This window comes from Silene latifolia, chromosome 2, assembly GCF_048544455.1.
Source record: "Silene latifolia isolate original U9 population chromosome 2, ASM4854445v1, whole genome shotgun sequence".
Taxonomy (NCBI): Eukaryota; Viridiplantae; Streptophyta; class Magnoliopsida; order Caryophyllales; family Caryophyllaceae; genus Silene; species Silene latifolia.
Genome location: NC_133527.1, coordinates 1,599,203 through 1,660,150, shown reverse-complemented (window position 1 = coordinate 1,660,150; position 60,948 = coordinate 1,599,203). Strand labels below are relative to the sequence as shown.

General features: G+C 39.8%; 2 protein-coding genes, 4 long non-coding RNA genes and 1 other non-coding gene across 8 annotated transcripts; 1 reads left to right on the top strand and 6 right to left on the bottom strand.

The window, feature by feature from the left end:
- Window positions 1-1,043: 1,043 nt before the first annotated feature.
- On the bottom strand, window positions 1,044-4,131 carry LOC141627843 (uncharacterized). The gene is made up of 3 exons (XR_012537071.1): window positions 3,952-4,131; window positions 3,785-3,852; window positions 1,044-1,352 (listed from the first exon to the last, which is right to left on the bottom strand). It is a non-coding gene; the product is annotated as an uncharacterized LOC141627843 (long non-coding RNA).
- Window positions 4,132-6,916: 2,785 nt separating this feature from the next.
- On the bottom strand, window positions 6,917-9,935 carry LOC141627839 (uncharacterized). Its single transcript, XR_012537070.1, has 3 exons — window positions 9,837-9,935; window positions 9,670-9,737; window positions 6,917-7,225 (listed from the first exon to the last, which is right to left on the bottom strand). It is a non-coding gene; the product is annotated as an uncharacterized LOC141627839 (long non-coding RNA).
- A 2,864-nt stretch (window positions 9,936-12,799) lies between these two features.
- LOC141627834 (uncharacterized) lies at window positions 12,800-15,886 on the bottom strand. Of its 2 annotated transcripts, XR_012537068.1 has the most exons (4): window positions 15,707-15,886; window positions 15,540-15,607; window positions 14,591-14,677; window positions 12,800-13,108 (listed from the first exon to the last, which is right to left on the bottom strand). It is a non-coding gene; the product is annotated as an uncharacterized LOC141627834 (long non-coding RNA). The 2 variants fall into 2 exon arrangements; XR_012537069.1 differs by lacking the exon at window positions 14,591-14,677.
- A 2,783-nt stretch (window positions 15,887-18,669) lies between these two features.
- Window positions 18,670-20,545, bottom strand: LOC141627830 (uncharacterized). The gene is made up of 2 exons (XR_012537067.1): window positions 20,459-20,545; window positions 18,670-18,978 (listed from the first exon to the last, which is right to left on the bottom strand). It is a non-coding gene; the product is annotated as an uncharacterized LOC141627830 (long non-coding RNA).
- A 12,605-nt stretch (window positions 20,546-33,150) lies between these two features.
- On the bottom strand, window positions 33,151-34,608 carry LOC141626994 (uncharacterized). Its single transcript, XM_074440526.1, has one exon. The coding sequence runs from the start codon at window positions 34,606-34,608 to the stop codon at window positions 33,151-33,153; it is 1,458 nt and encodes a 485-aa protein (XP_074296627.1).
- Window positions 34,609-41,053: 6,445 nt separating this feature from the next.
- On the top strand, window positions 41,054-43,801 carry LOC141626985 (uncharacterized). The gene has a single exon (XM_074440522.1). The coding sequence runs from the start codon at window positions 41,054-41,056 to the stop codon at window positions 43,799-43,801; it is 2,748 nt and encodes a 915-aa protein (XP_074296623.1).
- LOC141644783 (small nucleolar RNA R71) lies at window positions 41,426-41,532 on the bottom strand. Its single transcript, XR_012544390.1, has one exon. It is a non-coding gene; the product is annotated as a small nucleolar RNA R71 (small nucleolar RNA).
- Window positions 43,802-60,948: the final 17,147 nt, after the last annotated feature.

Below are 60,948 nucleotides of genomic sequence, written 5' to 3'. Positions count from 1 at the left end.
TCACGTTTTGGGCACAAAGTTGATGGCCTGATATAGCTCGTTCAAGTGCCGTTTGTGCCCATGAGCAGACCCACCGTTCTCGTTGCCCCCGATGACAACATGGATTACTCCTATCCGTTCAAAGACGGATTTTTTATTTGAGCCGCCGGTATTAGTCTTTTGGCCTCGGCAACATATTTCCGAGGCTCCCCTTCCGGATCGGCTCTTCAATGACATTCTTCGATGCGGCAGTTGTCGATTAAGTGACCGGTGTGGCCGTGGTACTCGCAAGATCGCTCGTGTCACCGTCCCCCTCGCCTTGGGAGTCCTTTCCCACTTCTGACCCTCGTTCTTGCTCAGGGCAAAGACCTCGGCAGCAGATACGACCAAGGGGGTGTGACCATTGAACCGCTTTTGGTAGTACGGTCCTGAACTCCTCCCGGCGCCCGCCGAGTTCTGTTACCTGGCGGACTTGTCAGACCGTGACCTATTATTGTCACGGCGTCCTTCATCCGGGTTGTCCTCCCGGCGGCTCTTTCTCTCTGAGTGCCCGGCCTCGCTGGGGCCTACCCAGGTTTTGTGGTAGTCCTCCACCTTTATGGCTTGGTCGGCCATCTTCCTGGCGGAGTCTAGGTTCAGGCCTCCGCACTTGATGAGCTCGTTTTTTAAGTCTCCTCTCGGGAGGCCTTTCATCAGTGCGAAGGCCGCCAGTTCGCTGTTCAGCTCACGAATCTGCTGAACCTTGGCGTCGAACCTCTTCACATAACTTCGGAGAGATTCGCCTCCCTCCTGTCTGATAGTCAGGAGATCCGATGTCTCGACGGCCCTCCTCTTATTGCAAGAATACTGGGCCAAAAATGTGTCCCTTAGGTCGGCATAACAGTATACCGACCCATCACCAACTTTGTGCCATCCCATGCAGAGTCGTTGGGAAGACTCGGCACCAAACCTCATCAGGTTGCTCCCATACCGACATGTAAGACTCGAAAGCCTCGGCGTGGTCTGTGACACCCCCATTTATAGCGGAAAAGTAAACACGTAATTCTACTGAAAAACTGGTAGGATATGTTTGTAATTGGTTCAACTAGCCAAAAACCTGTAATTTCAAAAATTTTCTAAACCAATCACAACATTTCCAACATTCCCAAGAGGCGGGTGCCAAAACCTGCAATGCTAACGAACTACTTTACATGCCATAGCTAACGATAGGAAAATGTAATGATACAAACCCAAAATAGAAAAGGGAGGCATATGTCCCTAAAATGTATGTGACATAAAAAAAATTTAAGGTCACAATGAAATAAAACCAATCTAGGTCCCAAGGTTACTTTGCTCGCTAGCTCGTCCATGTACCCCATATATGCATCACCTACCTGTCATTCGCATTTTATACAAATACGAAAGCCACAGTCAGTGGGGAGTAACTCCGAGTTCTCCCAGCCACGAAATGTCATAATTAATGTAATATGTAAACATAAGAAAATGAATATGAATAACACATAGCCTTAGCATATAGATGCTAGACAATCGTGCTTATCATGTGAACAACAATATAACAACACATAGTCCTAGCATGTGAATACTAGACCGACTCATACTACACTATCATGTGAATCACATAACATTCAGGAATCCAAACTCTATCAACCATAGCCGGCTTGCATCTCACCTTCTATGATTCATAGAATCACCATACAAGAAAGGGCAATATATCAAAGACATGCATAAGTTCTTAGTACGGTCAATAGTCACTTTGTAACTCGAGTCTATACCACGAGGTAGGGAAGGTAATCGAACCGGTATCTTGGCTCGTGGTTACTATTAAGAAAACATGGCCAAGAGACAACACAACCCTAGCCTAAAATCTGCGCAGACCTAGACATGCGGATACACACCACCGCACCCAAGACTCACAACTTTTTTTAAAACAAAGTGAAGTGAGTACCCTAAGGACACCACCGAAGGGTCGGCTAGTACTTAAGCTGACCCCATACTATCAAAATTAGTACCTGAGGTCATGCCCCAACTTGGATAAACATCCACTAGTCAGGAACACAAAGGCTATCAAGCAGTGAACATATACTCGTCAAAGACTATAAAGACCTATCTATGATGGAGGCCGAAATACTCACCTAGGACCTAGTCACAGCTAGTCCCAGCTTGAATACTTTAGCCCACACCACTCAAGACTCACCACACAAGTCAAGTAAGACACCCACTTAACCTTAAGAGGGCAAAAAGTCCTACTTACCAACATAAAATCTAATATTCTATCATGTGAAAGGTTATATAAATGTCTAATCAGCAGATAAACCAACAGAATCCTCAATACCAATTTCCAATTCTAACAATATTAACCAAATTAAAGGGCGGAGAATCTAGGGCCGTTTTTACAATATAAGAAGCTACTTAAATCAACTAATTACACATGTGAGATAAAAATATAATGAATGGCCTAAAACAAGAAAAAGGCCGACTATCTAATTCATTCAAAATTTCATCCAACCGAATTTTTACCCGCAACCCTGACCTGCGGACAGTGTACGGGTCAAATTGCGGTGACCAATCACTCAATTAATCGACATCGCATCGTCAAAGGGACTAAGGCTCGGTTTCGGCACAATCAACAAAACATTACAATTATCGCTATAAAGTTCATTTGAGCCTATTAATTACAATTTCGTTTTGTAAACTATCCTAACATGTGATAACTATTAATATGAGTACAATTTTACCATCCTTATTATCTTTACTACTAACATTATTCATTCACCTAAACACTTATCAAACAACAGGCACACATTAACTACTAATGTGACATTAATTCGTCGAGTAACTCGGAATAGTTACCTTACGCTAGCAAAGAGACAAGTAAAAACTTGAGAAAGCTTCTAAAACCCCAAAATCACTCTTCATCTTCAACCCCATATGAGCCACCTAAAATAATTATGTGAAAGGACGATATTAACGAATTATCTTTATATAAAATATGAGACGTAAATTAATTTAATTATATTTTGAATAAACCAAACTAGCGTCTTAGCCAGGCCACTGCCTAGGCCACGGCCAGGCCACAGCCTAGGCCACGGCCAGGCCACAGCCAGGCCACAGCTAGGCCACTGCCAGCTGCTGCTAGGCTACAACAGGCCAACCTTATAAAAGTCACTCTCGTCCCAAAAATTAATTCAATCTCAACTCTCTACCCCATCTCTCTCATTACTCCGTCCTACTCATTACTCCGTCTCATAATATAATACTCCATAGTAACCAGATTTCCATCTCAATTTCAATATCGATATTGTTAAAGGTTCAAAGAACCGTGTTCAACACTTCGAGTATAAACTCCAAGCTACTCACCCGCATGTCATGGACAAAGAGAATGACAATTAAAATACAATACATAATAAATAGTCGCATCCTTTATAACATGACCAAACCAAAGTCAATTTCAAATCCCATTGCACCTCTGCTACACGAGAGCAACTATTAATGATGATAACTCCTTAGCTAAGGCCTTACGTAATATACAATTCCACTAATCTCCATCTCCATTATTCAACAAACGAATCACCTCATTATAATCATATCCACCATTCCTAATGACCAAGTTTCTCGCTATTACCAATAGCGGCTATTAAAATACCAACATAAATTTCAGTTTCATCTTAAAAACCACCTTATGACACCATTAGCCATATAATATGTCAAATTCAAGTACTAATAATCAAACCTCATGGTCATTTGCTCTCATCATTATAAATATCAATTTTACTACTACACGAGTACACGGCCTCAAAATAGTTACCTTAAACGCTCCTTATTCTTCGAATAAATGGTCCACAAGGCACGAGCCTCACCCCGGGTCTTTGAATCCTTCATAAAAGGGCAAGAAAACGGAATAAAGAAGCTAAAAGACGACACTTTTATAAGACGGCGAAAGACGAAACCACTACAAAAGGGAGACTTTCTTACCTTAAAAGGAGGAGGAAGGAAAGGGGAAGAGAATGGTACAAAAATTACCGAATTTGGTTGAGAATGGAGGCGGGATCTGGGGTTTGAATGATCGGAAAATGACGGACTGATGTTGTTGCTGTTGATTTGTTTTTGGTTTGTTGTCCGCGAAAGGAAGAAGGAAATGAAGGGGGTGTGGGGACGTGGGATAATAATAATAATAATAATGCCTAATAATAATAATAATAATAATAATAATAAATGACGAGCTTGCTTGCTCGCTATATATTATACGTACGTTACTTCATCGTTAAGTAATTTCGTTCGTTTTTAACACCGTCTCGAGTTAATAAAAATCGGTTTTTAGTAAAAGTTTCAGTAATAAAACAGAATTAATAATAAATAAATTTAATGAGTGAAAATAAAATAAACTCAGCTAGTTAACGGAAATAATACGCTATCAGCTTGAACCGGAATTATTAGCGATTTTTACGAAACTAACGGATATTAATAAAAATTGCTATTTTAGTGAAATAAGCTCAAAATAGCTAATTGGACGGTTTTGTTCCCAAAATCCATCTCGGGTTTACTTAAAACAACCTTCATAAGGACTCGTAAAGAAACGTAAATTATTAAATAAATAAACCCGAACTAACTTCAATAAATTCGAACTAACTTTAAATAAACTTATTAATGATTATTAAATTTAACGTAACGAATTATAATGAAATTAATTAACTAGCTGAGAAAATAAATATATAAATTGTTAACCAACGAAATTAAATATAAAGTAGCAATTAAAAGAATTTTATCCAACTTATTAAAATACGGGGTGTTACAATCACCCCATCTTTTAAAAAGTTTCGTCCTCGAAACTTGAAAGTATAAATGGAAGGTTATGAAAATAAAACTGAAATTGGAATCGATAACCAAAACATTTAAAAGGTCACTTATCGTAAGAATCAAAATTCTTTCAAAATTTTCCGACAGAACCAGATTCTCATCAAGGGAATGAAAGTGTTCTCGTTACGTATTCAAGAACATCACATTCCAAATCAAAGATAAGGTCAAAAGGCAAATCCTTTGTATAAATCAAAAATCAAAATACCTTCAAAAACATTAATGAAGAGTTTTCAAAAATATAAGTCTCATTCATGGAACGGAATTGCTCTTGTCGTGCACACAAGAACGCTAACTTTCCAAGTCAGAGACAAATTTAAAACAAAAACTATTCGCCGACAATCGTAGAACAAGTTATCAAACGTTTCCAATAACTAGTTCTAACATCCGATCAACGTTAAAATCAAAATAAGAGAAAGGTAATCTACTCAAATTTTCTTTTGCAAAAAGCCAAAGTAGAAATAAAGGTTTCACCTTTAAACTAAAAGGGGAGTTAAATTCCGGAAATATAATATTAAACTTTGACAAAGAAGTCATAAATAGATCAAGGTTAATAGAAATTGGATAAAATTTAAAGAAATTTTGGGTCTAGTAATTAAAATTACGATAAATGAGTTTATATTCAAGGAAGAAATAGGGAACTAAATCAAATTTTCATTTTCAAGTCTTCAAAAATAGGTTAGGTTTGCAGAAGTGACATAAACTTTTAAGAATGAATCGAAACTGGTAGCTTGAAAGTTTAGAAGTTGTACAAAAAGGAAAGTAACTTAGATAGCATAAAAACAAAGTATGTTAAGAGAGCTCAAACTTAACCAACAAGAGAGCTATAATGACTTTCATAGGGTAAAAATTGAAGTCAAAATTACAAGTATGTCAAAGGTAGAGTTTCACAAGATACGAGTGTCAAACTTAAAGGAGGAGCAAGATGAAGCGAGGAAAGGAGGTATGAACGATAACACTTATGGTCGAAGAAGAAGGGAATTAGACAAGAAGGGAACGCCAAGTACTTGAATCCCAAATAACATCACTCCCAAGGGTTTCCTCAAAACACTTATGTTACATCATCTTAAGCCATTCCATGAAACAAGGTACTTCACTATAAGTGTGATTTCACCACTTCAAATCCTCAAACATCTACTAACCACCTATCACTTATACTCACATTACCAAGGGGTTAGGTATAAGAATCCCCAAGTACGTCTCACCACACTATCTAAGTCCTTCCAATATCACAACTTCTCAAAACCGGGGTTATAGGTCAACCAGAAACAACTCCACAAGCCAAATTATCCAACCAAGGTTAACACCCCACAAAAGAAAAAGAACTATCTAAAAGGCGTTAAGGGAGGATTAGCAAGGGTGAAAGGACAAGTTGGGAGGATACAAATGTAACTTCCTAGGAAGAAGAATAGAGAGTTTAGAAGAAGGATAGGCACCAAGAGATTAAGAATAAGGCGAGATACAAAAAGAACGAGAAACATCTTCAAGGAAGTAGAAGCATTCTTCAAAGGTTGAACAATTCTTCAATCCTCATCAAAAGGCACTAAATCTTGATCTTCGTAAAATATAAGTGTCCTTTCAATGGAACGGAGATACTCTTGGCGATCACTCAAGAACATCAATATTCCAATTCAAAGACATAAAAATATATTTTTACACCAACAAATGATAAAACTAATTATCAGACGTCTCCAATAACAAGCTTTAACACTAATTGACGTTAAAACCAGTGAAAAACATTAAAATATTTTCAAAACCTTTAGTTCAATTTTTTTTTTTATAATAAGGGTAATAACTTCATTAGCTATAGACAAGCTCACGGTCCTTGATCTAAGAACGCAACAATTATTAAATAACAATCAACAAACATGTTAGTACCTAACAAAGAGCAAACACAAAGAGACTACAACATAAGATCCTAAATCTACCCATCCTACCCATCTCTCAAGTTTATTATTTTAAGGTCAAGTTATTTATATTGGGGTGCACAACCGTGCGTCGGGAGCAAATATGCTCGATACCAACCTGTGACACCCCATTTATAGCGGAAAAGTAAACACGTAATTCTATTGAAAAACTGGTAGGATATGTTTGTAATTGGTTCAACTAGCCAAAAACCTGTAATTTCAAAAATTTTCTAAACCAATCACAACATTTCCAACATTCCCAAGAGGCGGGTGCCAAAACCTGCAATGCTAACGAACTACTTTACATGCCATAGCTAACGATAGGAAAATGTAATGATACAAACCCAAAATAGAAAAGGGAGGCATATGTCCCTAAAATGTATGTGACATAAAAAAAATTTAAGGTCACAATGAAATAAAACCAGTCTAGGTCCCAAGGTTACTTTGCTCGCTAGCTCGTCCATGTACCCCATATATGCATCACCTACCTGTCATTCGCATTTTATACAAATACGAAAGCCACAGTCAGTGGGGAGTAACTCGAGTTCTCCCGACCCACGAAATGTCATAATTAATGTAATATGTAAACATAAGAAAATGAATATGAATAACACATAGCCTTAGCATATAGATGCTAGACAATCGTGCTTATCATGTGAACAACAATATAACAACACATAGTCCTAGCATGTGAATACTAGACCGACTCATACTACACTATCATGTGAATCACATAACATTCAGGAATCCAAACTCTATCAACCATAGCCGGCTTGCATCTCACCTTCTATGATTCATAGAATCACCATACAAGAAAGGGCAATATATCAAAGACATGCATAAGTTCTTAGTACGGTCAATAGTCACTTTGTAACTCGAGTCTATACCACGAGGTAGGGAAGGTAATCGAACCGGTATCTTGGCTCGTGGTTACTATTAAGAAAACATGGCCAAGAGACAACACAACCCTAGCCTAAAATCTGCTCAGACCTAGACATGCGGATACACACCACCGCACCCAAGACTCACAACTTTTTTAAAACAAAGTGAAGTGAGTACCCTAAGGACACCACCGAAGGGTCGGCTAGTACTTAAGCTGACCCCATACTATCAAAATTAGTACCTGAGGTCATGCCCCAACTTGGATAAACATCCACTAGTCAGGAACACAAAGGCTATCAAGCGGTGAACATATACTCGTCAAAGACTATAAAGACCTATCTATGATGAAGGCCGAAATACTCACCTAGGACCTAGTCACGGACTAGTCCCGGCTTGAATACTTTAGCCCACACCACTCAAGACTCACCACACAAGTCAAGTAAGACACCCACTTAACCTTAAGAGGGCAAAAAGTCCTACTTACCAACATAAAATCTAATATTCTATCATGTGAAAGGTTATATAAATGTCTAATCAAATGAGATAAACCAACAGAATCCTCAATACCAATTTCCAATTCTAACAATATTAACCAAATTAAAGGCTTCGGAGAATCTAGGGCCGTTTTTACAATATAAGAAGCTACTTAAATCAACTAATTACACATGTGAGATAAAAATATAATGAATGGCCTAAAACAAGAAAAAGGCCGACTATCTAATTCATTCAAAATTTCATCCAACCGAATTTTTACCCGCAACCCCTGACCTGCGACAGTGCACGGGTCAAATTGCGGTGACCAATCACTCAATTAATCGACATCGCATCGTCAAAGGGACTAAGGCTCGTTTTCGGCACAATCAACAAAACATTACAATTATCGCTATAAAGTTCATTTGAGCCTATTAATTACAATTTCGTTTTGTAAACTATCCTAACATGTGATAACTATTAATATGAGTACAATTTTACCATCCTTATTATCTTTACTACTAACATTATTCATTCACCTAAACACTTATCAAACAACAGGCACACATTAACTACTAATGTGACATTAATTCGTCGAGTAACTCGGAATAGTTACCTTACGCTAGCAAAGAGACAAGTAAAAACTTGAGAAAGCTTCTAAAACCCCAAAATCACTCTTCATCTTCAACCCCATATGAGCCACCTAAAATAATTATGTGAAAGGACGATATTAACGAATTATCTTTATATAAAATATGAGACGTAAATTAATTTAATTATATTTTGAATAAACCAAACTAGCGTCTTAGCCAGGCATCGCTTTGCCTAGGCCACGGCAAAGGCCACGGACCTAGGCCACGGCCAGGCCACGGCCAGGCCACGGCTAGGCCTTTAGGCCTGCCCATTCTTTGCTAGGCTACAACAGGCCAACCTTATAAAAGTCACTCTCGTCCCAAAAATTAATTCAATCTCAACTCTCTACCCCATCTCTCTCATTACTCCGTCCTACTCATTACTCCGTCTCATAATATAATACTCCATAGTAACCTTGATTTCCATCTCAATTTCAATATCGATATTGTTAAAGGTTCAAAGAACCGTGTTCAACACTTCGAGTATAAACTCCAAGCTACTCACCCGCATGTCATGGACAAAGAGAATGACAATTAAAATACAATACATAATAAATAGTCGCATCCTTTATAACATGACCAAACCAAAGTCAATTTCAAATCCCATTGCACCTCTGCTACACGAGAGCAACTATTAATGATGATAACTCCTTAGCTAAGGCCTTACGTAATATACAATTCCACTAATCTCCATCTCCATTATTCAACAAACGAATCACCTCATTATAATCATATCCACCATTCCTAATGACCAAGTTTCTCGCTATTACCAATAGCAGCTATTCCGTACCAACATAAATTTCAGTTTCATCTTAAAAACCACCTTATGACACCATTAGCCATATAATATGTCAAATTCAAGTACTAATAATCAAACCTCATGGCTGCTCTCATCATTATAAATATCAATTTGCTACTACACGAGTACACGGCCTCAAAATAGTTACCTTAAACGCTCCTTATTCTTCGAATAAATGGTCCACAAGGCACGAGCCTCACCCCGGGTCTTCGAATCCTTCATAAAAGGGCAAGAAAACGGAATAAAGAAGCTAAAAGACGACACTTTTATAAGACGGCGAAAGACGAAACCACTACAAAAAGGAGACTTTCTTACCTTAAAAGGAGGAGGAAGGAAAGGGGAAGAGAATGGTACAAAAATTACCGAATTTGGTTGAGAATGGAGGCGGGATCTGGGGTTTGAATGATCGGAAAATGACGGATTTGATGTTGTTCTTTGTTGATTTGTTTTTGGTTTGTTGTCCGCGAAAGGAAGAAGGAAATGAAGGGGGTGTGGGGACGTGGGATAATAATAATAATAATAATGCCTAATAATAATAATAATAATAATAATAAATGACGAGCTTGCTTGCCTGCTATATATTATACGTACGTTACTTCATCGTTAAGTAATTTCGTTCATTTTTAACACTGTCTCGAGTTAATAAAAATCGGTTTTTAGTAAAAGTTTCAGTAATAAAACGGAATTAATAATAAATAAATTTAATGAGTGAAAATAAAATAAACTCAGCTAGTTAACGGAAATAATACGCTATCAGCTTGAACCGGAATTATTAGCGATTTTTACGAAACTAACGGATATTAATAAAAATTGCTATTTTAGTGAAATAAGCTCAAAATAGCTAATTGGACGGTTTTGTTCCCAAAATCCATCTCGGGTTTACTTAAAACAACCTTCATAAGGACTCGTAAAGAAACGTAAATTATTAAATAAATAAACCCGAACTAACTTCAATAAATTCGAACTAACTTTAAATAAACTTATTAATGATTATTAAATTTAACGTAACGAATTATAATGAAATTAATTAACTAGCTGAGAAAATAAATATATAAATTGTTAACCAACGAAATTAAATATAAAGTAGCAATTAAAAGAATTTTATCCAACTTATTAAAATACGGGGTGTTACAATCACCCCATCTTTTAAAAAGTTTCGTCCTCGAAACTTGAAAGTATAAATGGAAGGTTATGAAAATAAACTGAAATTGGAATCGGTAACCAAAACATTTAAAAGGTCACTTATCGTAAGAATCAAAATTCTTTCAAAATTTTAAAACAGTAACCGACGATTATCAAGGGAATGAAAGTGTTCTCGTTACGTATTCAAGAACATCACATTCCAAATCAAAGATAAGGTCAAAAGGCAAATCCTTTGTATAAATCAAAAATCAAAATACCTTCAAAAACATTAATGAAGAGTTTTCAAAAATATAAGTCTCATTCATGGAACGGAATTGCTCTTGTCGTGCACACAAGAACGCTAACTTTCCAAGTCAGAGACAAATTTAAAACAAAAACTATTCGCCGACAATCGTAGAACAAGTTATCAAACGTTTCCAATAACTAGTTCTAACATCCGATCAACGTTAAAATCAAAATAAGAGAAAGGTAATCTACTCAAATTTTCTTTTGCAAAAAGCCAAAGTAGAAATAAAGGTTTCACCTTTAAACTAAAAGGGGAGTTAAATTCGTGAAATATAATATTAAACTTTGACAAAGAAGTCATAAATAGATCAAGGTTAATAGAAATTGGATAAAATTTAAAGAAATTTTGGGTCTAGTAATTAAAATTACGATAAATGAGTTTATATTCAAGGAAGAAATAGGGAACTAAATCAAATTTTCATTTTCAAGTCTTCAAAAATAGGTTAGGTTTGCAGAAGTGACATAAACTTTTAAGAATGAATCGAAACTGGTAGCTTGAAAGTTTAGAAGTTGTACAAAAAGGAAAGTAACTTAGATAGCATAAAAACAAAGTATGTTAAGAGAGCTCAAACTTAACCAACAAGAGAGCTATAATGACTTTCATAGGGTAAAAATTGAAGTCAAAATTACAAGTATGTCAAAGGTAGAGTTTCACAAGATACGAGTGTCAAACTTAAAGGAGGAGCAAGATGAAGCGAGGAAAGGAGGTATGAACGATAACACTTATGGTCGAAGAAGAAGGGAATTAGACAAGAAGGGAACGCCAAGTACTTGAATCCCAAATAACATCACTCCCAAGGGTTTCCTCAAAACACTTATGTTACATCATCTTAAGCCATTCCATGAAACAAGGTACTTCACTATAAGTGTGATTTCTCCACTTCAAATCCTCAAACATCTACTAACCACCTATCACTTATACTCACATTACCAAGGGGTTAGGTATAAGAATCCCCAAGTACGTCTCACCACACTACCTAAGTCCTTCCAATATCACAACTTCTCAAAACCGGGGTTATAGGTCAACCAGAAACAACTCCACAAGCCAAATTATCCAACCAAGGTTAACACCCCACAAAAGAAAAAGAACTATCTAAAAGGCGTTAAGGGAGGATTAGCAAGGGTGAAAGGACAAGTTGGGAGGATACAAATGTAACTTCCTAGGAAGAAGAATAGAGAGTTTAGAAGAAGGATAGGCACCAAGAGATTAAGAATAAGGCGAGATACAAAAAGAACGAGAAACATCTTCAAGGAAGTAGAAGCATTCTTCAAAGGTTGAACAATTCTTCAATCCTCATCAAAAGGCACTAAATCTTGATCTTCGTAAAATATAAGTGTCCTTTCAATGGAACGGAGATACTCTTGGCGATCACTCAAGAACATCAATATTCCAATTCAAAGACATAAAAATATATTTTTACACCAACAAATGATAAAACTAATTATCAGACGTCTCCAATAACAAGCTTTAACACTAATTGACGTTAAAACCAGTGAAAAACATTAAAATATTTTCAAAACCTTTAGTTCAATTTTTTTTTTATAATAAGGGTAATAACTTCATTAGCTATAGACAAGCTCACGGTCCTTGATCTAAGAACGCAACAATTATTAAATAACAATCAACAAACATGTTAGTACCTAACAAAGAGCAAACACAAAGAGACTACAACATAAGATCCTAAATCTACCCATCCTACCCATCTCTCAAGTTTATTATTTTAAGGTCAAGTTATTTATATTGGGGTGCACAAACGTGCGTCGGGAGCAAATATGCTCTGATACCAACTGTGACACCCTCATTTATCGCGGAAAAGTAAACACGTAATTCTACTGAAAAACTGGTAGGATATGTTTGTAATTGGTTCAACTAGCCAAAAACCTGTAATTTCAAAAATTTTCTAAACCAATCACAACATTTCCAACATTCCCAAGAGGCGGGTGCCAAAACCTGCAATGCTAACGAACTACTTTACATGCCATAGCTAACGATAGGAAAATGTAATGATACAAACCCAAAATAGAAAAGGGAGGCATATGTCCCTAAAATGTATGTGACATAAAAAAAATTTAAGGTCACAATGAAATAAAACCAGTCTAGGTCCCAAGGTTACTTTGCTCGCTAGCTCGTCCATGTACCCCATATATGCATCACCTACCTGTCATTCGCATTTTATACAAATACGAAAGCCACAGTCAGTGGGGAGTAACTCCGAGTTCTCCCAGCCACGAAATGTCATAATTAATGTAATATGTAAACATAAGAAAATGAATATGAATAACACATAGCCTTAGCATATAGATGCTAGACAATCGTGCTTATCATGTGAACAACAATATAACAACACATAGTCCTAGCATGTGAATACTAGACCGACTCATACTACACTATCATGTGAATCACATAACATTCAGGAATCCAAACTCTATCAACCATAGCCGGCTTGCATCTCACCTTCTATGATTCATAGAATCACCATACAAGAAAGGGCAATATATCAAAGACATGCATAAGTTCTTAGTACGGTCAATAGTCACTTTGTAACTCGAGTCTATACCACGAGGTAGGGAAGGTAATCGAACCGGTATCTTGGCTCAGCGGTTACTATTAAGAAAACATGGCCAAGAGACAACACAACCCTAGCCTAAAATCTGCGCAGACCTAGACATGCGGATACACACCACCGCACCCAAGACTCACAACTTTTTTTAAAACAAAGTGAAGTGAGTACCCTAAGGACACCACCGAAGGGTCGGCTAGTACTTAAGCTGACCCCATACTATCAAAATTAGTACCTGAGGTCATGCCCCAACTTGGATAAACATCCACTAGTCAGGAACACAAAGGCTATCAAGCAGTGAACATATACTCGTCAAAGACTATAAAGACCTATCTATGATGGAGGCCGAAATACTCACCTAGGACCTAGTCACAGCTAGTCCCAGCTTGAATACTTTAGCCCACACCACTCAAGACTCACCACACAAGTCAAGTAAGACACCCACTTAACCTTAAGAGGGCAAAAAGTCCTACTTACCAACATAAAATCTAATATTCTATCATGTGAAAGGTTATATAAATGTCTAATCAGCAGATAAACCAACAGAATCCTCAATACCAATTTCCAATTCTAACAATATTAACCAAATTAAAGGCTTCGGAGAATCTAGGGCCGTTTTTACAATATAAGAAGCTACTTAAATCAACTAATTACACATGTGAGATAAAAATATAATGAATGGCCTAAAACAAGAAAAAGGCCGACTATCTAATTCATTCAAAATTTCATCCAACCGAATTTTTACCCGCAACCCCTGACCCTGCGGACAGTGCGGGTCAAATTGCGGTGACCAATCACTCAATTAACTGACATCGCATCAGTCAAAGGGACTAAGGCTCAGTTTTCGGCACAATCAACAAAACATTACAATTATCGCTATAAAGTTCATTTGAGCCTATTAATTACAATTTCGTTTTGTAAACTATCCTAACATGTGATAACTATTAATATGAGTACAATTTTACCATCCTTATTATCTTTACTACTAACATTATTCATTCACCTAAACACTTATCAAACAACAGGCACACATTAACTACTAATGTGACATTAATTCGTCGAGTAACTCGGAATAGTTACCTTACGCTAGCAAAGAGACAAGTAAAAACTTGAGAAAGCTTCTAAAACCCCAAAATCACTCTTCATCTTCAACCCCATATGAGCCACCTAAAATAATTATGTGAAAGGACGATATTAACGAATTATCTTTATATAAAATATGAGACGTAAATTAATTTAATTATATTTTGAATAAACCAAACTAGCGTCTTAGCCAGGCCACTGCCTAGGCCACGGCCAGGCCACAGCCTAGGCCACGGCCAGGCCACAGCCAGGCCACAGCTAGGCCACTGCCAGCTGCTGCTAGGCTACAACAGGCCAACCTTATAAAAGTCACTCTCGTCCCAAAAATTAATTCAATCTCAACTCTCTACCCCATCTCTCTCATTACTCCGTCCTACTCATTACTCCGTCTCATAATATAATACTCCATAGTAACCAGATTTCCATCTCAATTTCAATATCGATATTGTTAAAGGTTCAAAGAACCGTGTTCAACACTTCGAGTATAAACTCCAAGCTACTCACCCGCATGTCATGGACAAAGAGAATGACAATTAAAATACAATACATAATAAATAGTCGCATCCTTTATAACATGACCAAACCAAAGTCAATTTCAAATCCCATTGCACCTCTGCTACACGAGAGCAACTATTAATGATGATAACTCCTTAGCTAAGGCCTTACGTAATATACAATTCCACTAATCTCCATCTCCATTATTCAACAAACGAATCACCTCATTATAATCATATCCACCATTCCTAATGACCAAGTTTCTCGCTATTACCAATAGCAGCTATTCCGTACCAACATAAATTTCAGTTTCATCTTAAAAACCACCTTATGACACCATTAGCCATATAATATGTCAAATTCAAGTACTAATAATCAAACCTCATGGCTGCTCTCATCATTATAAATATCAATTTGCTACTACACGAGTACACGGCCTCAAAATAGTTACCTTAAACGCTCCTTATTCTTCGAATAAATGGTCCACAAGGCACGAGCCTCACCCCGGGTCTTCGAATCCTTCATAAAAGGGCAAGAAAACGGAATAAAGAAGCTAAAAGACGACACTTTTATAAGACGGCGAAAGACGAAACCACTACAAAAAGGAGACTTTCTTACCTTAAAAGGAGGAGGAAGGAAAGGGGAAGAGAATGGTACAAAAATTACCGAATTTGGTTGAGAATGGAGGCGGGATCTGGGGTTTGAATGATCGGAAAATGACGGACTGATGTTGTTGCTGTTGATTTGTTTTTGGTTTGTTGTCCGCGAAAGGAAGAAGGAAATGAAGGGGGTGTGGGGACGTGGGATAATAATAATAATAATAATGCCTAATAATAATAATAATAATAATAATAAATGACGAGCTTGCTTGCCTGCTATATATTATACGTACGTTACTTCATCGTTAAGTAATTTCGTTCGTTTTTAACACTGTCTCGAGTTAATAAAAATCGGTTTTTAGTAAAAGTTTCAGTAATAAAACGGAATTAATAATAAATAAATTTAATGAGTGAAAATAAAATAAACTCAGCTAGTTAACGGAAATAATACGCTATCAGCTTGAACCGGAATTATTAGCGATTTTTACGAAACTAACGGATATTAATAAAAATTGCTATTTTAGTGAAATAAGCTCAAAATAGCTAATTGGACGGTTTTGTTCCCAAAATCCATCTCGGGTTTACTTAAAACAACCTTCATAAGGACTCGTAAAGAAACGTAAATTATTAAATAAATAAACCCGAACTAACTTCAATAAATTCGAACTAACTTTAAATAAACTTATTAATGATTATTAAATTTAACGTAACGAATTATAATGAAATTAATTAACTAGCTGAGAAAATAAATATATAAATTGTTAACCAACGAAATTAAATATAAAGTAGCAATTAAAAGAATTTTATCCAACTTATTAAAATACGGGGTGTTACAATCACCCCATCTTTTAAAAAGTTTCGTCCTCGAAACTTGAAAGTATAAATGGAAGGTTATGAAAATAAAACTGAAATTGGAATCGATAACCAAAACATTTAAAAGGTCACTTATCGTAAGAATCAAAATTCTTTCAAAATTTTCCGACAGAACCAGATTCTCATCAAGGGAATGAAAGTGTTCTCGTTACGTATTCAAGAACATCACATTCCAAATCAAAGATAAGGTCAAAAGGCAAATCCTTTGTATAAATCAAAAATCAAAATACCTTCAAAAACATTAATGAAGAGTTTTCAAAAATATAAGTCTCATTCATGGAACGGAATTGCTCTTGTCGTGCACACAAGAACGCTAACTTTCCAAGTCAGAGACAAATTTAAAACAAAAACTATTCGCCGACAATCGTAGAACAAGTTATCAAACGTTTCCAATAACTAGTTCTAACATCCGATCAACGTTAAAATCAAAATAAGAGAAAGGTAATCTACTCAAATTTTCTTTTGCAAAAAGCCAAAGTAGAAATAAAGGTTTCACCTTTAAACTAAAAGGGGAGTTAAATTCCGGAAATATAATATTAAACTTTGACAAAGAAGTCATAAATAGATCAAGGTTAATAGAAATTGGATAAAATTTAAAGAAATTTTGGGTCTAGTAATTAAAATTACGATAAATGAGTTTATATTCAAGGAAGAAATAGGGAACTAAATCAAATTTTCATTTTCAAGTCTTCAAAAATAGGTTAGGTTTGCAGAAGTGACATAAACTTTTAAGAATGAATCGAAACTGGTAGCTTGAAAGTTTAGAAGTTGTACAAAAAGGAAAGTAACTTAGATAGCATAAAAACAAAGTATGTTAAGAGAGCTCAAACTTAACCAACAAGAGAGCTATAATGACTTTCATAGGGTAAAAATTGAAGTCAAAATTACAAGTATGTCAAAGGTAGAGTTTCACAAGATACGAGTGTCAAACTTAAAGGAGGAGCAAGATGAAGCGAGGAAAGGAGGTATGAACGATAACACTTATGGTCGAAGAAGAAGGGAATTAGACAAGAAGGGAACGCCAAGTACTTGAATCCCAAATAACATCACTCCCAAGGGTTTCCTCAAAACACTTATGTTACATCATCTTAAGCCATTCCATGAAACAAGGTACTTCACTATAAGTGTGATTTCACCACTTCAAATCCTCAAACATCTACTAACCACCTATCACTTATACTCACATTACCAAGGGGTTAGGTATAAGAATCCCCAAGTACGTCTCACCACACTACCTAAGTCCTTCCAATATCACAACTTCTCAAAACCGGGGTTATAGGTCAACCAGAAACAACTCCACAAGCCAAATTATCCAACCAAGGTTAACACCCCACAAAAGAAAAAGAACTATCTAAAAGGCGTTAAGGGAGGATTAGCAAGGGTGAAAGGACAAGTTGGGAGGATACAAATGTAACTTCCTAGGAAGAAGAATAGAGAGTTTAGAAGAAGGATAGGCACCAAGAGATTAAGAATAAGGCGAGATACAAAAAGAACGAGAAACATCTTCAAGGAAGTAGAAGCATTCTTCAAAGGTTGAACAATTCTTCAATCCTCATCAAAAGGCACTAAATCTTGATCTTCGTAAAATATAAGTGTCCTTTCAATGGAACGGAGATACTCTTGGCGATCACTCAAGAACATCAATATTCCAATTCAAAGACATAAAAATATATTTTTACACCAACAAATGATAAAACTAATTATCAGACGTCTCCAATAACAAGCTTTAACACTAATTGACGTTAAAACCAGTGAAAAACATTAAAATATTTTCAAAACCTTTAGTTCAATTTTTTTTTTTATAATAAGGGTAATAACTTCATTAGCTATAGACAAGCTCACGGTCCTTGATCTAAGAACGCAACAATTATTAAATAACAATCAACAAACATGTTAGTACCTAACAAAGAGCAAACACAAAGAGACTACAACATAAGATCCTAAATCTACCCATCCTACCCATCTCTCAAGTTTATTATTTTAAGGTCAAGTTATTTATATTGGGGTGCACAAACGTGCGTCGGGAGCAAATATGCTCTGATACCAACTGTGACACCCCCATTTATAGCGGAAAAGTAAACACGTAATTCTACTGAAAAACTGGTAGGATATGTTTGTAATTGGTTCAACTAGCCAAAAACCTGTAATTTCAAAAATTTTCTAAACCAATCACAACATTTCCAACATTCCCAAGAGGCGGGTGCCAAAACCTGCAATGCTAACGAACTACTTTACATGCCATAGCTAACGATAGGAAAATGTAATGATACAAACCCAAAATAGAAAAGGGAGGCATATGTCCCTAAAATGTATGTGACATAAAAAAAATTTAAGGTCACAATGAAATAAAACCAGTCTAGGTCCCAAGGTTACTTTGCTCGCTAGCTCGTCCATGTACCCCATATATGCATCACCTACCTGTCATTCGCATTTTATACAAATACGAAAGCCACAGTCAGTGGGGAGTAACTCCGAGTTCTCCCAGCCACGAAATGTCATAATTAATGTAATATGTAAACATAAGAAAATGAATATGAATAACACATAGCCTTAGCATATAGATGCTAGACAATCGTGCTTATCATGTGAACAACAATATAACAACACATAGTCCTAGCATGTGAATACTAGACCGACTCATACTACACTATCATGTGAATCACATAACATTCAGGAATCCAAACTCTATCAACCATAGCCGGCTTGCATCTCACCTTCTATGATTCATAGAATCACCATACAAGAAAGGGCAATATATCAAAGACATGCATAAGTTCTTAGTACGGTCAATAGTCACTTTGTAACTCGAGTCTATACCACGAGGTAGGGAAGGTAATCGAACCGGTATCTTGGCTCAGCGGTTACTATTAAGAAAACATGGCCAAGAGACAACACAACCCTAGCCTAAAATCTGCGCAGACCTAGACATGCGGATACACACCACCGCACCCAAGACTCACAACTTTTTTTAAAACAAAGTGAAGTGAGTACCCTAAGGACACCACCGAAGGGTCGGCTAGTACTTAAGTCGACCCCATACTATCAAAATTAGTACCGAGGTCATGCCCCAACTTGGATAAACATCCACTAGTCAGGAACACAAAGGCTATCAAGCAGTGAACATATACTCGTCAAAGACTATAAAGACCTATCTATGATGGAGGCCGAAATACTCACCTAGGACCTAGTCACAGCTAGTCCCAGCTTGAATACTTTAGCCCACACCACTCAAGACTCACCACACAAGTCAAGTAAGACACCCACTTAACCTTAAGAGGGCAAAAAGTCCTACTTACCAACATAAAATCTAATATTCTATCATGTGAAAGGTTATATAAATGTCTAATCAGCAGATAAACCAACAGAATCCTCAATACCAATTTCCAATTCTAACAATATTAACCAAATTAAAGGCTTCGGAGAATCTAGGGCCGTTTTTACAATATAAGAAGCTACTTAAATCAACTAATTACACATGTGAGATAAAAATATAATGAATGGCCTAAAACAAGAAAAAGGCCGACTATCTAATTCATTCAAAATTTCATCCAACCGAATTTTTACCCGCAACCCCACCCTGCGGACAGTGCGGGTCAAATTGCGGCTGACCAATCACTCAATTAACTGACATCGCATCAGTCAAAGGGACTAAGGCTCAGTTTTCGGCACAATCAACAAAACATTACAATTATCGCTATAAAGTTCATTTGAGCCTATTAATTACAATTTCGTTTTGTAAACTATCCTAACATGTGATAACTATTAATATGAGTACAATTTTACCATCCTTATTATCTTTACTACTAACATTATTCATTCACCTAAACACTTATCAAACAACAGGCACACATTAACTACTAATGTGACATTAATTCGTCGAGTAACTCGGAATAGTTACCTTACGCTAGCAAAGAGACAAGTAAAAACTTGAGAAAGCTTCTAAAACCCCAAAATCACTCTTCATCTTCAACCCCATATGAGCCACCTAAAATAATTATGTGAAAGGACGATATTAACGAATTATCTTTATATAAAATATGAGACGTAAATTAATTTAATTATATTTTGAATAAACCAAACTAGCGTCTTAGCCAGGCCCATTGCCTAGGCCACGGCCAAAGCCACGGCCTAGGCCACACAAAGGCCACAGCCTAGGCCACGGCCAGGCCACAGCTAGGCCACTGCCAGCTGCTGCTAGGCTACAACAGGCCAACCTTATAAAAGTCACTCTCGTCCCAAAAATTAATTCAATCTCAACTCTCTACCCCATCTCTCTCATTACTCCGTCCTACTCATTACTCCGTCTCATAATATAATACTCCATAGTAACCAGATTTCCATCTCAATTTCAATATCGATATTGTTAAAGGTTCAAAGAACCGTGTTCAACACTTCGAGTATAAACTCCAAGCTACTCACCCGCATGTCATGGACAAAGAGAATGACAATTAAAATACAATACATAATAAATAGTCGCATCCTTTATAACATGACCAAACCAAAGTCAATTTCAAATCCCATTGCACCTCTGCTACACGAGAGCAACTATTAATGATGATAACTCCTTAGCTAAGGCCTTACGTAATATACAATTCCACTAATCTCCATCTCCATTATTCAACAAACGAATCACCTCATTATAATCATATCCACCATTCCTAATGACCAAGTTTCTCGCTATTACCAATAGCAGCTATTCCGTACCAACATAAATTTCAGTTTCATCTTAAAAACCACCTTATGACACCATTAGCCATATAATATGTCAAATTCAAGTACTAATAATCAAACCTCATGGCTGCTCTCATCATTATAAATATCAATTTGCTACTACACGAGTACACGGCCTCAAAATAGTTACCTTAAACGCTCCTTATTCTTCGAATAAATGTCCACAAGGCACGAGCCTCACCCCGGGTCTTCGAATCCTTCATAAAAGGGCAAGAAAACGGAATAAAGAAGCTAAAAGACGACACTTTTATAAGACGGCGAAAGACGAAACCACTACAAAAAGGAGACTTTCTTACCTTAAAAGGAGGAGGAAGGAAAGGGGAAGAGAATGGTACAAAAATTACCGAATTTGGTTGAGAATGGAGGCGGGATCTGGGGTTTGAATGATCGGAAAATGACGGACTGATGTTGTTGCTGTTGATTTGTTTTTGGTTTGTTGTCCGCGAAAGGAAGAAGGAAATGAAGGGGGTGTGGGGACGTGGGATAATAATAATAATAATAATAATAATGCCTAATAATAATAATAATAATAATAATAATAAATGACGAGCTTGCTTGCCTGCTATATATTATACGTACGTTACTTCATCGTTAAGTAATTTCGTTCGTTTTTAACACCGTCTCGAGTTAATAAAAATCGGTTTTTAGTAAAAGTTTCAGTAATAAAACGGAATTAATAATAAATAAATTTAATGAGTGAAAATAAAATAAACTCAGCTAGTTAACGGAAATAATACGCTATCAGCTTGAACCGGAATTATTAGCGATTTTTACGAAACTAACGGATATTAATAAAAATTGCTATTTTAGTGAAATAAGCTCAAAATAGCTAATTGGACGGTTTTGTTCCCAAAATCCATCTCGGGTTTACTTAAAACAACCTTCATAAGGACTCGTAAAGAAACGTAAATTATTAAATAAATAAACCCGAACTAACTTCAATAAATTCGAACTAACTTTAAATAAACTTATTAATGATTATTAAATTTAACGTAACGAATTATAATGAAATTAATTAACTAGCTGAGAAAATAAATATATAAATTGTTAACCAACGAAATTAAATATAAAGTAGCAATTAAAAGAATTTTATCCAACTTATTAAAATACGGGGTGTTACATGGTCGGTTGGGTCGCCTTCTCCTTTTTATGATATGGGTGGTAACTTTAGCTTAGTCGTCACCGGGACCTCTAGGACATAGGCATCGAGGGGCTGTCTGACCACGTGTCGAATGACACGCGGCGATCGGCTCCTCGCATCCTTAGTCCGGCTCCTCTCCCCGTGGCGGGAAGGGCTTCTTCTCCGACTCTGGTGAGTCGGGCTTCTTCTCCGACTCGGTGAGTCGGACTTCTTTCACTCCTCGGGGCAGGCCTCGTCGGTCTTTGCGGCGACACTGTCCTCCCGCGAGTGCGGGAAGGACTCAGGTCTACCACTTGCACTCTGGGCTCCCCCGGCGTCTTGACATGGTCAGCTTCCTCCAATGCTTCGTTTAAGTTTCTTGGAGTCACTTTTAGGACCCTGATCTTCTGTGGGGGTGCCGCCGCTCTTGTCGTTGTGACAGTGTGAGTCGGCGTGCTACCCATTAGTTCCAGGAGTAGCTTCAGTTTAGCTGCATCAACCACATGTCCCATGACAGTGACTTGGTCGGCGGGCAGCGGTGTATCTTGTTCCTTCGGCATCCCGTTCGTCGTATCAGTGATACGGGCCGGTGGGGTACTGCCCGATTTCAGAGTTGTGGAATGTGTCATCTTGGTAGAATTCAGTTTCCACAAGCACCGTTTCTGGTTGTTTCGACATCTTCTTAGCTCGTTGGGTGGGTTTTGTTTTTTTTTTTTTTTGTAAGGGATTTGACTAGCTTCTAGTATCTTTTTCCCCACAGACGGCGCCAATTGTTCCGGGTGTAATTCCGAAGCAGTTATTTGTTACCACTCGTGGCTTGTAGAATGACGTCTTTGGTTGAATCCTTCTTTCGGCCTCTCCTGAAACAATGAACGAACTGAGGGCTCGGCTTTGGCCGAGCGTACTCACTCCGACGCTCAAGTCAGTGAACTTAAAGAGATAAGTTGTGTGTTACTTGGCGAAGTATATATTGTAGAGAGGTAAGGAAGATATTACCAGATTATGAGGTGTCTAGGTTAGATTGTGGATCCTTTCCTCAATGAGAGTTGAGGAGTATTTATAGACTTTCACCTTTTGTCACGTAGTGGCCAAGTGGCCAAGTGGCTAGCAGGTGGAAAGACTGATGTACCCTCGGCCGAGGGACCCATGGCAGGCCGGCGGGCCCTGTTGACTCCATGCCGAGGGGTCTTGGATATGAGTACGCGGATATGTGCCCCGGCTGGCTAGTTGTCCCAGCCGAGGCACAAGAGACAGGCCGATAGGCTGCGTCGGTTAGGCTGTCTAAGTCGTTGACTTGCTGTGGATATCTTTGACCTTGCTCAATATGTTGACTCGGTCAGCGGGTGCAGAATATGCCCCATCAGCGGCGATAACCGCCATAATCCATGGGTACTATTGGTGACATTTTTCAACCATAAGGTTTAGGAGTGTGTAATTGGTTATGTAATTTGGATATGTAATTTGGTTCGGTTATGTTATTATACTAACACTATTTCTATAGTTGCACTATTTTTATAGAGGCTTCTAGTGTAATTAAGATCCTTTTCCATTTCTTTCTCTCCATTTTCTCTCACAATCCCATTTAATAATATTTTCCACTCTGCATCCTATTAAACCTTTATTTTCTTGCGTAAATCTTGAACCGTTCGATATTAACAAGATGTGATCCGATCCATTGATAGAAAATGGCCGTTGCTAATCCGATCCATTTTTATTAACAAGATGTGATCCGACGTATATGCTAAATCCCGCACACTTGTTTGCTAAATCCTACACATTTTACCCTAGTTTTCCATATTTGCCCTTTGAAAAAAAACTGAATAACAAAGACTATTATAGAATACAAAGAACTTCTCTCTCTTAACCTAATCAATCCCTTCATCGTTCGACTCCGGGATCATCGTTGCGTGGATGGTCAACTCCGGGATCGTCGACTGCGCTGTCGAATCGGGTTGGTCGGCTGCGGGGAGAGTGATGTCGGCACGACGACAGGGGTGTGAAGGGATTGGTCAGACTTTGAAATGTAATTGCCGGTGAATAATATTTGCAAATTGGTGAATATGATTAATATTTGCACGCTGGAAGTGAAAATAGTGACAAAAATTTATGAAAAGATAATGTTTAGCCACTACTACGTGTTTAACGAGTTGTAAGTAAATTTAAGTTTGAAAAACCGTGATCATTATTGCCTGTTGGAAGTGAAAATTAAATAACGCAAATGAGAATCACAATCACGTTCATCCCCAAATCGTCCACTTCTTGTAACCCTAGTTTCTTCGATCATCACCGTCGTCAATTAATCTTCATCAATCTACAAATTGCATAAGGTATCTCATTAATTCATGATGCGATCTCTCTAATTTCTTTTTTAATTCTTGATTAACTAGTTCTTTCCAATTAATTTCATGAACTAATTCTTCATCAATCTACAAATTGCATAAGGGATTGGTCGGACTTTGGAATGTGGGGTTGAATGATATTTGGTGGCACACATGGATTGAAACATGGAAACAAGAGGTGGTCGGCGGCGCAGGGACGGCCGGTGAGGGAGGAGGGTGTCGGTGATCGGTGAATATGATTTGGGGTTTTTTAATTTCTGTTGTTTCTCTCTCTTGTTTCTCCTTTGATGAGGGGGGGGGGGGGGAATGAGAGGGGTAGTCTTGGAATAAGGCAGAATTAAGTGCGGAATTGAGTAAAATGATGTGCGGGATTTAGCACGTCCCATTTTTTTTTAGGAAACGAGAGGATCTTGACTCCTTCTGCTGATAGGATTCTAGTGGTAGGAGTCTATGACTAATGCTTTTCTCTTGTCTTGGAGGGTTTGACGAAATTACGTGGGCTTAACCCTGAATATTTTCTCATCTTATAATGTTCCTTAGACCATCCCCAAGCAAAGGTCACACTAACTAGGTCACGATCCGATTTTACTCTTAATCCCACCTTATTAACCTTGACCCATTTTCACCCTCCCAAGCAGAAGGTCGCGACTTAGGTCATCAACTCAATCATTAGAGTTGTCCTTTTTTGTATCCAACAAATCAGAAATTGACACCTACTGGGTCATGGAAGAGGTCACAAGAATGAAGCAGAGGTCACAAATTGACCTGCAAAGGTCACAAATTGACCTTTGGTCACAAATTAGCAATTTTGGTCACCAATTAAGTAGTTTAATTAAGTTACTAACCATGACCAAACAAGGTCATGACCAAGCAATTGACCTTGCTTGGGAATGGTCTTAGGTTTGGATTATAGAACGGGGACCAGAACGAGCAATGCCGTTACTGTTAGTAAACAAATTGCTAATATGATACGATCAATTTTCCAACGGCCCGAAAGGTTTGTAAGTTCTGCAGCATTCTAGTGGGCCGCTTGGCCCAGTATAATCAAATTCACACGTCAACATTTGGGCCGTGCGAAATTCAGTTAACACTATAAATACATACATCCATGCTCAAAAGTGGCAATTGGTTCAGTCGGGTTGAGTCAAGTTAGGTTGGCCATATCAAGTTAGGTCTGATCGATCGATCAGCCTACCCTTTCGGGTCGAGTCGGTTCGGGTTTGGGTCAGCGATTATCAGGTCGTGACGGGTTGCAGGTCATCATCACATCGGATCAGGTTGGTTTCGGGGCGCAAAATTCTCGAATTCTATCGGGACAGGTTTGCTTGGGTTCGGGTTCGGGTCAAATTTGCCAGCTCTGTGCTCAATATAGCATGTAAATATTGAATTCATATTCCTATAGGGCGAAAGCAATTGTATAAAGAAAAGCACAAAATCTCACTTTAGACGGATATTATCCGTCTAAAGTTTTAAACGGGTCAAAATATGTGACAATTTACATAATAAGACAAACAACAAGTGGGATAGTGGGTTACTATTCATGCAAAAATAAAATGAGATTATTTGAGCCGTTTTTATCTTTAGACGGATATACCCGTCTACAATGAGATTACTTGAAAGAAAAGAGTGATTTATTGATTTGTGAATTTTAATCAATGTCTCAATGATCAACCTTCTTTACTTGTCACTAGAGTTGGACAACAGTGCGAGTTGGCCCAGCCCGCCCTATCGGGCCCCATATTCCCCAGCCCACAGTCATGGCCCGCTCAGCAATCCGGGCCGATTCCGGGTTCTCTTTACCCCAGCCCACACTACCCCAACCCACTCAGCCCGCCCAAATTTTCACCCATTTTACCCAACCGGGCCGGTTCAGGGCCATCACTCCCCAGCTCGCCCCGCCCCTGGCCCGCACGCCCATAGCCCGCAGTGTGGGCTTGGGCTCCACATCCACCAACCTAGACCAGGTTTAGCCCGGCCCGTGTTGAACCGGCCCGAAGTCCAACTCTACTTGTCACTAGAGTAAGAGCAAGGCTTCGGAAAATTCGTCTTTTGTTAGTGTGAAACATATCTACTCATATGGTAAAATCTAACTAATTTAAGGTAAAACAAGATAATAGTTACCTATAATATGATACCTCTTATATAATCATTATTAAGAGTCTGCCTCACATGAAAATTAGTGCAAGAAAATTCCTTTATCGATAATAGTCATTGTCCCAACTTCTTGAAATATGATTTGATCAACAACCTAAGATGATCAACAAATACAATTGATTCAAATCAAATTAAAAAGCAAATAAATAACTGAATAGGAAGAACTTGATAGTAGAAAATGGCATTTGGAATTGTCCATACTCTAAATTCCAAAATGAAAAAAATAATTAGAGAGACAGAATGAGGAATTCTTGGGAAAGTGAAGGAAGGGTGGGTCTATACGAGCTTTCTTGATTTGACGAGACATCCTCACGGTAGTCATCCTTATTTGTCCTACAAATCTCCTATCTATCTTCTTCTTTTTATTACGTTTTCATAACTATTTCATCTCATATTTTAGGTTCATTACTTAGTTAAAAATCTGATGAATTGGAATGAGAAAAGTATAAGTAATTAACTGAATTTTGTAGATCTAGTTTATCCGATAAACATAAATATTAGGTGAATTCTCAGTCTTATCACTTTTTCACACTATATTGTTATCAGATATGAGCTAGTTTAGCTGATAAAGTCATAAAGGGTGATACTCATGACTTGTGTTCAATCCCGTCATCATGAAGTTCGCCCTTGTGGCCTTCTACAACAACAAAAAAAACATATATCCATCAATTCTTGCACATTAGGCAGTAAAACAGACCTTGTCAACCAACAAACGCTTACTACAGTAAAGAAAAAACAACTAAAGAATACTTTACACAAACGTTTATACAAAAATGTCTTATTGTAACTGAATGAAGATCATCAAACCTACTATATATGTGAATTAATTCAAAAATAAAATAGAATATATACTATTTTTGGTATAACATAATTTGGACAATGTTGGCCTACAAGATGATAAATTCTTAAGATGAGTAAAGATTTGATAAAAATAGTTGTTACTAGTATTAAATAGATGTTCCCTCTATTTCTTTCATTCTCCTATTTTCCACTCTTTTGTCTTTTGGGATGTTAAGCTTATAAGTCCGATCCCACCCCCACGTTTCATTTAATGCAAATTGAAATGTAGCACTACTCCTCAAATCCAAAGGTCCCACTCGTTGCACCTTGCACTCCTGGCCCCAAATTCTCATTTCACAAATGCCCATAAAGCCCAAAACATATATTGTCATATACAATATGCAAATGGTGGAGCTTGAAGAGTGGAACAGATAGCATTTACGAGTCACGGACACATGGGATCGATTTTGTACAGTGTTTGAAAATCAAAAGTCTGGAGAGCGGGATATATGGCATTCGCGATTCATGAACATGTGGGCTCGATCTGACACACTTTTCGAAAATTTCAAGTCCATGAGTGGTACGTTGGTGAAGCATTGAGCCAGGACTTGAAGGTAGTCACACACTGTAAGGCATGGAAGTCCTAAGTCAGGATAGAGCCTTGAGTAAGCCTAGACCAATGCAAAATGGATGAAAGGCAACATAGGTCTCGTGGGACGTTAGAGACCATTTGTGTACAAGTATTGTTGATCAGTTGGACCCTTATCAGGTTGGGTGCCACAAGTCTGGTGGATCCTTTCAAGATTGGTTGCCAGAGACCGTTGTGGTCTAGGACTTATGAAGTGACAGACCCAATCCATGGTATATTGGAGACAGATGAGTTCGATATGCATGTGTAGCATAGTCCCAAGTGGGACATATGGACATACAGGACTAGGAGCATGTGAGAACAATCACTAGATGACCAAGGCGGTGACATGTGGTGCAGACATGACTTGGTAGCATGGCGTGTCAGTTAAGAGGAGGTTATCAAGACTTGGTGATACTTATGGTGCCTAGAAACTGGTTGGGGCTGCATGATGTGGGGAAGTTCCAAGTTCTCCGTAAAGGTTAAGGTCTAAGATAAGATGACGGTCCTTTATTTGAGGAGATGATTGTTAGGGTGCAAAGCCATATCCCACTTCGGTGGTGAAAAGATGAATTAACATCTTTATAAGTGTCTACAACATATAATAGTACGAGGGCCTTTGGAAAAGAGTTCAAGAGTAAATTCGTGATGGCTTGACCCAAAGCTTACAATAGTGTACTATTATAGATCATGGACACAGATGCATCAGGGGCCCAACAAGAAGGTATCGATGCTGCCGCACAACAAAATATAAAAACATTTAACATTATTATTATATTGACAATCGAAAATCGGTTGAATTTTACTTTAGACAAAGTTAAGGGACTAAATTATTACAATAAAAAATTTATAAGAGCTTAATTTTACTATTGATCAAATTTAAAGGGGTTAATTAACATTTTTCATGATTTCTAAATATAAATTGTTTAGGAAAAACATTTTATTTTATAATATAGGTTGTTAGAAATAAAAACAGTGTAGTGATAATATTAATATAGTTAGTACTCCCTCCTTTTGCACATGTTCCTCCCAATTACTTTGTACACGGTATCCTAACTATACTATGACTATAGTTTTATCTACTTATATATTATAATAATGATTAACAGTTGACAATAACTTTTTATATAAGATTTTTTTAAAACAAATGTAACTATATAAAAGTTATATTATGAAATAATATAGTTTTTAGTTTATACACGGTCAAGGTTCTAAAACTTTAACCTCTATAAAAGTATTAAGAACATGTGTAAAATGATCGGAATGAGTATGATTTTGTTTCCTTAATATATTAAGGAAAATGAGATAGTAACACCGGGTGTTACCGAAACTCAGTAACACCGGGTGTTACCGAAACTCGGTAACACCCAGGGTATTTCAGTAAATTAGTAGCATTTTTTAGTTTATTTTTAAAAAAAATGAAATTTGAATATTTTAGTAAGTAAAGGGTAGTTTCGTAAAAATTGCAAGTATTTAACACCATACTTCTTCTAAATTAATTGAAAGCTTCCGGAATCGATTCAGAGTTCCATAAATTCCGTTGATCAAGATTATTATAATCTGTTCATTCGTTTATTAGATTATTCCATTATTCTTTTTCTATCATAGGATTATAGTCTATTATTCATCTTCATTATTGTGCATCTTTTATAGTACAGATTTTGCTAAAAGGGAATTTAATGGTTGATTGCAAAGACTACTGCACCATTTGTATTTCTCCTCCTTCAATTTGATGACATTGCAAAAGCTTATCTTGTTAAATTCATCATCGTCAATTGATGAGATTAATCTCTTGTGGAAAAATCGAATTAAAATTACGAGTGTACCCATCAAAGTTTGGTGCAAAAGTTAAACCCCAATTTCAGTTTTAAATTTTTTTCTATTTTTTTATTAGGGTGTTACCAAAACTCGGTAACACCCGGTGTCGCCCTAGCATATATTAATCTCAGAATTTCGGAATTACCTTGCAAAATGTGATTAGTGTGGGATTCAAGATATATCTAAACATTCAAAATAAAATACTTATGGCAAGATTATTAAGATAAGAAAGTACTCCATAATAAGAAGGGGTATTGTACAATTTTTTTTTTTTTTTTCTTTGGCAGCAGTAAAGAAGACAATCAAATGTCCAAGTCACTCATAGCCCGCTTAGCGAGCCCATGAGCAACTTTATTAAAACGACGCGGTACAAACCTAAATGATAAAGAATGAAAATAAGGAAAAAGGAGACGCATGTCATCAATAACCCCATCAATGATATGATGGTCAATCTCCAGACCCGCGAGTTGTAGAATAAGCTGCAGGCAATCCGAGTTGACCTCAAGATGCAGAATCCCTTGAGAGTAAGCCCATCGCAGTGCATCTCGTATTCCTAAGGCTTCCGCCTGTAATCCAGATTCCGCACAGATCTTAGCACTTCTGGTGACCCCGGAACCACCCTCATCCACGTACGCGATCCATCCCACCGCAGACTGACCCACCGATTTCCACCCAGCGTCCACCATTACCCTAGTTGCCGTACACGAATACCGACTTCCCACCACAAAAAGAGGTCGCCCTTCACGTAAATGACTTGCTTCCTTGATCCGCCCATCCACCTCCCCACCGCAGCTCTCCTCCTTCCCAGTGTTAAGTGCCTTCAAAGTAGTGTCGACCGAACTCGACCATAATCCAAAGAACATATTAGGGTGAAAAGACTCCCCCTGGAAAACAACCCGATTACGAACCAATCACAAGCACCATAAAGTTGCCAAGAATTTAATAATTTTAACCTTCGCATCATCCAATTTGCCTAGATAAGAGAGCCAATTAATAATCCAATCCCCTAACCCAATATGGGCACCCCCTTCAATCCTAACTCCAAGATCAGAGCAAGCCCAGACCCGACACGCGATTTGGCAATCCCGAAATAAATGCACGCTCGTCTCTGTGTACCCTTCCTCCCCCGAACACATTTTACAAGTAGAGTCCATACCCAATTTTCGCTTTAGAAACTCATTCCCCACAGGTAACGAATCCGTCAGTAAGCGCCACAAGAAAACCCTCCAAGAACTCGGCCCGGGTAATCTCCAAAGCTTTTTCCTGCAGAAAGCCACCCCTGACTTACGCAGCCGAGTCCTATCCTTTGTGGACCCGTGCAGCATCATATAGTCATCAAAAGCGACACCATAGCCACTCTTAACTGAGTAAAGACCATTTTTAGTGTGCCTCCAGAACACCTTGTCCTTATTCTGTGAGACACAGAAAGGGATAGCTAAAATTTTAGCAGCCGACTCCGTACTGAACAGGTAGCGGACAAACTCTTCATCCCAGCTCCCATTCGAGAGTCGTAATTCCTTGACTCTCAAATCTTTGAGGTGTGAATTCTCAGGTAGCATAGCTGCAGCACTTGGTTCCGGCCTTTCCCCGGCCACCCAAGCCGAGGACCAAACCGGAAGCTCAGACCGTCCCGCAGGCTTCCTGGCAATATTACGCAAGATGAGATCCATCCCATAGCGGATACTCCGAACAGCCCAAGAGACATTACTTCGTCGTGAATAAGATGACCCCTCATTCCATCCTTCCCGACCAAAAAGTTTGGCACTAAAAATCTTACAAAACAAGGATGTTTGGCCCGAAATGATTCGCCAAGCCTGTTTAGCCAGCAAAGCTTGATTCAAACACTCAATGTTCCTCATCCCAAGCCCACCCGAGCTCTTCGGCAGACTAAGGAACCTTCTACTACACCAGTGAGTTTTTCTCCCAGCCTTACATCCACCCCACCAAAAATGTGCCAGCATTGAATTAATCTTGCTAGACACACTTACCGGAATCTTAAAGACCGATAGAAAGTAATTGGAGATATTTGATAAGACAGATGAAATTAAGGTCAAACGACCCGCCGGTGATAGAAAAATTTCATTCCACGAAGAAACTCGTTTTGCAACTATCTCAGTTAGCCCCGCAAAGATTTCGCGCTTTGAACCCTGAAATTCAGTAAGTAAACCAAGGTATTTTCCAATTCCCTTATTATTGCAAATATTTAGAACTTTTAAGCATGTCTTAGCCTGGTGCAACTTCGTACTCGGGCTAAAAAGCACACCTGATTTCTTATCATTTATTTGCTGACCCGAGGCATGACAATAGGCATCCAAAATCTCTTTTAATCTGTACACCGACCGATTAGCATCCTGGAGGAAGAAAACAGCATCATCCGCAAAAAAACAAGTGCGTTAAAGGTGGAACCTCCAGACAGAGTCTAATGCCGCGGAGCACCCCTGCGTTTTGCGCTTGAAGCACCTTCCCAGACAAAACTTTCATGCATAAGATGAAGAGATAAGGAGATAGGGGATCTCCCTGTCGCAGACCACAAGTTGGCTTAAAGGCATCACGAGCAGAACCATTAAACAGAACCTCATATGACACCGAAGAAACACAACTCATAATCAGCTGAACCAAGTTCTCAGGAAAACCAAACTTATACAACGTTAATTCCAGGAAATGCCACCAGACCCTATCATAGGCTTTACTCATATCAGCTTTAAACGCAAATCTTCCAACTCTTCCCTGTTTATGTCCGTTGATGGCATGAATGGCCTCATGAGCCAGCAAAATATTATCACTAATTAGCCGTCCAGGAATAAAAGCATTTTGAAATTCCCCGACCAAGGAACCCATCACTTTAGACAACCGGTTTGCAATACACGTAGTGACAATCCTCATGAAAACATTACAGAGACTAATCGGCCGGTAATCTTGAACTGTCGCAGGGTTGTCTCCTTTAGGGATAAGGGTGATAAAAGTGCGATTGACCTCCCTCAACGCCCTCCCAGAATTCAGCACCGAGAGCACGGCTGTAGTTAGATCAGACTTGATCCACCCCCAACACTTTTGGAAAAACATTGCCGGAATGCCATCAGGACCAGGGGACCCATTTGAAAAACCGCTTTTCGGACCTCCTTAGCCGAGAAAGGCTTCCTTAGCCAGTCCGCATCATCATTCGTGACATGTCTAGTAATCCCCGTAAAAATATCATCCTCAGCATCCAAAGTCCTTGCCGCAGCATCTAAGTAAGAAGAAGATTCCGTAGCACTTCCCGATTGAGCTTTGTAGAGGTCCATAAAATGACGCTGAAAAGAAAGACCCACCTCCCCTGGGTCATAAATCCACGTACCCTCATCATCCCGAATACCATAAATAAAATTTCTCCCCGCTCTACCTTTGACCCAGTTGAAGAAATACTTAGTACAAGCATCCCCATCCACAGACCACCGTATTTTCGCTCTCTGCTTCCAAAAACAAGTCGCTGCTCTAGCAAAAGCCCGTACCTCCTCATCAACCTTAGAGTGTTCCTCACCCTTACCCTCCCTAATAGCCAACTCCATCCCTTTTTCCAGACGAATATCAAAGTCCTCCCATTTCTGATTCCATTCATTTCTCTTATCTAGGGTCCATGATTTCACTTTTTGCCGTACCACAGCAAGTTTCCTAGTCAAACGGTAAGCTGGGGAGCCTACAATATTCACAGTCCAAGCCTTTCGAACTTCCAAAAGGCACTCCTCATTTTCAAGTGCCCAAGCATCCAATTTATACGGTTTTTTACTAGTATTTTGTACAAGATTAAGATCCAACTCAATAGGGGCATGATCATAAATCTGAATCGGATAATGCTTCAAGCCCGTATTAGGAAAAATGGAAAACCAATCCTTAGAGGCTAAAGCCTTATCAATTCTTTCATACACAAAATCAAAACCACGTCGATTGTTACACCACGTAAAATGCGGACCTTTGAACGGAATGTCCACAAGCTCATTTTTTATTCTCCACTCACTAAAAAACGAGGCGCCATTAATTTTTGTCGAACATGAACTCCATTTATCACATGGGAATTCCACTTGATTGAAGTCCCCTACAATTAAGTAAGGATACTCCAAAGACTCTAAACAACTCTCCAATTCATTCAAAACAGACGCCCGCAAGGAAGCTTTGGGAGCCCCATAAAACAAAACCAAGTACCACAAAAGTCCATTAAATTTCGCAACCCGAAGAACGATAAAATTCATACATGAGTAGACATGGCTTATTTTTTCACCCCTACGCCAACCTACCCAAAGGCCCCCGGACGCCCCTACATCATCCACTCCAACAGACTTTTCAAAACCTAACGAGCGAAATAAAGGACTAACACGAGCTACAGTACATTTCGTTTCCATAATAAAAACAAAGTCATAATACTTCTTACTAAGGAGCGCTCTTATCTTAGGAATTGTAGGGGAGAGCGCATTACTAATACCCCTACAATTCCATGCCAATCCCATCATGGTGACCGAGGAGGTTGTGACGGCCCAACCTCCGCAAAGCCTTCATCAGCAGCAGCATTGACAGACGCTTTAGACGAATCATCCGTCACCAAAACAGGAGCAGTTACATGAAACCCCTTACTCATCTTCCCCCTATCACCGTGAATACCTTCCCCACTGCATAACTTCTTGGACAAATTGAGCAGATAGAACTTAGCACCCTCAACAGAACCCACAACAGCTTCAGGAAGTATCACCTCCTTCACATCAGTACAGCATTTCCTCTTCCGAGCTCCCCAAATCACCTCCTTTTTAGCCTCCATCGGTTCAGAACGATGATACAAGTCCGCAATTCCCATGAACCCATCCGAAACACCACCCCTCACCTGTCTACCCTCATCCATGGCAGCAATCAGCTTGGCAGACGGACGACAAGCAGAAGTCATTGGAAAGCCAGCATGAGGTAAGGGCAGAGAATCCTCAATCAGAACACCTTTCCCTTTTACGAGACTAACAATACTCTGGTCTTCCACAGCCCTTAGTTCAGCAATTTTCCTATTCAGAGCTTGCTCAACAGAGTCCAGCTTAGCTTGCATCATAGCAATACCAGTGGATGATAACGAGGAGGGAGCCCTAATGTTCTCCCTAGCCACTCCACTCCCCTCAACCCCCACACTAACCTTAGCCACCACAGCTTCCTCAGACCCAGCATCATCATGAACTCTCACCCCAGAATTAACCTCAACACCATCCTCAGAAGTGGAAATTAAGTTGATAGCACTACTGTGATGAAATTCAGAGGATTCATCAGAAGAATTACCCAACATTGCAGGATTCAGAATCCAAGAGCATGCAGGTGGTCCCAAATCAGCATCAGATTCAGAGTCAGAACTAATAACAATAACTTCCACTGAAGAATCTTCCAAAGGAGACCCCATATCCTCAGTAGGAGAGCCCACATCCATGTCAGCAGAGCCTTCCTCCCCAGGCCCTGGTTGATGCCCAAATCCATCAGGATAATGATAAATAATTGGCAGTCCCTGAGGTGGAGGATCAAAAGTTTGGTTCAACCCACGATGATCATATTCCATCCTTGCCCAGTCAGCATCCCCTTCCACCCTATTCAAAATAGCCTCTTGAATCCTTAAGTCACGGTCTAATCCTCCTCTTGAACTACTAACCCCAGAATAAAGCACATAGGGGTCAGCAGCTTGAACCTGATGAAGAAACCTTGTCACTCCATGAAGAGTATTACCCTCTTGCTCAAAGTCCTCAGGAGCATTGTGATACTCATCAGAATTACTATTATTATTAAGAATAACAGCAGCAGCAGTAGGCATCTGAACAGAATTAAATCCATTTCCTCCCCCCTGCAGAATAGGAGCACCTTCTACACCCCTAGGTTGGGAAGATTCCCCATGAAGCCACCCTCCCAACCCAGGTCTAGAAGCATCAGTCAGCTGATGACCCTGTACAACACCTTCACCCCCAATAGCAGCAACCCCCTGAGGGCCTCTAGCAGCCTGAGAACCCTCACCTTGTTGAACCCCAGCATGAATCCCTTCCCGGTTGTCTTGTGTCCCATGAACATCCACCATAACAGCATCCCCTTGATTCCTCTGCCTCTCAGCAGCTCCCTGATTAGCAGCTGCATTCACCCCCACCAAAACCCATTGGAAAGATAACAGGAGCCGCAAAAGGCTGGTCAGTCACTGCAAACCGCATACCAGGATAAACCCTACCACCAGGTGTAGTACCCAGTTCAAAATCAACCAATCTTTCAGGAGAATCCCTCCCTCTCTCACGTCCCCTAGACCCCCTCTCATCCATAAAACGAACATCAGACGAAATAAATTTGGTAGTGGACGGAGTAGCTCGAAGATCAAGATTAAACATAGTATGATTACTATGGGAATGAAAGACCACAAACCCCTTATCCATCGTCCTATCTAACATCCCATTAATACTTGAAACAATTGTCATGATAGACTCACGACACTGAGCCCCAATATGCCCCACCTTACCACACTTAATACAGAATTTAAAAACTTCCTCATACTTGAATTGAACCCAGAGCAGTTAGCCCCCATCCATGGCCAGAAAGAACCCAGGCATCAAAGGTTCATTCAACTTCACACAAACTTTTAGCCTCAAATAATCATTTTTTGGCAGAACCTCAAACGGTTCAACCTGAAAATAGTGACTAAGAAGCTTACCCGCAACTTGAGCGACATGCATTGAAAGATACTCAAACGGCAGTCCACAAACACGGACTTTGATCTCAGCATAGGGGAATCTCACTGTCCTCGGAACAGTATCCGGATACCAGCACGCAAAGACCATCAAAGCCCCGTCAATAGTTGCCGTAGTCCTCCTCAGTAAACCTTCCATATCCTCACTATCAGCACAGTGAAGAACATAAATATCACCCATCTTATGAACAGTGATCAATCCCCTCACCTTCCACTTTTTCCGGATGATATTACTCACAAACTCTAGTGCAAAGAGACGCTAATCCACCATAAACCCTAAAATACAGTTACCCCAATACTCCCTAGATAGACCCAGAACCCCAGGATCAATATTAACCACACCCCCACTCCTAGGTTACCTCCAAACATTTGCATGCAGAGGATTCATTGGGTATTGTACAATGTACTCTAGAAAAAAGGTTTTTAGGTAGTCGCTCTTTGATGTCAGATTAAAATCACATGGGCCATTATTTGACATGAGATTATTAGAATAGTTGTGCGAACATTAGCGAGAGAGTTTCAATCGAGAGTAGAGAATTAAGTAAAATATGACCAAAACTCTTTTTTTTTTGACAATCGGGTTAACGAGACCTACATATTAATAGCACGCTTAGTTATCATATGAGCGGCTTTGTTACAAATTCTAGGAACATATGTAACACCCTTATACTCCAAGTGCCTTACCAGGACCACTCAGGTATAAAGATGCTACCATCTCGGTTGCCCGAGGCAATGATAATCATAAGACAATAACGAAACAACATTTAAATAGTATAACTTTAGTGAAAGGTTACAATCCAAAACAAAATACCAAAATACGGTTACATGTTCTCAAAACCAACAACTAAAAGAAATGTTTGATAAACTAATCATGCTACAGCGGAAGACTCTATCATCAGACGGTGGCACATCTCAGCTAGCCCATGTAACTCGACTCATACCTGCTCAACAACTACTCACCATCCCCGAATGGATCACCACAGTTTTTAAAACAATAAACGGGGTCATTACTAATCACACAATTTATATAAATCAACAACACAGTAAACAAACAGCTCAATCATCACAGATATACTCCGAACTCCAATCCCAACTCCATAATCCTGACTACACACTAAAGTGTGTAGCCCTGCCAGAGTGCCCATCGCAACAGGTCACTCCACGCCGCCAGTGGGGGACCGCAGCCGTACCCACCAAATCCCCGCTCATCTCCGTCGAGCGATAAACCCAAATTCCTTAATGTGCACATCCCTTCTGTGGCGGGTTTCATAAAAGGCGAATAATGGGCGTGAAGCCACTCCCGCAAGTGACTCCACTGAGCCAGGGACGCGCCCCAAAGAACACAGACAGATACAAACAATCACAACTACTATCAACAACCAAATTTAACAATTGTCACAGTACGCGTATGATAATAATCAACAATCACAAATCACCACCAACACATTATGGGACTAATACTGAGTAGGGAAACCCTACCTGGAAAGCAACACAGTCAGACGGTCTCAACAGCTGATATCAAAAGGCTTCTTCTACAAATCCTCCTCCTAACATACAATCATACAATTACTACCAATCAAGAAACACAACAAAACCCCCAAATCCCCAAATTAGGGTTTAACTAACTTTAACGAAACACTATAAAAACAGTATGTAGATCTTACCCTCGACGCAAAGATTACAAAGGTATAAAGAAAGGCGAAATCCGACCTTCCAAGCTCCGGGATTTGCCTATAATGCGATTGATGCGAAGAACGTAGTTTGTTTTCTCTTTTGAAAGCAATTAGGTTTGTAAATGTGTTTAAAGAAAGTGACGGGGGTAATTATATAATAAATCGCATTATTAACAAAACCCGACAAATTATCCCCCCGTAAACCGGCTACTCGATCGAGTAGCTGAGATACTCGATCGAGTGCCCCCTACTCGATCGAGTATCAAGGTTACTCGATCGAGTACCCAACAGGTTATAAACTATTTTTAAAACGCAACACACCCTTACTCGACAGAGTAAGGCTGATAAATACGTTAACGCCCCTTCATTCTTGTCAAAAATCCTTGCTTTAGTCCTAATTTTGGTGCATTTAATTGATAATTACTCAAGTTTATGATTAATTTGCCTAAATGAGTCTCACCGGATTATTTGCTAAGCTTTTTGTAGTGTTGCACGCTTCCCCATGCAAAACCGATCAACATTTGGTGGCCAAGGATCAAGATTAGCCTTGTCGGTGTATCTCCTTCCCCTAGCCAGTGTATTGTGATCAGGCGCGGTGCAACTCAAGGGTAGCCGGTGTATCTCATTTAGCCTTGTCGGTGTATCTCCTTCCCCTAGCCTGTGCATTGTGATCAGGAGCAGTGTAATTTTGGTCAACCGGTGTAACTTTGTGAGCGGGCGGTGTAAATTTCCTCCAGCCGGTGTAACTAAGGGGCGGGCGGTGTATCGATACACCGGCTGGGAATAGTAACCGGGCTGTTTTTGAGAATTGCTTGTAATTTGATGTTTCTAAGCCCATAGTATATATAGAAAAGGGGCAACCTTGTAAGAACAACTTTCATTACACTTGTTTTTGGATCAAAAATTGGTTAGGTAGAGAAAATTGGGAAGAACATTGGATCTCACTTTGTTCTTAGTTTTGTGAAGAAATCAATTCAATCAAGTTATTTTCTTTCTTCTTTGTTGGTATATTTCCTTTCCTCAATTTTATTTCTTTGTTTTAGTTGTTAATTTCATACTTCTTTAGTTTATGCTTCCCTTATTTTTGAATATTTACCTTGCTTGTGGTTAAAGTTACTTTCTTTTTGTTTGATTGTTGTTGTTTACACCATTGTTCATCTTTTCATTGCTTTTCTTTTCTTTGATTCTCTTTCCTTTGTTCTTCTTGGGCTAGTTGTCCTCAAAGACTTAATCTTTGAGTTGATTGTGTTAAAGATTGTGTCTTTTGGTTTGTTCATCCTTGCTATTAGATTAAAACCATCTTTCTTCATAATTATTGTTGGGTTGTTGCATGTTTAGAAGTAAAATTCATCCTATCACCATGTTTATGCTTAAAGACTCTATCTTTGTTGTTTTCTTTGCCTCTAAAAACATGATTAGTGAGTAGTCTCCTTCTAGGACTCGGTTTGACCCGATATGGGTAATTTCACTAACTAATTATCATTAAGGCTAATTTGTGGGGAAAATTGGTGAGGGTAGTTTAGAGGAATTTGCATGCTTAAGGTTTGGGTTTTGGGTAGTGTAAGCTTGTGACCCTTGTCCACCAACGGAAGTTGGTTAGGTTGTAAATTGGACACCCGAAATTTGGCCTTGTCACCAACTAAGGTTGAGACCGGAAGGGAGAACCGAGGGAGGGTGCCTCTAGGCTAGTGTTTGAAATCGACCTCCGGAAGGGGGAGTGGGATGACCCGGAATATGATGAGTGCTTAATGACCTTGACCATTTGCTTGACCTCCTTGGGAAAATGCATATTCTTGGGGTTGTCGGGTTTTGAGTTAGGGATACCGACTTTCGAACCCGGGAGGGAGGTTAGTCGGAGTAACTAATGTCCTAGTGCGAGACCGGAAGGGAGGTTCTAGGCGAATTAGAGCCATCTCCCCCTTACCTTTCTACCCCTTTTGATTAGCCGAGACGATTAGTATGTGGAATTACTCATGTTCATGGTCGGACCGAGTTCTAGTCCTTCTCTTTATTTGATATATCCTCTTTCTTTAGCTCGTTTTTACCTTAACTTGTTGTTTGTCTTTAAATTTGATAGTTTAGCGCTAGTTTGTTACTACCCTCTTTGTTATTTATCGACTTAGCTAAACCGGTGAATTAGAACGATTAGTACTCCACCTACTCCTTGTGGGATCGACCCTTTTAAGTGTACAACGATAAAATCGTGCACTTGCGAGGTTTAACTTGAGACCATCAAGTTTTTGGCGCCGTTGCCGGGGAGTACGGCTTGATATTAATCGTTTTTGTTCTAGTTTAGACTAAGTCCTTTGTTACTAATCCTTTCTTTCAAGTGCTTAGGTCTTTTGCATGAGTAGGCGACAAAGAAGAGGTCAACCAACATATCCTATTGATCTTGAAATTGAAGCTACGGCAAGAAGACTTAATTCTCTAAGAAGAAGGGGTTTTCTAGATATACCACCAATTGAAGAAGCTAATCACCAAGAAGCTACCGAAGTGTTTGAAAATCCTTTTGGGGTTTTAGAAGAAGAGCCTAACACCATGGTTGAACCGGTTCCGATAAGAGACACTATGGCTCCTAAGCACATAGTCAATCCAAGCATCCAAAGGCCACGAATTCAAGCTAATAACTTTGAGATTAAAAATGCCTTGCTCAACCTTGTTCAAGACAACCAATTTGGAGGAGGTCCCTTGGAGAACCCAAATGATCATCTAAATGATTTCCTTGAAAATTGTGATATGTACAAGTCAAATGGGGTCTCCGATGACGCGGTTCGCCTTAGGTTGTTCCCCCGTTCTCTTAGGGGTTCGGCCAAGGATTGGTTGAAGAATTGTGACCCGGATTCCTTCAAGACATGGGATGAGTTGGCTTCGGCATTTTTAAACAAATATTTCCCACCCTCAAGAACGGCCAAAGTCAAGAGTGAATTACAAAGCTTTACTCAAGAAGAGGATGAGACCTTATATGAGGCATGGGAACGGTACAAGAAGCTCCAACGGTTATGCCCACACCATGGCATCTCCGAGGCCGAGCTAGTGAACAATTTCTACAAAGGGTTGACTCAAGACCTTAGGCTTTCATTGGATGCGGGATCGGGGAAAGGTGCCCTAGACATTTTGGGGCATAAAGCGGCAAAGGAACTAATTGAGGAGATGGCCTCAAGAACTATGGAATGGGGAAGTGATAGGCAAATGAGGAAGGGCAAGAGCAAGGATTCTAATTCGGTTTTGAATGTGGAGGTTAAGGGTATGCTAGATGAACTCACCCAACAAGTTGCTTTGCTTAATTCAAAACCTAAGGGCTCCGATATGAGGCAAGTCTTGTCGTGCGAGTTGTGTGGTGAACAAGGGCATACTCCCATTGGGTGTCCCTTGATTTCACCCCTAGGAGAGGAATGCTATGAGCAAGTAAATGGGATTTGGGAGTCAACTAGTGCAAGGCAAGGGTTCAACAATAATAACAACAACCAATTTGGTAATGGAAAAATAACTCATCCTTTCTTGTCTTATGCTTCACAAAACATTCAAAACCCAACCACTTCCTCACCACAACAACAAAGGTTCAATCAAAACTCTCAATTCCAAAGACAAATCCCACCCGGTTTCCAAGGAAAACAATTTGTCACTCAAAACCAACAACCATTTGGGGGTTTCAAGGGACAAAATTTCAACCAACCTCAAAACCAAAACTTTCAAACCCCTCAAAAACCTTCTTGGGAGCAAGCCTTTGAGCAATTGGTGATTGCCAACCAAAAAGTCGACTCAAAGCTTGACAACCACATTGCCTCACAAAACCGGGTTAATGCTGAAATACGAGCATCCCAAAAGGCTACGGAAACTCATGTGGCCCAAATTTCTCAACAATTGGGGCAATTGGCTCAAAATCCGGGGAAGTTTCCGGGTAATACGGTTAACCCAAGGGAGATGAATGCGGTATTTTTGAGGAGTGGAAAGCAATTGGAGGAGGTTGAGAAATCTCCTAAGTGGAAGAGGAAGAGGGTGTCTAGTGAAGTAGTGAAAGAGCACCCGGTTGAAGTTGTGGAAGAAGATGAGACTAGGGTGGAAAAGTCTAAGGAGGTGGAGATGGTTGATCCTCCAAAGCAAGATGAACCTATTGCATCTAAGGCCAAAGAATGTATTCTACCCCCAAGGGAGTATGTAGCACCGGTACCCTTTCCACAAAGGCTTGCAAGGCCTAGGCTTGAAAAGAAATATGAGAAGTTTGTTGAGATCTTGAAGGGAATGAATGTCACTATTCCTTTCCTTGATATGATTACCGAAATTCCATCATATGGTAAGTTTCTTAAAGAACTTGTCACTTTGAAAAAGAAGAATGGAGAGGTGCAAACCATCAACCTCTCTAAGGAGTGTAGTGCTATTCTTACTCACACCAACAAGCTTACAAATAAGCTAGAAGATCCGGGTAGCTTCTCAATTCCGTGTTCTATCCAAGGAGTGGCTATTAAAAGAGCATTGTGTGACTTGGGGGCTAGTGTGAGCCTCATGCCACTTTCAATCTTCAAGAGGCTTGATTTGGGAGATTTGAAGCCAACTAGAGTTTCACTTCAACTAGCCGATCGATCGGTTAAATTTCCCATTGGTGTAATTGAAGATGTACCCTTGGTTGTTGGGAAACTAATCATACCATGTGACTTCTTTGTCATGGACATGCCCGAAGATAGCCATGTGCCAATCATTTTAGGGAGGCCTTGCTTGGCCACGGGAGGTGCTATGATAGATGTTAAAAGTGGAAAACTCTCACTCCAAGTGGGTAATGAGAAGATTGAGTTTGAACTCAACAATTCCATGAAGTCTCCTCCTATGGGCAACTCTTGTTATAGGGTGGATATGGTGGAAGATAACTTGGATGAACCTAATTTAGGGCCTTCATTTTTGGCTCCATTAGAAGCTTGTCCAACAAATGAAAAAGGAAAAGAAGAGTTGAAGCTTGAGGGTGGAGGGGATCACCCCAATGTGATCCCTCCCAAATTTGATTCTAGCACTAATACCCCTTCAAAAATGAAGCCAAGGGTTGAGAAGAAGAAACCAAAAAAATGGAGAAATAAAGTGAAAAGAAAAGGGAAATGTGAACCAAGCCTCGAAAATGAAGAAGTTCTCGTCCATGACAAGAAGAAGCTTGAAGAAGAGATTGCCCGGAAATGGTCGGAAGTGCACCACGCCATAAGCGGTGTACATGAAATGTTGTCAAAACTTGGAAGCTCTTACTCCATGGGAAAATTTGAAGTTGTTAAAGGGATAGCGAGATTCCGAGAGGGGGATCCCGGTTGATTGAAGACTCTTTGATGAAGAGGTTTGGTGGAGTTACTTAACAACCACCACAATGTATATATTCTCCTTCTCTTTAATTAAGTTTCTATCACATTTTGCATTTAGTGACATGACCCAAATAGGAGTTAATCTAAATTGGCTCTCTATGCATTCATGTAGTATAGTTTGCATTGTCCTTTCAATTATTGCATATAGTATAGAGCATGCATTGCATTCTTATTTTTAAAATCACAAAAAAAAATTGAAAAATGACAAAAACCAACAAAAACATGTTCTTTTATTTCACTAAATTGCCCTCCCATGTCTATAAATAAGTGTGGGGAGGGCCTAAAAAAAAACCAAAAACATGTCTTTTAATTTGAATTCCCTCCACACATTTATTTCAATTTGGAAATAATGTAAATAAATAAGTGTGGGGAGGGGATTCTTATCTCAAAAATCACCAAAAATATGTCTTTTTAATTCTTTAAAACAAAATCACAAAAATATGTTATTTTACCTTTGAAAAATCAAAAAACCAAAAAAATATGTTCCTTTCTTTTTCTTATTCTCTCCCTATGCTTTTGTCCATTGAGGACAATGTACATTTCAAGTGTGGGGAGGGAAATATCCACTCTTGTGAATATTTGTTTATAATTGTAAATGTTTATAAATTAGAGAAAATGCCCAAAAATTGAAAAATTTCTGAAAAATTCAAAAAAAATTGCATTGTATATATATGTTTTGTCTAACCTTTGGCATGGCACATTGACCACTTGAGGCAAAAAGGAGTTAGAAGACCGCTTGGTATAATCTTTCCTACCTCTTGCTCCTTTTACTATTCTTTCTTTTTGGTATCTTGGATATTTTGAAGGAGAATGGGAATTTTGTTGCTTTGGGTGTCTCCTTTGGAGACCGTTTGGAATTTTGGTGTTGATGTGCTGCTAGGTTTAGCCAATTTGTTGCATGTTTCATTTCGTGTTTGTTTAAATTTCCGCATGCATTTGTTCACATGTAAATACTTGTTGCATTTCTTTCTTTTTGCATTAAGTTTGTAAATAAGTTTTTAAGAAAGAGCATGGTCAAAGGAAGGGAACCAAGTACCCCCATGATGAACTAATGTGCCCAATTGTGCCTTTCCCCTCCTCGTGACTCGCACCCGTGGCCTCTTAGTTAGCCGAGGAAGGAGGGCTTGACCAATGAGTTTAGACCGATCTTGTGAGACCTAGGGCCGTAGACTAGACCTTTGGCTCGACTTAGCTACTCAAAGGTAAGGGTAGAGCCTCCTAGGGCGGGTACATTCATACCCCGCCCTCATCTAGGTTCGAGAGTAGGTCTCCTCGCGAGACGTGTCACATCATTACGCACAAGTGTGTCGCATCGTCCTTAGATCATGAAATTGCATTACATTTTTGTGCATACGATATGAAGCAAAAATCAGTTTTTATGAACCTCACATAGCCAAATAGCCTTGTTTTCTCCCCTACATCGTTTCCCTTTTTGATTCTACCCCTTTGAACTTAGCCTTTTCATTTGGCAAACCCACTTAAAATAGCTACATTCCCATAACCACCCGTCCTTAATCAAGAATTGGTCGGTTTTTGTAGTTGTGTTGTAGGAGGTGATTTAGGTCGTGATGGTGGATGGCTCGCACGTCCATTTGGGTCGGATTTCTATGTGAAATTGGTTTTGTGTATAAAATAAGAGGTTGTAAATTGTAATGAAAAAGCAAAATAGAGAAGTGAAAATGTCGTGAAAAATCAAAAAAATAGTAAGTCAAGTTGTGTATATTTGTCATAAAGAAAAGAAAAAGGCAAAGCAACACCCCTCCTCATCAATAAATGGGGTAGAAAAAGCCGTTGCTAAATAAAAAGGGGCAAATTGATGTTTTTCCAAAGATGAGTCGGGTTTACACATTTTTTGCATGGCTTGGAAACCGAGTCGTTGTTACGGTGTAGACGTTACCATTTGTTGAAATAAAAGGAGTTTTATCAAATTTTTCCTATTTGAGTTGGGTTTATGCAATTTTTGCATAGTTTTGGTGATCCATGCTATGTTAGGGCATAGACGTGTCTCATGTGTTGCAATAAGAAATGGGTTTAGATGTGTCGGCAACTCTTGATTTGAACTCCACATATCCAAATGGTGCTTGCACCAATCCCGTTTCGACCTACTCCCTAGCCCCGTTACAACCCTTTGCTTCATATTGTTTGCATTTTTACCATTGTTTGCATTTCATTGGACATAGGACGGTCTTACACATTAGATTGCGGGCACGTTTTCGCTAGTCGAGTTAGGAGAGTGATTTTGGTTACTTTTTGTCACAAAAAAAATCACCTTGTTCTTTCATTGAGTGACGAGTGAAAACCGTGAGGATGTCGTTGCCTAGGTCCTCTTGGTCATGGGTCTTTGGGTTGAATCTCGTGTCGGTTTAGTAATTCTCGGCGGACTTGCTTTCTTCCCCTTACCCCGCTCTTGAATTTGTTTCTTGGGCATTGGTCACACGAGGGTTGCTTGAGCCATGCTTAGGGGGTTGGCACCTCAATTGGCACTTCTGAGACGGTACTCCCGACCAAGACCGTGTTTTGTTGTTTGAAAAATCCGGCCACTTAGATGAGGAAAGTGGATCATTTTGTTAGATGCATTCTATTGATTAGTTACGTGCTTTCATGATAGATGTGTCGCAATTTTGTAGCAAGACCCAACTTGCCTTGCAATAGGGCACTTTCCCCTCATGAGTGTCAAATTGTGAGTTGAAGGGGCGTTGAGTGCGCTAATACTCATTCGGATATTATTAGTTAGAATAATTAAGTGGTGCTTATATTGTGCATTCACTTTAGAATTGGAGTTTTGACTTGTATTGCATTTTGATCATACTTGAGCTTACTCGAGGACGAGTAAGGGTTTAGTGTGGGGAGATTTGATAACTACGTTATCGCCCCTTCATTCTTGTCAAAAATCCTTGCTTTAGTCCTAATTTTGGTGCATTTAATTGATAATTACTCAAGTTTATGATTAATTTGCCTAAATGAGTCTCACCGGATTATTTGCTAAGCTTTTTGTAGTGTTGCACGCTTCCCCATGCAAAACCGATCAACATTTGGTGGCCAAGGATCAAGATTAGCCTTGTCGGTGTATCTCCTTCCCCTAGCCAGTGTATTGTGATCAGGCGCGGTGCAACTCAAGGGTAGCCGGTGTATCTCATTTAGCCTTGTCGGTGTATCTCCTTCCCCTAGCCTGTGCATTGTGATCAGGAGCAGTGTAATTTTGGTCAACCGGTGTAACTTTGTGAGCGAGCGGTGTAAATTTCCTCCAGCCGGTGTAACTAAGGGGCGGGCGGTGTATCGATACACCGGCTGGGAATAGTAACCGGGCTGTTTTTGAGAATTGCTTGTAATTTGATGTTTCTAAGCCCATAGTATATATAGAAAAGGGGCAACCTTGTAAGAACAACTTTCATTACACTTGTTTTTGGATCAAAAATTGGTTAGGTAGAGAAAATTGGGAAGAACATTGGATCTCACTTTGTTCTTAGTTTTGTGAAGAAATCAATTCAATCAAGTTATTTTCTTTCTTCTTTGTTGGTATATTTCCTTTCCTCAATTTTATTTCTTTGTTTTAGTTGTTAATTTCATACTTCTTTAGTTTATGCTTCCCTTATTTTTGAATATTTACCTTGCTTGTGGTTAAAGTTACTTTCTTTTTGTTTGATTGTTGTTGTTTACACCATTGTTCATCTTTTCATTGCTTTTCTTTTCTTTGATTCTCTTTCCTTTGTTCTTCTTGGGCTAGTTGTCCTCAAAGACTTAATCTTTGAGTTGATTGTGTTAAAGATTGTGTCTTTTGGTTTGTTCATCCTTGCTATTAGATTAAAACCATCTTTCTTCATAATTATTGTTGGGTTGTTGCATGTTTAGAAGTAAAATTCATCCTATCACCATGTTTATGCTTAAAGACTCTATCTTTGTTGTTTTCTTTGCCTCTAAAAACATGATTAGTGAGTAGTCTCCTTCTAGGACTCGGTTTGACCCGATATGGGTAATTTCACTAACTAATTATCATTAAGGCTAATTTGTGGGGAAAATTGGTGAGGGTAGTTTAGAGGAATTTGCATGCTTAAGGTTTGGGTTTTGGGTAGTGTAAGCTTGTGACCCTTGTCCACCAACGGAAGTTGGTTAGGTTGTAAATTGGACACCCGAAATTTGGCCTTGTCACCAACTAAGGTTGAGACCGGAAGGGAGAACCGAGGGAGGGTGCCTCTAGGCTAGTGTTTGAAATCGACCTCCGGAAGGGGGAGTGGGATGACCCGGAATATGATGAGTGCGTAATGACCTTGACCATTTGCTTGACCTCCTTGGGAAAATGCATATTCTTGGGGTTGTCGGGTTTTGAGTTAGGGATACCGACTTTCGAACCCGGGAGGGAGGTTAGTCGGAGTAACTAATGTCTTAGTGCGAGACCGGAAGGGAGGTTCTAGGCGAATTAGAGCCATCTCCTCCTTACCTTTCTACCCCTTTTGATTAGCCGAGACGATTAGTATGTGGAATTACTCATGTTCATGGTCGGACCGAGTTCTAGTCCTTCTCTTTATTTGATATATCCTCTTTCTTTAGCTCGTTTTTACCTTAACTTGTTGTTTGTCTTTAAATTTGATAGTTTAGCGCTAGTTTGTTACTACCCTCTTTGTTATTTATCGACTTAGCTAAACCGGTGAATTAGAACGATTAGTACTCCACCTACTCCTTGTGGGATCGACCCTTTTAAGTGTACAACGATAAAATCGTGCACTTGCGAGGTTTAACTTGAGACCATCAAAGGCCCACTCGATAGAGTACCCAGAGACTCATAAAACCGCAGTATTACAGTCTTCCCTCCTTAAAAAGAACTTCGCTCCCGAAGTTCAAACCACAACAAAAGAAAGACACACACTACAACACTCCCGACTCAACAACCAAAACAAAACTCAACATAAAACATGTTACTAACCGAAACTCAACCCGACTCAACCACAACAAACATACCGACACAACATAAAAAGGTATAAAATGCTCTTAAAAACTCTTCGCGATCATCTCCTACCCCCCTAAAAGAAACAAGGTTACGTCCCCGTAACCATACATACCTGATAAAAAAGGAAAGGGTAACGCTCTCTCATGGCCTCCTCTGCCTCCCATGTAGCTTCCTCAGACTCGTGGTTAGACCAAAGGATCTTAAGCAAAACTGTCTCACCACTCCTAGTCTTCCTAACCTTCCGGTCAATAATCTGCTTAGGCACCTCAAGATATGACAATGACTCATCTAGATCTAAGCTCTCTGCCTCTAACATATGTGACGGGTCACTCATATACTTCCACAACTGAGATACATGAAACACATTATGCACTCTCTCTAACGCAGCTGGTAAAGCCAGGCGATATGCAACCTCTCCAACCCGCTCTAAGATCTCATAAGGCCCTATGAACTTCTGACTCAGCTTGCCTTTATTCCCAAATCTCATAACCCCACGCATAGGAGACACTTTCAGAAGAACCTTGTCCCCAACCTGAAACTCTATATCCCGACGATGTAGATCTGCATAACTCTTTTGCCTATCCTGAGCCACTCGCATCCTTTCCTTGATCATCTTAATCTGTTCAACCATCTCATGAACCATCTCTGGTCCTAGAACCACTGCCTCAGCATTGTCGTCCCAACAAATCGGACTCCTACATCTCCTCCCATATAAGGCCACAAACGGTGCCATACCAATACTAGTGTGATAGCTGTTGTTGTAAGAAAACTCTATCAAATCCAACCTCTGTTCCCAGCTACCACCAAAGTCCATCACACAAGCTCGCAACATATCCTCAAGAGTCTTGATCGTTCTCTCAGTCTGACCGTCTGTCGCAGGATGAAATGTTGTACTCATCTTCAAAGTTGTTCCCAAAGATTGCTGCAACTCTTTCCAAAACCTTGAGATAAATCTCGCATCTCTGTCAGATACTATGTCCTTAGGGACTCCATGTAACTTTAGCACATTCTTGCGATAAGCCATAGCCAATTGTGCTTTAGTCCATGTATCTTTCATTGGCACAAAGTGAGCTGACTTGGTCAGTCGATCCACTATTACCCATATCATGTTGTTACCCTGTTGACTCTTTGGCAAACCCACGATAAAATCCATAGAAATGGATTCCCACTTCCACTCAGGTACCTCTAAAGACCGAATCTTACCTTGTGGTCGTCGCTGTTCCCCTTTAACTGTCTGGCATGTCAAACAACGAGCCACAAACTCATCTGTTTCTTTCTTAATCCCAGGCCACCAAAACGTGTTCTTTAAATCCTTGTACAGCTAGTCACCACCTGGTTGTACTGAATACGGTGTACAATGTGCCTCTATCATGATTGTCTTTTTCAGCTCCTCATCATTAGGGACACACCACTAACCATCAAACCTCAAACTACTATCTGTACGAATAGAGAATCGAGACACTGTCCCTTTCTCTACTCCAGCTCTCCACTCAACCATCTTAGGATCCAACGCCTGTTTACCTCGAATATCATCATAAAGATCAGGTTGTACTATCAAATCTCCCACGGCATCCCCTCTCTGCATCATGTGAATCCCAAACCTCCCCACCTCATCTCTCAACCTCATCAAAGATAGAGCTGTACACAAAGAATGTACACTCTTCCTACTCAAAGCATCTGCTGTGACACCCTCATTTATCGCGGAAAAGTAAACACGTAATTCTAGAATAAAGCTGCATGGATATGTTTGTAATAGGTTCAGTTGGGTAAAAACCTGTAATTTTTAAAAACCTGAACCTGTTATAAAGATATCCAAATGGGAAGGTGTCAAACATGCAAGGTCCAAAATAAATCTCATGAATGAAACATCGCTAAAGTCGCGAAACAAAGTTATACAACCCAAATATGAGAAAGGGAGACATATGTCCCTAAAATGTATGTGACATAAAAAGTGTTTAAGGGTCACAATAAAATAAAACCAATCTAGGTTCCAAGGTTACTTTGCTCGCTAGCTCGTCCATGTACCCCATATATGCATCACCTACCTGTCATTCGCATTTTATACAAATACGAAAGCCACAGTCAGTGGGGAGTAACTCCGAGTTCTCCCAGCCACGAAAGGTCATAATTAATATAACATGTAAACATAAGAATATGAATATGAATAACACATAGCCTTAGCATATAGATGCTAGACAATTGTGCTTATCATGTGAACAACAATATTACAACACATAGTCCTAGCTTGTGAATACTAGACCGACTCATACTACACTATCATGTGAATCACATAACATCCAGGAATCCAAACTCTATCAACCATAGCCGGCTTGCATCTCCCCTTCTATGATTCATAGAATCATCAAACAAGAAAGGACAATATATCTAGAGACAGGCATAAGTTACTAGTACAGTCAATAGTCACTTTGTAACTCGAGTCTATACCACGAGGTAGGGAAGCTAGTATTTTGGCTCAGAGGTTACATTTAAAACATGGCCAAGATACGACTCAACCCTAATCCTAGATCTGCAGACCTAGAGAAATGCGGATAAAACCACCGCACCCAAGACTCATGATAAAACCACATGAGTACCCTAAGGAGTCCACCAAAGGGTTGGCTAGTACTTAAGCTGACCATCTCCTCACAAAATAGGCAGAAAGGTCATGCCCCAGCTTGGATATAAACCCACTAAGCCAGGAACACAAAGGCTATTAAGCCGCAAACAGATACTCGTCAAAGACTATAATGGCCTATCTATGATGAAGGCCGAAATACTCACCTAGGACCTAGTCCCACTAGTCCAGACTTGAATACTTTAGCCCACACCACACAAGACAAGTAGGATACCCAATTAACCATAAAAGGGACAAAGAGTCCAAACTTGTACACACAAAAGATCATACACACCCTAGTATATGAAAGGTTACGCAAGAGCATATTCAGCTGACAATCCAACAATATCTCCAATATCAATAATAATCCAAATTCCAGCTAACCGTTAATCTCATAAATCGTGAGAACAAGCTAAAATGGCAAAGAGGCAACAAGACTCAAGCATAAGGCATCCAAAGCATCCAACAACCAACATGTGAAATGATAATTACAAATATCAAGGCATAACATAAAACCTCCAATAACAACCAATCTCACCTCAAAGACAAACCCTCGACCCGAGTCCCGCGATGGGTCATCGGTCAAATCGAGGCTGACCGGTTTAAACCTAGTTTGACCAAACTCGTTCGGTCATCGGCCCACTCGAGTCTTGGCCTACTTTGGCCCAAATTACAAAATGTATCACAATGTCATTTTCATGCTATTTCCAATTTCTATCATGTGAAAAACGAAAGTAACACATTATCAATGACCTAAACACTTAACAAACACCAAACACAACATCAACTACTAATGTGACATTAATTCGTCGAGTAACTCGGAATAGTTACCTTAAGCTAGAAAAAGGCAAATAACCCTTGAGAAAACTTCTAAAACCCAAAATTACTCTTCATCTTCAACCACATATGAGCCACCTAAAATAATTATGTGAAAGGACGATATTAACGAATTATCGTTATATAAAATAAGAGACGGTTATTTAATTATATTTTAAAAGACCCAAGCCTACACTACGAGCACCCATAGCCACGGCTCTTGGACCGTTTGAGCAGTCCTAAACGCGACTTCACGAGCAGCCATACCCGGCCTCACAACCCGCCACCACATGACCCATAATGACTCGGTTTTGAGACGGAAATAAGAAAGTTGGCTCAAACCACCAACCAAACAATGACCAAAACCAAGTATAAGACCATCTCACAGCCCCCTTTTTACAATTAGACACAAAACAATCGCAGTTAAAATCCCAAATAGCATCCCAAAACAATCCCTACATGTCAGCATACACCGTCTTAAATATACCACTTACTAGCTAGCATCCCAAATGATCCCTAGAGGTCAGTATACACCGTCTCAATCATCTCCACATATCAGTATACACCGTCTCAACTATACAACAAACTAATTAACATCCATAAGGATCCCTATATATAATTATACACCGTCTCAATTATAAAACAGACTAACCAGCATTCGAAATAAACATATTTTACAAGTAATATTGAGTAACCTATCATTGTTACCTTTTTCCGATTGAACTTATCATTTATGACTAACAAATCTTATACAAGACCGTCTATCTTAGCATCTACAACCGTCTTATAATAAATAAAGCTGAAATTATAAATTGGGTTTGTAGAAATACATAACGAAAATGAATGTTACTTACATCGGAATGACGAGAACGACGAGAGGAGCGCTATGGAACAAAAATCATTGAAAACGGATGAGAAACGGAGCATCAGGACGACTTATAGACAAAAATTTAAACGAAAGAAAAAGAAGAACAAAGAAGAAGGAAATAGAAGAAAGGAACAAGACGTGAGGAATGATAATAATGAGACACCAGCTAGCTTGCTAGCTACTAATTATACGTACGTTTCTTCATCGTTAAGTAATTTCGCTCGTTTTTAAAACCGTCTCGAGTTAATAAAATCGGTTTTAGTAAAAGTTTCAGTAATAAAACGGAATCAATAATAAATAAATTTAATGAGTGAAAATAAAATAAACTCAGCTAGTTAACGTAAATAATACAATATCAGCTTGAATCGGAATTATTAGCGATTTTTACAAAACTAAGGGATATTAATAAAAATTGCTAATTTAGTGAAATAAGCTCAAAATAGCTAATTGGACGGTTTTGTTCCCAAAATCCATCTCGGGTTCACTTAAAACAACTTTCATAAGGACTCGTAAAGAAACGGAAATTATTAAATAAATAAACTCGAACTAACTTCAATAAACTCGAACTAACTTTAAATAAACTTATTAATGATTATTAAAATTAACGTATCGAATTATGATGAAATTAATTAATTAGCTAAGCATATATATATAAATCGTTAAATGATGTAATTAAATTCAAAATAGCAATTAAAAGAATTTTATCCAACTTAATAAAATACGGGGTGTTACATCTGCAACAACATTGGATTTCCCTTCATGGTAGATAATATCCATGTCATAATCGCCAATCAGCTTCATCCACCTCCTCTGTCTCATGTTCTACTCCTTTTGACTGAAGATGTACTTGAGACTCTTGTGATCCGAAAATACCTTAAAGGTCGCCCCATAAAGGTAATGTCTCCATATCTTGAGAGCAAACACCACTGCACCCAACTCCAGATCATGTGTAGGGTAGTTCTCCTCATACGGCTTCAATTGCCTAGACGCATAGGCAATCACCTTACCGTTCTGCATCAACACACATCCCAACCCGTTCTTTGAGGTAGCTGTATACACCTCAAAGTTCCCGATCCCTTCAGGCAATGCTAAGATAGAAGCTGTGGTCAAACGCTCCTTTAATGTTTGGAACGCCGTCTCACAACTCTCATCCCAACGAAACATGTTCTCTTTCCTCATCAACGCTGTCATAGGTCTAGCAATCTTAGAGAAATATTTCACGAACCGTCTGTAGTATCCAGCTAAACCCAAGAAACTCCTGATCTCAGCAACATTCTTTGGTGCTTCCCACTTTGTCACTGCCTCAATCTTTGCCAGATCCACAGCTACCCCATCCTTAGAGATCACATGCCCCAGAAAAGCAACTTTCTCTAACCAGAACTCACACTTAGACAACTTAGCATATAACTCATGCTCCCTCAAAGTCTGCAACACAATCCTCAGATGCTCCTCATGCTCCTCCTTAGTCTTGGAGTAGACTAAGATGTCATCGATAAACACCACCACAAACTTGTCCAAAAACTGTCTGAAGATTCTATTCATCAAATCCATAAACACAGCCGGTGCATTAGATAACCTAAACGGCATCACCACATACTCATAATGGCCATACCTCGACGTGAAAGTTGTCTTTGGTATGTCCACCTCTCTAATCTTCACCTGATGGTACCCCGACCTCAAATCAATCTTGGAAAAGACTGATGCACCACTCAACTGATCAAACAGGTCATCTATCCTTGGCAAAGGATACTTGTTCTTCACTGTCACTCGGTTCAGCTCCCCGTAGTCTATGCACAACCTCAAACTCCAATCTTTCTTCTTCACAAAAACAATTGGTGCTCCCCACGGCGATACACTAGGTCTAATGTATCCCTTCTCTATCAGATCATCTAACTGTTTCCTGAGCTCCTCCATCTCCTTAGGACCCATCCGGTACGGTGCCTTAGAGATTGGCCCCGTCCCCGGTTTCAACTCAACCGTGAAATCTACCTCTCTCTTCGGTGGCAACCCCGGAATCTCCTCTGGAAAAACATCGCAAACTCACCCACCACTGGTATCGATCAACGTCGGACTCTCTATCCGGTCATCTCTCACATGGCACAAGATCAAAGGGCATCCCTTCCTCAGATAAGACTTCAAGGTAACAGCTGCAATCAACTTAACTTTGGGTTTGACCACAAACCCACGATAAGACACACTAACACCCTTAGGACCTCTCAAACACACTTTCTTTTGATGACAGTCTATCTTAGCTTTATACTTTTCCAACCAATCCATCCCGACTATCATCTCAAAACCATCAAAAGGAAACTCTAGCAAGTCTACAGGTAGATCAACTTGCCCAACTATCATAGATACATCCCTATACAACCTCCCACAAGATACAGACTCACCCGAAGGTATAAAAACATTCTCACTTACAGACTCATATACCCTCAAACCCAACCGTTTCACATGACTCGAAGATACAAACGACTGAGACGCCCCCGAATCAAACAAAACAAATGTATGAATACCGTTAACAAGAAAAGTACCAGTGATAACATGTGCATCATCCTCAGCTGCCTTCTTGTCCATCATGAACAGCTTTCCACTGGTCTTCTGTCCACCTCCCTGGACAGTATTGGCTGAGGTGGTCGGTTTAGCACCCGACCCCTGATTGTTGTTGTTGTTCGTAGCAGGTTTCTGATAACAATTACCGCCATTGCGGTTACCTCCACCCTGATAGCCCTGACTTCCCCGGTTAGACCATGACCCAGACGGTCTATTGCTCGCATAACTCTGTGCCGGCCCCTGAGAATAGCTCCCCTGAGCCGATCTCTGAAAAGCTCCAGGTAAACTCGTACACTCATGTCTCTTGTGGCCTACACCGCCACAGCCATAACAGGTCATCCCCCAACTACCACTACCACTCACACGGCCACGCCCAAAGGAAGCCCCAGCACTGAACCCTGACCCAGAACAAAACGTTCTAGCCTGATTGTGGTTGCCTTTCTTGTGACTAGATTGGCCACCACCTTCACTCTCAGCCTTTCTTTTCTCAACTGCTCTCTCCTAAGCCATCTCCACCAACCTCTCAGCTCTCATAGCCCTCTCATAAGCTTCTTTAACATCGGTAAGGACTCCCACGGGTAACTTATCCATGATCTTAGGGGTCAACCCCCTCTCAAACCTCAGCGCTAGGTTCTCCTCACTCAAACCCATATCCTCAGCATACCTAGACTTCTCATTAAACTGCTTGTAGTACTCAGCCACGGACATGTCAGATGTCATCCTAAACCCATCAAACTCCTCCCTCAGCTTACTCCTCACATGCTCAGGTACGAACTCTTTCCTCATAGCTCTCCGAAACTCTTCCCAAGGTATAGCAGGTAAGCCCTGCTTTGTGTACATCTCCCTAGCACTCACGTTCACCTTGTCCCACCATTCACCAGCTGTTTCCCTCAAGTAGAACGCAGCTTGTTCTACTCTCATCTCATCAGGACAGTGTACCAGGTCCAGTATGTTCTCCATCTCACGATGCCAGTTGTCGAGAAGATTAGGCTCCCCGGTCCCCTTGTACTCTTTTGGGTTAAACCTCGCTATATAAAGGCTGATCTTGGAGTGGTCAAACTCCTTATCCTATCCCACTCTCTTTAGGGCCTCAGTAAGAGCATCTTGGTGCTCCAACATCTTAACTACATCGTCGATGTTCATGCTCTCAGCTCTCGCATACAAGGCATTTCTCTTGGGCGGCATCTTGAAACTATATAAGAAAGGGTAGATATAAACATACGCACTAAAACCTCAAAACACGAAAGCAGACTGCCCAGAACACACTCGATCGAGTCCCTAAACCTACTCGATCGAGTAGAGGCTACTCGATCGAGTGCCCACTATACTCGATCGAGTGCCCCGACATCAGACCCAAAACAGACCTTCTGATCTCTAACATACTCGACCGAGTAGCACAATCGAGTGACCCCCTACTCGATCGAGTGCCCTATGTACTCGATCGAGTGCCCAAAAACACGATTCTGGTTATAAAAACGTCAAATATCCACTCGATCGAGTCAGACCCACTCGACCGAGTACCTCACCTACTCGATCGAGTGCCCCCTACTCGATCGAGTCATGCTGACTCGTATATACTACCCGCATGTTATCTCACATATCCCAACATACTATACAACTTTATAAACTCAGCATTATAATATAGCTAAGCATGCAATTCTACACAACTCTTCACATGATCAACAAAACAACTATTTCATGTTATCAAATGCCACATAATAAACATCCAACATGCTTCTTATTCAAACAACATTTTTATATACTTCACCAACATTTCATTCACATTTTCAATATTCTACTCCCAACATCCAACAATTCACAACATGTATCGTCACATTGCATACAAACTAGCAAACATCACATACGACCTTGACATATACCCCCCATGTGACCGGTTCAAAATTGTTGGGCGAGTTCGCGACTTTAGGATGTCTCCCAAGCCTTTGCATTAGCTCCTACAACGTTTACCCCGGGTTCATTTTAATTGACTCCCTATATTCATTAGATTCATTGGTTACAGGTTTCAGGATCGTCGCTCTGATACCATTTTGTAACACCCTCATACTCAAGTGCCTTACCAGGACCACTCAGGTATAAAGATGCTACTATCTCGGTTGCCCGAGACAATGATAATCATAAGACAATAACGAAACAACATTTAAATAGTATAACTTTAGTGAAAGGTTACAATCCAAAACAAAATACCAAAATACGGTTACATGTTCTCAAAACCAACAACTAAAAGAAATGTTTGATAAACTAATCATGCTACAGCGGAAGACTCTATCATCAGACGGTGGCACATCCCAGCTAGCCCATGTAACTCGACTCATACCTGCTCAACAACTGCTCACCATCCCCGAATGGATCACCACAGTTTTTAAAACAGTAAACGGGGTCAGTACTAATCACACAATTTATATAAATCAACAACACAGTAAACAAACAGCTCAATCATCACAGATATACTCTGAACACCAATCCCAACTCCACAATCCTGACTACACACTAAAGTGTGTAGCCCTGCCAGGGTGCCCATCGCAACAGGTCACTCCACGCCGCCAGTGGGGGACCGCAGCCGTACCCACCAAATCCCCGCTCATCTCCATCGAGCGATAAACCCAAATTCCTTAATGTGCACATCCCTTCTGTGGCGGGTTCCACAGAAGGCGAATAATGGGCGTGAAGCCACTCCCGCAAGTGACTCCACTCAGCCAGGGACGCGCCCCGAAGAACACAGACAGATACAAACAATCACAACTACTATCAACAACCAAATCCAACAATTGTCACAGTACGAGTATGATAATAATCAACAATCACAAATCACCACCAACACATTATGAGACTAATACTGAGTAGGAAAACCCTACCTGAAAAGCAACACAGTCAGACGGTCTCAACAGCTGATATCAAAAGGCTTCTTCTACGAATCCTCCTCCTAACATACAATCATACAATTACTACCAATCAAGAAACACAACAAAACCCCCAAATCCCCAAATTAGGGTTTAACTAACTTTAACGAAACACTATAAAAACAGTATGTAGATCTTTATCCTCGACGCAAGGATTACAAAAGTATAAAGAAAGGTGAAATCCGACCTTCCAAGCTCCGGGATTTGCCAATAATGCGATTGATGCGAAGAACGTAGTTTGTTTTCTCTTTTGAAAGCAATTAGGTTTGTAAATGTGTTTAAAGAAAGTGACGGGAGTAATTATATACTAAATCGCATTATTAACAAAACCCGACAAATTATCTCCCCGTAAACAGGCTACTCGATCGAGTAGCTGAGATATTCGATCGAGTGCCCCCTACTCGATCGAGTATCAAGGTTACTCGATCGAGTACCCAACAAGTCAGAAACTATTTTTAAAACGCAACACACCCTTACTTGACAGAGTAAGGCCCACTCAATAGAGTACCCAGAGACTCATAAAACCATAGTATTACAACATAAGCAAAAGTAATACAATGAAAGTTTGCCGCTAGATCGGTTATATCGTCAATAATGTTCCGTGTCCAATGTTTGTGTAACACCCCCATATTCAGAGGAGCCTTAACTAGGCATTCCATAGCATATAAGGGCGTTACCATCTCGGTTGCCCGAGGTAAGTAATCATCAAAAGCCGATAAAAGAACAATTATAGTTATATTACAAGCGTTACAACCAACTTAACAAAATAAAGGTACAACTCATTATCCACACTCTATTACTATCAAATCTCGTGAAGACTCATCCCTGCTCGGACTCCAGCTATCAACGACATCAACACCTGCTAAGACAGACTGCTCACCATAAGGGATCACGGCAGACACATAAAACAACAAGGCAACCACACAAGGTCAGTACTGAGATAAGACATGACAAAACCAACAACTTCTATCAACATAACACGACACAACACAATCAGTCACACACACAAGCACACCCCCTCCAATCCATCTCCGTCACCGACTTTCCACTGGACCAGCCCTGCCAGTGGGGGACCGCAGCCGCACCCACCAAATCCCCGCTCATCATACCGAGCGATAACCCTGTCCCATTAATGTGCACATCCCCTCCCGTGGCGGGTTCCACGAAGGGAGAAACTAGGGCGTGAAGCCACTCCCGCAAGTGACTCCACTCAGCCGAGGACGCACCTCGAGAACCAGAGACAAACAATCACAGATAGCTGCAATACAACAACAACCAACAAATTGTATATACCAACCGACTGCCGCATACACGCTGCCACACAAACACAACCACAATACCACAACAATGACACGACAAACGACACACTAGACTATCCACAGAAACTGAGTAGGCGAACCTACCTTTAAGCAACTGCAACCACTCCAAGCCATCATACTAATTATCCAGCAATCAAGCAACACCTATACCCACAACACAATCATCTATCACTACCAATAAAACCCTAACTGTAAAGACAAGGATACGGATGATGATGACGACATATCTACAAGAAGAAACCTGGCAAAAGACCGCTACCCGACTCAAGCTATGCTCTCCTAAGACACAAGAACCTTCAAAGGCTTCCATGGAGGTTGTATGGTGAAGGGAAGGGAAGGAGGCGACCTAAGGATCTGAAGAAATGAGGCGGAAATGGTTTGCGGATTTACCAAAACGCGATTATAAACCCTCGCTGAAAACCCGATACTCGATCGAGTGGTCAACATACTCGATCGAGTGTCCCCTACTCGATCGACTATCCAAGCTACTCGATCGAGTAGCCTCTACTCTATCGAGTACCACACATAACTCACAACCCAAGGTAACTTTGGCACGCACTTTTAAGGGCTATTACCGCTCCCAAGGTCAGTCAACGCTGGTCAAAGGGTCTCTAAAAGGGCGGGTACTACAGTTTGAGTTGAGAGAATCGTAGGACTTGGGCAAGAACCGTAGACGATCAGAGAAAATGTTAATATGGAGGATGTTGCGCGAGAGCGCCCACTTTAAGGCTTCTCTAATTGCCAAAGCTTCCGCTTGTTCAGCATTCTCTGCCATTCCTTTGATACAGAATTCAGAAACAATATCATTATCAAAAAGGATGCATCCGCCAAACCCAGCAGCAAACTCCTTAGACCACGCCGCATCCACATAAATATGAGACCGAGAGCAACTCACAGAACTCTGAATCAGAGGAAAGGGTACTCCATTCCTAAGGTTAGTCAAGTCTTCCTCCATCGGTGTTTGAAAAGCTATGGACCCCGGTTTCCCATATTCAGCAGAAAGTGCTAAGTTAGGGGAGTCTTGATAAAGAAAGATAGCACCAATAGGGGAGCACTCGGTACTATCAAAA

What these genes read in the sequence shown, in the direction of transcription:
- LOC141626985 (XM_074440522.1), top strand. Translation starts at nt 41,054, where the DNA reads ATGGTTGAACCGGTTCCGATAAGAGACACTATGGCTCCTAAGCACATA.
- LOC141626994 (XM_074440526.1), bottom strand. Translation starts at nt 34,608, where the DNA reads ATGGGATTGGCATGGAATTGTAGGGGTATTAGTAATGCGCTCTCCCCT.